At 32.8% G+C, this 72,089-nt stretch overlaps 6 protein-coding genes across 8 annotated transcripts; all 6 read left to right on the forward strand.

Moving 5' to 3' along the window:
- The first annotated feature begins 8,822 nt into the window (after positions 1–8,822).
- Positions 8,823–18,296, forward strand: LOC139869028 (uncharacterized). Of its 2 annotated transcripts, XR_011766008.1 has the most exons (14): positions 8,823–8,892; positions 8,977–9,082; positions 9,169–9,232; positions 9,309–9,410; positions 9,519–9,583; positions 9,819–9,896; positions 9,991–10,070; positions 10,171–10,348; positions 10,496–10,551; positions 11,172–11,297; positions 11,377–11,560; positions 16,897–17,038; positions 17,889–17,944; positions 18,240–18,296. XR_011766008.1 is itself a non-coding variant. In XM_071857362.1 (12 exons), the coding sequence occupies exons 1-12, from the start codon at positions 8,852–8,854 to the stop codon at positions 17,014–17,016; spliced, it is 1,200 nt and encodes a 399-aa protein (XP_071713463.1). In that variant the 5' UTR covers positions 8,823–8,851; the 3' UTR covers positions 17,017–17,157. The 2 variants fall into 2 exon arrangements, 1 of the variants encoding a protein (XP_071713463.1); XM_071857362.1 differs by lacking the exons at positions 17,889–17,944; positions 18,240–18,296 and having other exon boundaries at positions 16,897–17,157.
- Positions 17,468–18,520, forward strand: LOC139896985 (F-box/kelch-repeat protein At3g23880-like). The gene has a single exon (XM_071879629.1). It carries the CDS (start codon positions 17,468–17,470, stop codon positions 18,518–18,520), a length of 1,053 nt encoding a protein of 350 aa, XP_071735730.1.
- Positions 18,521–18,892: 372 nt separating this feature from the next.
- Positions 18,893–19,951, forward strand: LOC139896993 (F-box/kelch-repeat protein At3g23880-like). The gene has a single exon (XM_071879639.1). It carries the CDS (start codon positions 18,893–18,895, stop codon positions 19,949–19,951), a length of 1,059 nt encoding a protein of 352 aa, XP_071735740.1.
- An 8,506-nt stretch (positions 19,952–28,457) lies between these two features.
- LOC139897003 (F-box protein CPR1-like) lies at positions 28,458–29,371 on the forward strand. Its single transcript, XM_071879649.1, has 2 exons — positions 28,458–28,601; positions 28,658–29,371. The coding sequence occupies exons 1-2, from the start codon at positions 28,458–28,460 to the stop codon at positions 29,369–29,371; spliced, it is 858 nt and encodes a 285-aa protein (XP_071735750.1).
- A 1,104-nt stretch (positions 29,372–30,475) lies between these two features.
- LOC139869034 (F-box/kelch-repeat protein At3g23880-like) lies at positions 30,476–32,402 on the forward strand. Of its 2 annotated transcripts, none has more exons than XM_071857373.1 (2): positions 30,476–31,694; positions 32,166–32,402. In XM_071857373.1, exon 1 carries the CDS (start codon positions 30,516–30,518, stop codon positions 31,671–31,673), a length of 1,158 nt encoding a protein of 385 aa, XP_071713474.1. In that variant the 5' UTR covers positions 30,476–30,515; the 3' UTR covers positions 31,674–31,694; positions 32,166–32,402. The 2 variants fall into 2 exon arrangements, with proteins under 2 accessions (XP_071713474.1, XP_071713469.1); XM_071857368.1 differs by having other exon boundaries at positions 32,151–32,401.
- A 26,808-nt stretch (positions 32,403–59,210) lies between these two features.
- On the forward strand, positions 59,211–60,344 carry LOC139897013 (uncharacterized). Its single transcript, XM_071879656.1, has one exon. The coding sequence runs from the start codon at positions 59,211–59,213 to the stop codon at positions 60,342–60,344; it is 1,134 nt and encodes a 377-aa protein (XP_071735757.1).
- Positions 60,345–72,089: the final 11,745 nt, after the last annotated feature.

Raw genomic sequence — 72,089 nt, forward strand, 5'->3', positions numbered from 1 at the left:
AATTTTAATTTTAATTTTAATTTTAAATTCTAATAATAAGGGTATGTTAGCGAATGTTGTAAGGGTGTAAGTCGAAATTCTGTCCGTGTAACGCTACGCTATTTTTAATCACTGTAAGTTATGGTTAATGTTACTTTTAAATTAATGTCTCGTAGCTAAATTATTATTATGCTTATTTAAGACGAAGTAATCATGATGTTGGGCTAAAATATTAAGACGGGGTAATTGGGCTTTGGACCATAATTGGGGTTTGGACAAAAGAACGACACTTGTGGAAATTAGACTATGGGATATTAATGGGCTCTATATTAACTAAACGACACCTCGTTGATTTAATATATAGACTTATAATTTAACGTATTTATATATAACCACATACGCTTGACTGGGTACGGTGGGCGGGATATCTATAAATACCAATAATTGTTCATTTTACCGGACACGGGATTGGATTAATAGTTAATAGAATTGTTGAAATAAGGGTGGATTACATTCAAGGGTAATTGGTGTAATTGTTAACAAAGTAGTAAAACCTTGGTTTACACACAGTCGATAACCTGGTGTATTCATTAAACAAAGTATTAAGACCTTGTTACAATTCGAATCCCCAATTAGTTGGAATATTTGACTTTGGGAATAAGAATAATTTGATGAAGACTTCCGCATTTTATGATTATGACTGATGGACTATTATGGACAAATTCGTATGAACATATTGAATAATTCAGGACAAAGAACAATTAACCCATGGGAATAAACTAAAAATCAACACGTCAAACACCATGATTATGGAAGTTTAAATAAGCATAATTTATATATTTCATATTTAATTGCACTTTTAATTATCTCACTTTTATTTATTGTCATTTTATTTAATTGCATTTTTAATTATCGTTCTCTTTAATTATCGCAATTTTATTTTATCGCACTTTTATTTATCGCAATTTCATTATCGTTATTTACTTTACGCTTAAAATTAAGTTATATTTATTTTTAATATTTTACATTAGGTTTTAACTGCGACTTAAGTTTTAAAATCGACAAACCGGTCATTAAACGTAAAAACCCCCTTTTATAATAATAATACTACTTATATATATTTTTGTATTTTTACAATTATAAGTTAAAAATATAGCGTTAAGCTTGTTTAAAAGATCCCTGTGGAACAAACCAGACTTACTAAAAAATACACTACTGTACGATTAGGTACACTGCCTATAAGTATTGTAGCAAGGTTTAGGTATATCCATTCTATAAATAAATAAATATCTTGTGTAAAATTGTATCGTATTTAATAGTATTTCGTTGTAAAAATAATACTATTTCATATACCCCTTGCATAACATCAGTGAATCATCATGTTCCATTAGAAACTCAGCATGACTTACTGTAATATAATCACGTTGATCAAGTGTCATTATATTATAATAACTCATGCTTCAGCTCCCAACACTACTTCAAAAACATTCATATTTTAAATTCGAATCTTTCAGAATTTAGAAACTAAAACAGTTTCCTTTCTGATGTAACACTGATATTGTGAAGAGATAAATGATTTCAGCTAAGAATAGTTATGAAAATATCTTCAGGAATATCGAGGATATTTATAATGAAAGGTACGATGATATCTTAGAATTTCTAATATCGATGGATGATGATAAAGATTTGTCCGTAAAAGTGTAGAGTCGGGAGTAAGGTATTCGTTGATGACTTCAGCAGATACTGAATCATTTGGATTCTTTAAAGGCATGTTTAATCTTTGTGATTTGTCCAAAGCCTCCTTCATGGTTTGCTCAATCCGAACGAAATTCGAAGTTGATTTGCTGGAGCTGTGACAAAATTGGCTAATTTGAAAGGGATTACCAAATTATTCTGGGTAATAATAATGCTTACAGGATCTGATACGGATTCGTGTTAAACTTTTACTTAGTTTCCGAGAGTTTTCCAGGTGCATAACTATATGCATCAATCTTTTCTTTCGTAGATGAAGTGCGGTTGGTTCATCCTCTCGATTGAGGTGTTTTCAAGAATCATGAAAGGTTTGAACACAGATTGTAATCGTCAAGATACAAATGAGGTTTAAGATGAAATCAAGTGGCAAAATTGAAGAATTGTTTAGTTTCATATGTTATAATCAATATTTTAATTCATTTTAATTGTCCAATGTTGGCAGTCCACATTTAGCAGTCCACAATTAGTAATTCAATAATTTATATATAACATTCGAATTAATTAATACGTATCGTGACCCATTGTATACATGTCTCAGATTCGATCACAACTCAAAGCATATATATTATTTTAAAATCAACCTCAACCCTGTATAGAGAACTCGATCATTACTACATATAGAGTGTCTATGGTTATTCCAAATAATATATATAGATGACGTCGATATGATATGTCAAAACATTGTATACGTGTCCCGATATTTAAAGTGCATAAAAATAATTAACAGAATTTAAATGACGATAAATAAAATTGCGAGAATTAAATGTAAATAGGAATTAACAGTTAACTAGGAACAGTTAGCTAGGATTTTGTTAGCGTGGATTCTTACCAAAATTTCTCAAAGTTAATTTGTCTGTTTTTAACAAATTTTATTTTGTCATATGTTTTCTTCATTATGCCACTTGTTGGATTCTGATAGGTCAAAATCCAAATATGAAATTGAATGAAAATGGTTATTCTGCGGTGAACAGATACGTATAACGGTGGTTGTAAGTAGGATAGTAAATGACTGTTGAATCAGCTTCGACGAATGTACAGTGTAACTTATTAAGGTGAAATCTAAATATTCCTCGGGTATTACCTACCCGTTAAAATATTTTCACCATTAACAGTTTGTACAAAAGAATTTTTAATTACAATCTTTATGAAAACATATATACATATATATTTTCTTCAAATGTAATCATGGATTTAATGAGTTAATATGATATTAAACTCATTTGGTTTACGGTTAGAACTAGAGTACATAATCTCTAAAACATTAGAGGTTACATAACCATCATGTCGAACGAAGATAAATGATGTAGAACGTCATGCAGAACGATGATTATTCTCGAGGTACAGAATGAGATGTTGAGGCATGTGATGTTGAAACTTGGGTTTTTGGTGGTACTGTTGGTGCCGGTGATGTTGCTGAAGCTGGTAAATTTTGCACCATATTCTCCAAATTTATTTCTCGAGCGCGAAGTTCGTTGACTTCTTCTATTATCCCAGGATGATTGTCGGTTGGAACGAGCGAATGAATAAGGTTTAGAATTTAGATAGAATATAATCGTGGCGAGATATTCGGAAAATGAGTGTGAAAATGGTGTTTCGAATGGATTCGCCGGTAAGTGCTTCAGGTTCATCGCCAAGAGGTGAAGTTGGTTGGTGGAAAGGATCGCTTTCTTCTCGTCTCCATTGATTAAGTAGCCTACGAACACATCAGATGAATTGGGGATGGCTGATTAGTTGATTCATTTTGGGGACGCTGCTTCCGGAGCTGAGGTGAACATCCATGTTGGAATAGCTGTCGGATTCTGAAGAACTTGAACTAGTGGCGAGTTCCATTTCGTACGATTGAGTAAAGGATTTTTTGATAGGAAATGATTTTCGGCTATTGGATGGTATTCTAATCACATAGAATATCTATATATATAGAGCAAAAGATTTCGTAGATTACGGAGGGATTTACGAAATTTGTCAGACAAAGTTTATAGTAACAGATATGCTAAGATATGGATTAGCAGATACGCTAAAATATGAATTTTGTCTATACACTATTCATGCAATCAATGCAGTAAGATGTGTCTAGACTAAGAATGATAAGCAGGTGATTTTTGACACAAAATGATAAGCACAACTTTTGACATGCAGACACGGTCGAAGTCCAGACTCATTAATGCATCTAAACAACTATCAGTTAGACACACTAATGCAAGACCTGGTTCGCTAAGACCACCGCTCTGATACCAACTGAAAGGACCCGTTCATATACATTATAAACGATTCACAATAGTTGATTTCATCGCGAGGTACTTGACCTCTATATGATACATTTTTCAAGCATTGCATTCATTTTTAAAAGACAAACTTTGATTACATCGAAAGTTGACAGCATGCATACCGTTTCATAATATATCCAACAATAATTGACCTAGTCTGTCATAATAATCTTTATTGAACTCAACGACTTGAATACAACGTCTTTTGAAATATGTCATGAATGACTCCAAGTAATATCTCTAAAATGAGCAAATGCACAGCGGAAGATTTCTTTCATACCTGAGAATAAACATGCTTTCAAGTGTCAACCAAAAGGTTGGTGAGTTCATAAGTTTATCATAAACAATAAAATTCATCATTTTGATAGACCACAAGATTTAAATACAGTACACCTATCTCATGTACGAAAACATTTTTCATAATGCTTAGCAGAGTAGGTTCGTATCCTTTTCTCCCCCGTAGGTTGCCTCGCGATTTTTAAATAACTGTACACATATCTCGTGCACAAAACTAATACACATAACCTGTGTATAAAAATCATTCTCTCGATACATAACATTCACTTTGCTTTCATCGCTTGGCTTGGTAACCGACCTTAACATATAATGCGCATCAATAATATCCCCAAAACAGAACATCTCGTATGTATAATCTATAAACTTCGAAGTACTAAACACCACGCCCACTAGTTCTTCCGTCTAGTGAACATTCTGGGTGGGGGTGTTAAACCCGGTAGCTACCTTTAGGATTCGCGTGAATTAGGGCCATACCCGATTCTGATTCTTAGGTTACCAAGCAATAATAATCAGGGGAAAATATATTCATCAATTGGTGGCAATTATCATGTCCACATAATTCAATAATAATCCACAGAACTTATGTCTGCATAATAATTCATTCGAGGAATGTTTTGCTTGTGTCTATCTCGTCAAACATTTATAAAAGCATTTCATGTATTCGCAGTTCAAAAATGTATTTCAAAAGCATTTAATAAAGCAGTTGTAAAAACAGTGCATGTATTCTCAGTCCCAAAAATGTAAAGAGTAAAAGGGAGCAAATGAACTCACCTTAGTCCGAGTAATGAAAGGTACCCGGTAAATGAGGGATCGACCCGAAACGAGTGTGCCCTAAATTATTCAGGATAAATTAATGACCATGGAAAACCTTAAGCAACATGATATTTACATATAATCATTTCTGATTTAAAATCATGATGTTTATCTCCTAATATTGACTTACTCATTTCATAAAGCCAGATTTTATTTGCTCGTTTGAAGTTCGCTCACAATATATATAAATTAAAAATATATTAATAACTAGATGTTAATATGAAATCATGGTTAGTATTTAATAAGGTTTCATTGTTGGCATTTTATACTAAAATTTTGTATATGGTTCAGGGTAAAAGAAAACCGTAACTTTTTAATTAAATCATATGCTACAATTTCGTTTATTTGGTTTCGTACTACCGAACTTCATCCCATTTTTACCAGTTCAATCTACGGAGCATCTATTTATGTTATCATGTAGAAACTTTATTATATCATCATATTACTAGTACTAGTATTATTATTATTATGATATTTATTTACTTATCTTATCTTGTAAAAATTTATATTAATTACCCTTTTATCTTTTATCTTGTAAATGGAAAACATATATTTGTATTATGTAATATAGCTCATACTTTAGGGTCTTAAAAATGTAAGTATTAAAATCATCATCTTCTTGTTTACTGATTCAATTCAATATAGAGAAACAGAAAACACATACATGCGTAGTTCATTTTACATATAATTTAATTTTCATTCTAGTTCTTAACTTCCCCTATGTATGATTTATTCAACTTAGTCAATCGTAAAGTATATTATCATCATAATTTTTGAAGGTTCTAAATTACTAATAAATGACGTAAGTTAAATCGATAGTTTCATACAAATGTAAATTAGAGGAGCCTTTAAGAGCTTATTCCATTTATATAATCACATATAACATATATTGTCACTATAAGATTAACAATACATAATAACGTATATATTTATTCGAGTTCGGTTAAGATGTACCTTTAAAGGAGACCGAGTTCGGATCGTATTAGCACAATGGAATTTGCATCTCGAACGCTCCTCTTTCTTTCCGTTTCTCAATTTAATTACTATGCTTGATTATTTAAGTTGCTTTACAGAGAGGCATGTGAGTGAATGAATGTGATTTGTTATGTAAATGATCTAGTGTATTTATAAAATAAGAAGTAAAAGTGGTTACGTGGTTTGGACCAAATACCAGAAGCAAAATATAAAGGATAGAGCAGTAGTTCGAGTAGTTATTTGTTTACTAGTTGTGATATTTATTTTTCCACATGCCCCCCCTTTTTTTTATTCGAAATTATTTATTTAGGTTATATTTATTAGTGGGTTGTTGAAAATTAGGTTCTGTATATTTATAGACTTTTCTATCTAAATGAGCCAGATAAAAGCTTGACTTTATGTAATTGTATTTGTGGAGCCGGGGGACAATATAAAACACGTAGAAATAAAGTAAAAAACCCATTTCATATAATCCATATAATAGTAGCTAGTGGAATTAGTTAATTATTTTTAAATGGTCATGTTGGTTTTGGTTTTGTAAGCATGTATATATTTACATTTACATTTACATATATATGCAAAAGTCATGATATGTGGGATCCAATGATATAAAAGAATCTCTCCTAGTTGTAGTAGAAGGTAAAAAAAAAAAATTTTAACAGCTGTAAAGTTTATGATGGGTGTGCAAAAGAAAACAAAAACATATTACTATTTTTCTTTATATCTAAATCTCGTGACACACAAGAATCAACTCATGAATTCTTGTCTGATATTTTTATAAACATGACATATGCATCTAGTTTTAAATTTATTTTTTTTAGAGAAAACCTTGCAAGTTGTAGAAATAGAAAACAAATGAGGAAAGGAAATTAGATTAAACGAGATGGTTGGGACATTCGATCCAATATATTTTCAGTGTTGTAATCTTTTTTATTTTTTTATTTTTATTTTTATTTGGATTACACTTCAATTTCTACTATATTTCTTGACAAATATATGATACTATAATGAACGAATATATCTTATATATAGTAATAGTCTAATGGAAGCTATTATTTGGATCTACCAAAAAAATATATTCCACTTCTAGTATAATGACTTTTCAATATTTTAATTTTTTTTTTCTTTTTCTAAAACGTATGATTTGTATTAGTCCACGACATTTATTTAATTCATTATTCGCATCAATGGTTTCATGGCCGTTTTTAGAATATAAATTTGAAGTGAGTCATGAGAAGATAACAATAAATTGGTATGTAGTATGTGGCATCTTCCAATTCAGTAAAAGTTGATACAAGTAAACGTGTGAAGAGCTATTAAAACTTAACAATAGGTAGTAAATATATATATATATTTTTTTAACAAACGTATAATATTATATTAAAATGTTTCAAGTTATTATATATATATATATATATATATATATATATATATATATATATATATATATATATATATATATATATATATATATATATATATATATATATAAACAGTTGTTCGTGAATCGTCACAAATGGTCGAGGTTTAAATGAGTGTAATGAAAACAGTTCAAAATTTTTGAGACTCAACTTAACAGACTTTTCTCATCGTGTCAAAAATATTAAATCGTATCGAGAGTTTGGTTTAAAATTAGCTGAAATTTTCCGGGTCGTCACATATGGGGGAACCAATGTGCTCGTTCATAGGAGGGTTTACTCGCTTACCTAAAAAAAAAAAAAAAAAAAAAAAACTTGAAGGTTGTAATTAACGAGCCCAACTCGTTACAAAAAACACTTTCCCAAGAATTTAAACAGGAAAATTGTTGAAAATACACTTTTTTTTTGACTTCAAACAAAATACACTTTTTTTTTAAAAAATTGTCTTTTTACACCATTCGGTAGACGGAATTTCCGTCTACCACCTTTATCTGTCGTCTACTACCATTTTTACAAAGTAGTCGACGGTGAGATAAAGGTAGTAGACGAATTCCCGTCTACTGGCAGGGTTAGTAGACAGCGAGAACAAAGCAGTATACAGACATTTACAAAGTAGTCGATCGTCTACTGCCCTGTTGTTTCTGTCTACTGCCTTGTTGTTGCTGTCTACTCCCTTGTTAGTGTGTACAAGGCATTTCCGTCTACCACCTTTATCTGTCGTCTACTACCATTTTTACAAAGTAGTCGACGGTGAGATAAAGGTAGTAGACGAATTCCCGTCTACTGGCAGGGTTAGTAGACAGCGAGAACAAAGCAGTAGACAGACATTTACAAAGTAGTCGACCGTCTACTGCCTTGTTGTTGCTGTCTACTGCCTTGTTGTTGTTGTCTACTCCCTTGTTAGTGTCTACAAGGCAGTAGACAGCAACAACAAGGCAGTAGACGATCGACTACTTTGTAAATTCTGTCTACCACCTTTATCTCACCGTCGACTACTTTGTAAAAATGGTAGTAGACGACAGATAAAGGTAGTAGACGGAAATCCCGTCTACCGAATGGTGTAAAAAGACAATTTTTTAAAAAATAGTGTATTTTGTTTGAAGTCAAAAAAAAAAAAAGTGTATTTTCAACAATTACCCATTTAAACAAAACACTAGCCCAATTTGACAAGCCTAAAATTTTCATCAGCCTACAATAGCCCAATTCAACGAGCCCAAATTGTCATCAAGCCTACACGAGACGAAACCCTTTTGTTCCTGCTGCTTCAATTATAAATAAAAAATGGCGCGGGGTAGAAAACTCAAATGAAAAATCAAAATCTGAAATCTCTCTGAAAGCACAAGTGTAGAAACCATGTCGAATCAAACAACGCTGGATTTAGATGCTACTCAAAGGTATTATACAAACCCTAGCTCACTCATACGCTATTTAATTAACATAAATTTACACAATATACAATAATTTGATCATAAATGCAGTCGAATCAAACATCTAACTGACCTTCGAAGTAATTTCGACGACGATGCGAATTCGGTAGCTCCCGATGAGGATGATTTGCTCAAAGAATCTGTTTCTCAGCTTCAGGTGAGTCAGTTATGTACACTCCTTTATGTATTTGAGCCCTAGGTTTAATTAGTACTTACTCTTTTGTGTAATTGCTGTTAAATTAGGCGAATGTTACTTCGATTTTTGAAGAATTATTGGATGTCCGTTCCTTACAACCTGAAGATTTAGGTATAGCTTTTGTGTATTTATAGCAAATTCTATCTATATATGTTATTATTAATTGGACAATTATATGTGTGTATAGATACATATTTGGAGAATTTGAATGGGGTGATTTGCTCTGTTGAGACTGAGAATGCTACACTTTTGGAAGATGTTGTGAATCTTGAGAAGGGGTACATGGAAGGTGAGGGAGATCAAATTGGTTGGTTGGTAAAGGGGTATTTTATTATTGCAGTGTCTTCATAATGAATAACCTACCTTACTGCTTGCATAAATTGTATTTGGATTGCAGATTCGATTCGGTTGCAGAGCAACATTGAAAGTTTGAATTCTTCACTAGAGTTCAGTCAATCACATGTAAGTAGCCTTTAACTTCTCTCATTAACATTTTACCTTACGTCCTTTAGTTTTAAAAAGAGAGAAAGAATCGAAGAATGCAGGGAAGAGGTATAACTATATAGTATTAGCTTTGACATGGATTTGTTACCTTTAAGTTATTTTGCATATTTTATCAATCATTTTTTCAAAGTTAACCAAACATATTGATAACCTCACGTCCTCACATATTCATTCTATAAATTCTATGTTCAAGGGTCTTGGAATAAAAAGAGCGGATTCCCTTGAATGTTCCTCGTTGGCAGAACATCAACCAGAATCATGCAAGTTTAAGGTCTGATAACGCGTCCGTCTGTTGAGTATAGTTTTTATTTGATTTTCTATTAACTACTTACTGGCTATCTTACCCAATCTTTTTGTGGACAAAGATTTTAAAGTTCAGTAGTCAGATTGAGAAGAAGAAAACAATCTTAAAGTCTTTGGAAGATCTTGATTACACTTTTAAAAGGTACTGTAAGGAATAAGGATACATAAAGTTTCAAATGGTTTCCCTTTTCTTTTAGTGCTATATGTATATATATTCTTCTTTTATTCTTGAAAACATGCAGGTGCAATGGTTTCTTAAAGTTTGAGGATAAGCTGACTGGACTTGAAGTCATAGAATATGAAGGAAACCAAATTACGTTGTCTTTAAGAACTTATATACCTGAAATAGAAATGTCTGAGCAGATTCATGAATTGGCTATAGAACTTTTGGATGGCACTTTTGAACTGAAGAACGCTGAGGTAATCTTGTTTGCATATTTATGAGGAAAATCGGTGTTTGTATCACATTTTAAAGTTCAGTATACTGCTAACTAAGTATGCTTCTATATGATCTTCATTATTAATTTTATATACCACCCAATAGCTTTCATTTTTGATACTCTTCAGATTTTCCCAAATGATGTATATATTGGTGAAATGATTGATGCTGCCAAGTCATTTGCGTAAGTTACTACAGTCTATAAATATGATTTCATTTCCATATCAATTTTGTGAATTTGATTGTAAGTATTTTTAAGCGGGTCAAAGATACTCAAAGCAGCTACTCTTATAACAACTATTAGGTATTGCCACTTGAGGGAATTGTAGAGGTGGCAAAATGGGTGGGTTGGGTAACTAGTTAAAATCTGTTTAATTGAAACAAGCAATTATTACGTGATGGAAACTGGTGAGTTGAGCTGTAAACTATTTTTTATTCCAGATTAATATATTTTTTCCTTTAAAATTTTAGCATCAACACGATTGAAATGTGATGTTATAATGATAAACAATATTTTTTGTATATCAATATGATTTAGGAGGTTGTAAGCATAAAATACACTTTTGCTAACACTCGACATCGTTGACCTGTTCGACCGTTAGTTCGGTAAGGAAAATATTTTTATTTTGATCCCACTAACGGGTCTAATTGCCACCTTTAGGGAATTGTTTGTTCTCAACCAAAGCACCACTAGTTCTTATGCATATGTTCGACCGATAGTCCGTTGAGTGTAATCTTTATTGGAAAATCTATCTTTACTCTGTATTACTCACATTTGTTAGAATTAATTAATTATTCTCGCAGACTCCATTTTTTTCCTCTTCCAATGCCTCAGAAGAACTCTTTAGAGTGGTTTGTACGGAAAGTGCAAGAGAGAATTGTTTTAAACACATTGAGGAAATCATTGGTGAAGGCTGCATGCAACTCCAGGTGAGATGTTGGTGCGATTGTGACTAAACCTTTTTTACATATGTGTAGTCTTGACAAAGTTTTTACTTGTTAATTATAGGCACTCGGTCGAGTATGTAGAACGAGATGAGACGATAGTGGCTCATATGGTGGATGGATTTGATGCTTTCATTAAGGTTTCTCAAGGGTGGCCAATGTCTAGTTCACCATTGAAACTAATATCTATAAAGTATTCAAGTCAATCTTCAAAGGAGGTTACTTTCAGCTTTCTTTGCAAAGTTGAGGTTAGCCTTGCATTTTCATATATGTACTATGTTTAAGCTCATGAAATTTGGTTGAACTTATAGCTTGTTATGATCATTACAACTTGAGTTGTAACTCTTTCTAGAAAGTATTTTATAATTGAGGTGGTAACTGGACCTATTTACCTAAAAATGAATTGATTTGGATTATGATATATTATATCCGATGGTTCGAAGCAAGGTTGAAAACGGCTTGAGGCGGGGTCGAGACGGTCAGGACCTTAAAGGGTTGAGACGGTCGGGACAGGTCGAGGTGGATGTTGACCAATGTGGACTTTCAAACATATAAATATATATTTATATACATATTTTGAGCTAAAACTTTCATTGACTGTGTGACGACCCGGAAATTTTCGACCAAATTTAAACTTTATCTTTAAATGATTTCGACACGATAAGCAAAGTCTGTTAAGTTGAGTCACAAAAATTTTGAACTGTTTCATATACTAATTTGACCTTCGACTATTCCCGACGATTCACGAACCACTATCTGTAAATAAATACAAATATATTTAAATATATATATTAATTTGAAATAGAAACTTATGTGATTTAGTTCATTTGTGTAAATAAAATAATATATGATATTACTATAAATCTATATATATGTGAAAATTATATTGAATATATATATATATATATATATATATATATATATATATATATATATATATATATATATATATATATAATTTAGAATTTATTTAATAAATGCTCGTAGCACTCTTTTGTCATCTTGATAATTATTAATCAAGTTAAATTCAAATTTATATGATTTTAAAATAAACAGTGATCCGAAATAGAGATATATAAAGTAGAGACTTATTAAAAATCTATTTAGAAGCTATTTGTTAAATTTTAAAACTTTTTATATTTTACCTAGAATCGAGCGTGGACAGTTGATTTAATTTTTATTTAATAGTTTTAAACAATTAATGATCGTTTTTATAAAATAATGATTAGAATAAATAAAGATGTTTAATATAAAAAAATTGAGATTTTTATGTGTATTTTTATCCATTATCAACGGAGCAGGAATTTCAATCCGTGAATGAAATAGTAGACGACGGCTAATTTAATCACACGTTTTAATTATTCAATGAATATTAAATATTATTATTAAATTATTTAGATTCCTGCTTTTTGCTTTCTGTTTTCTTTCACATCCATCCTATCTAAATTATCTGTATATAGATATAGGTACATGGATAAAGAGATATAAAAATATCTATCTTGCTCCTGCTTAATTACCCGACTGCTATACTATTTGAGTTACTATTTGAGGTTACTGTGCTAATTTGTTTTCTTCAGTGAACTCTCTTTCCTATCAATTTATCTAATCTCTTATATATACATGCATACTAATACTAAATGGAGAGATATACATTTCCTTCTTATTTCTTCCCGGTAATCCATCTTCTTCAATCACCCACACCATCGACCTTCACCTTTTTTTTAAAAAACAAGCAACACTATCGTTGAACACAATCACTTCGATCATCATATCAAGCATGCTGCGTTTTTCTTTCTTTCTTTTGTCTTTCTGTTTGGACGACACCCAACTGCAACTGCTACTTGTACGCACCTTTAACCATCACCAAACCACCATTCAGTCGTCGCCATTAAACCACCCATTAAAAACTGCTGCTGCTATGGTACGGTGCTTCTGCTACAGCAGCTATAAACATTGTTGCCACACCTGTACAAGCTACAAATTAACATCACCATTCTCCACACACAATCATGACTGTTGCATCTATTTGTCTGTTTAGAATAATTCGCGTGCCACTGCAAAACTGCGGCTACTATCCTTTCTGTTTTGGTTATGTTCGGACTATTAAACCCCACCTTCTTCGAACCACCACCACTCTCCTTGTTTGTTACCATAAGCAAACCAACACCACAATAAACCGTCTCATCACCACTATCATAATTTCTTTTCTTTTCTTGTCGTTATCAGATACCCAAGAACACACACATACCTCGCTTCGATCTAAATGTTTCCTTTTCATCACCCTTCAAGTGATCAAGTCCCCACAATCTCATTCACCTCTCTTGACTTAAACTCTAAACACACCTTTCATTTAAACAACTGCTTATTTGTTTTCTGTTTCGATTCAATCACCATCGTCTTCGATCACCACCTTTCATCATGTTAACCCTACTTGCAAACCCCCTCATGTAATATTCGTTTCAGTTTAGTTCAACCAGGCCACAACACCAAAACACACTAACACAAATTAGTGGACTTGCTTTTTCTTTTGCCTTTGACATGGACCCATATAAACCAACACACTCTTCTCTTTGTTTTTGCAATTCGGAAGAAAGCAAATACCAAATGAGGTCACCTGCGACTGCTGCAATCCCAACCGTGATGATCACCATCTCCTTTCTCTCGATATATTTTGTTGTATCCTGTTTCGAGTCCACAATAATAATGAACGACCATCGATGTTTTTTTTTTTTATATATGATGACAAAGGGGTTGAGTTGTGAAAGTAATCATAAAAAAAGACCTCAATTACTTTTCAGTCGCTGCTATGGCACCTTTCAATTTTTTTTTTTTATCATCCGAACCCCACCACTACAACTATATTGAATTGTTTAAAGAAGAACATGGCATGCGTAATTGATAAGGGATGTGGACCACCTTTTTCAAAAACTCTCGGCCACATGCAATATCATATCTTATAAAAAACAATAAAAAAAAAAAATAATAAATAAATAAATAAAAAGTGGCACGAAGATATGGTTTGTGCAGATGCACTTTTGCGATTTATTTAAAAAAAAAAAAAAAAACAAAAGAAATCATAGTTAACTAATTTGGAACGTGGACCTTCACACTACCATGTCCGTAAACTTGTTTTTTTTGGTGATTGGGATTTTTTTTTTTATTTCGTTTTGGGCTTCAAACATAATTAAGTGTGTTGGGCCGAGATCTTTTATTTTGTGTGGGCCGAAATTTATTTTATGTTGGGCCGAGTAAACGGGTTATATAGATTACGCCGTGAGTTAAAACCGAAAAGTATCAGCAGAGCATTGGTTAGAGTATGGGGTGTTTAAGCGAGGGGTCTCGAGTTCGAGCCTGGTATGAAGCATTTTTTTAATTGGAAAAGCCTTTTAACTCTTCAAAGGTAGTTTATCTATATTTTCATTATTAGTATTATTATTGTTGTTATTATTATTATTATTATTATTATTATTATTATTATTATTATTATTATTATTATATTATTATTATTACTATTTTTATTATTAATATCATAAGTATTAGTATTATTATTAGTAATATTATTGTCATTATAGTTATTAATATAAATATTAGTATTATTATTATTAGTATTCATTATTATTAAATGTATCCTTTTTATAAAAATTACCATTTTATTATTATAATTAGTATTATAGGATGAAACAACTTTTTATTTATTATTATCAATATCATTTTATCAAATTACTATTAGTTATATAAAACTATATTTACTACATATAACATAACTATATTAATATTTTTATAAGAAATATTAATTAATGTAATTAATTAGGTTATTAATGAAACACATAATTAAAATAACAATTAATTCACTAATAATACTTAAATTTGTTCGACTTCAATTATATGTGTTAATATATATACAAATGATATAGGTTCGTGAATCCGAGGCCAACCCTGCATTGTTCAATTGTTCAATGTCGTTCTATGTATTTTTACTACAAAATACATTAGGTGAGTTCATTTATTTCCCTTTTACTCTTTACATTTTTGGGGCTGAGAATACATGCAAATGCTTTATTAAATGTTTTACAATATTTATATGCTTGAGTTTCATTATTCCCTTTTTAAATACCTTTGCAATATATATTTTTGGGACTGAGAATACATGCGCTGCTTTTATAAATGTTTTACGAAATAGACACAAGTACGTGAAACTACATTCTATGGTTGAATTATTGAAATCGAATATGCCTTTTTATTAAGTCTGGTAATCTAAGAATTAGGGAACAGACACCCTAATTGACGTGAATCCTAAAGATAGATCTATCGGGCCCAACAAGCCCCATCCAAAGTACCGGATGCTTTAGTACTTCGAAATTTATATCATGTCCGAAGGAGGATCCCGGAATGATGGGGATATTCTTATATGCATCTTGTGAATGTCGGTTACCAGGTGTTCAATCCATATGAATGATATTTTTTGTCTCTATGCATGGGACGTATGATTATGAGAAATGGAAGTATGAAATCTTGTGGTCTATTAAAATTATGAAATGATTCTTTATGATAAACTAATGAACTCACCAACCTTTTGGTTGACACTTTAAAGCATGTTTATTCTCAGGTACGAAAGAAATCTTCCGCTGTGCATTTGCTCATATTAGATATATTACTTGGAGTCATTCATGACATATTTCAAAAGATGTTGCATTCGAGTCGTTGAGTTCATCAAGATTATTATTAAGTCAATTATATTTGGATATATTATGAAATGCTTTACATGCCTGTCAACTGTCGATGTAACGAAAGTTTGTCTTTTAAAAACGAATGCAATGTTTGTAAAATTTATCATATAGAGGTCAATTACCTCGCGATGTAATCAACTGTTGTGAATCGTTTGTAATCGATATGGACTTCGTCCGGATGGATTAGGACGGGTCTTCACAGACTGATTCATAACTATAATTGCTATCATCGTTAATTCATCACAAAATTAAACTCAAATGTGACAATTTTGACCGATTTGACCTAATTTTTGACTATTGACCGATTTTTCTCGACTCTAACCCAACTTTTTTGACTGTTTTGACAGACTTTTGACCAATTTTTCCTGACTATGACCCAACTTTATTGACTGTTTGACCGACTTTCCTCGACTCTGACCCAACTTTTGACCGATAGTCACCAATTTGTACTTCTGTACTTTCGATCAAGACGGTCGAGACAGAGACTGGACGGGCTAGTCACCAAACCGCTGTAACGGCCATCGTAACGGCAAGAGACGGGGTCGTTTGCAACCATAAATTTTTTAACTTATTTATTTTATAAATATCAAATTCACTAAACTAGTTTTCCTATAACTAATTAAGGATAAAAAGTGTTTACAGTATCCTTTTATTTTTGAGAATATATTAATAATAATTTCTAGAGGATTAGATTTCTTTTTGAGATCTTTAACCTCATCCCCGAGTTCTACTAAAAACAGATATAGATAAATATTTTTGAAGGAAACATAATATAATAATATAAAATGTTTAAACTTTGTTATCATATACTCCGTATAGCATTAGATTGCCAGCTGACTAAATCTGTGTTTATTCAGGAAAAGGTGAATTCCTTAGATGTACAGGTAAGCGGGAATCTTTCTACGTTTGTGGATGCAATTGAAGAAATTCTCGAGCAAAGCATGCACTCAGAACTCCAATCCAATAATAATCACTAGAGAAATGAGATAATGCTGCTAAGTACGTTCTAACTTCCATCAACTCGATGTATGTTCCTTAATCATATGAATTCCATATCTTTGGATTATTTTTGTTATGTGCAATTGATTTAGTTATCATCCTGCCATTTAGCTGCTCAATTACAGGATGATTTATTACTTATATGTAAAAAATGAATTAAGTATTCGGTCCACATGGTTTATGACTTATGCAAGGTTCTTGGTGTGGTGTCAAAAGTTAAACTAATGATCTGTTTGTTTCCAGATCAATAATCAATTAATCATACCATGCATTACTCTTGTTAATTTAGTTTATCTGGTCAATAAATTGGACTTGTTCTTTGTGTAATATTCAAATTACAACATTGACCTAGACCATGCCTATTAACTTTGACTTCTTCCGGGGGACATGACATCTATATTAACTGAATAAGAAAAAAAATCCATAGCAATGTCTCATCTTCCCGATGATATCTTAGTCAACATACTTTCGAGATTACCTGCAAAGTCTCTAGGGCAATTTAAATCTGTATGCAAGTGCTGGTTTTCCTTAATATCATCCGAAAATTTTGTTAATTTGCATCAGCATCATGCCATCTGTGATATACACACTAATCATTCTCGAGTATTTATCATGTCAAATAACTCAATGCACTCGGTAAATTATGAATCCCCTTCATGTTATGAAGGCGTTGATGACGATGCAGAGAGCATTGTCAGTTTAAATAATCCCCTAACAAAAGAAGCAGTTGGTGAAAAGCTGTTGGGGTCTTGTTACAGTTTGATATTTTTTGTATGTTTTGACGAGTGCATCCTCTTGTGGAACCCAACTACCCAGAAGACCCGACTAATACCAGACCCGATAATGACAGATGGCACTCCGTTTTACGGACTCGGTTATGATTTTTCCACAAATGATTACAAAATGGTAAGAGCCTCTTGTTCTATATCTAGTAAGTCCATCAGTTTTGGCGTTTTCAACCTCAAAACTGGATACTGGAAAATGGGTCAAGCCACCCATATTGACATAGAGGATAATCCAGATGAAATTGGGATTTTTTCAAATAGATCACTTAATTGGTTAGTTAGACATAGTGCCGGTTTTAATAAACTTGAAATTATTCTTTCGTTTGATATGAGAGATGAGATTTTTACAATATTCTCACTACCAGATTGTGGTGGATTTTCTTGTTTGGGAGATATGAAAGGTTGTCTGTATGCAGTTTCTGGCGGTGATGGTGCAGATGCAGATATATGGGTGATGAAGGAATATGGTTTGGAAAGCTCATGGAGTAAGGTAATTAAATTGAATTTTAGTGAGTTTTATTGCGATTATGAAATGTGGCCGGTGTGTTTTACGCTGGAAGATGATGTCATCATTGATTTAGATTCATGGACCATGGTGAGATACAGTTTAACGAATAAAACCATCAAGAAGTTTAAAAAACGTACTACTGATTGGCACGATTGGCTTGTCTATCACCAGACTCTAGTTTCACCTTAGATTGGTATTACATAGGGGTAATTTTCTGTACTTCTTACTTGAGTTGAAATAATAATGTTATTTAGTATTATTTACTGTTTGATTGCGAACACATGTTGCTGTGATTGCTCATGCATATCAGTCCGGGTAAAACCGCTTAATGGGATGATTTATAACCCTTGATAATATATACGCCTCCATTGTCAATCCCAACTAGGTGTTGACTTGAAAGTTGAAGTCGTTATCTGAGGAGTATCCAAAGTACTACATTGACCTAGTCCAACACTATTAACTTTGACTACTAGAGTTCTAGGGGATATTATATCTATATCTATATTAATTGAAGAGTACATTACGTTGTTTTCAGTTAATCTGAATAAGAAATCCATAGAAATGTCTCATCTTCCTCATGATATCTTAGTCAACATACTTTCGAGATTACCAGCAAAGTCTCTAGGGCAATTCAAATCTGTATGCAGGTACTGGTTCTCATTAATATCATCTGAAACTTTTGTTAAATTGCATCATCATCAAGCCCTTAATGATATACACACGAATCATTCCCGAATATTTATCATGTCAAATCATTCAATGCACTCGGTGGATTATGAATCCCCAGCATGTTATGAAGAAGGCGTTGATGATGATGATGCAAAGGGATTTGTCAGTTTAAACAATCCTCTAACAGAAGAAGCTGTTGGTGAAAGGCTGTTGGGGTCTTGTTACAGCTTCATCTATTTTGTTTGTTATAACCAGTGCATCCTCTTGTGGAACCCAACTACCCAAAAGACCCGACTAATACCAGACCCATCAATGACAGATGGCGATCCGTTTTACGGACTCGGTTATGTTTTTTCTACAGACGATTACAAAATGGTAAGAGCCTCTTGTTGTATATCTAGCAAGTCCATCAGTTTTGATGTTTTCAATCTCAATATTGGATACTGGAAAATGGGTCAAGCGTCTGATATTGATATAGATGATCCAGATTTAATTGAGATTTTCTTTAACGGATCACTTAATTGGCTAGTTAGATATAGAGGCGATCATGATAAGCGTGCAAAAGTTCTTTCTTTTGATATGAAATATGAGATTTTTAAAGTAACCACACTACCAGATTGTGGTGCATTTTTTAGTTTGGGAGATATGAAAGGCTGTCTATATGCAGTTTGTGGTGGTGATGGTGCAGATATGGAAATATGGGTAATGAAGGAATATGGTGCTGAAAGCTCATGGAGTAAGGTGATTAAGTTGAATTCTATTGAATTTCATTGTGGTTATCAGTTGTGGCCGGTGTGTTTTACGAAAGAAGGTGATGATGTCATTATCGATATAGATTCATGGACCATGGTGAGATACAATTTATCGAATAAAACCATCAAGATGTTTAAGTTCCGTGGTACTTATTTGCATGATTGGCTGGTCTATCACCAGACTTTAGTTTCATCTTAGTTAGACTGGTATTAATAGGCGTAACTTATGTACTTCATACATGATTTGAATAATATATGTGCTTACAATGCTTTAGAATTACAACCTAAATGATAACTCACATATATGTGAGTACACAATGTCTCTAAAAAAAGGTGAACCATAGTTGCCTAGTTGATTGCTTCTCATATATTGCTCTCTCAATGTACTTTTGGTTCATATTCTTAACTTTTCGGTCTACATGTTGTCATTGCTTGTACATATCACCCTATATGATCTTGAACTCTGCATTGTAAGCATCGTCCGTTCTTCAAATTTTTAAAATGAAAATTGTTCGTATTAGCAGGTTAATTAATGTCAATGTGAGAACTAATTAAGAATTAACACTGATCATATTTTCCCCCAAATTAATCACCAAAAAACCCTAAATTGACACTGTAGGCTCCACTTGCGAAAACAATTTTTTTTTTCACCGGGGTAAATTTTTTTTTCAAAACTTAGCAAACTTTTTTTTGGTCAAAATATGGAGGTTTATGGGCAAAATATGGAGGCTTTTGTAAAGATACGAAGGTTTTCGGGCAAAATCTGGAGTCTTTGGGTGCAAAATATGAAGATTTTTGGGCAAAAAAAAAAAAAATCCACCGGGGGCAAAATGAAAAAACCCCATTTTTTGCACTAAAAAATGAAATTCCACTGGGGCAGGTGCCCCACCTGTTTCCACCAAATGGTCGGCTCTAGAGCAGTCAGTCATTGCATGTGCGACCTCAAAAAAAGTTAGATTGCGCTGACAAGAACGACATTTTTTTTAACAGCGGCAAGAACGACATTATCAACAACAACCAAAGAGAATCATAACATCGCAATCATCGTTCGATGAGATGCAAAAACTCAAGTACAAGGGGATTTATTACTTAAAATCTATAAAAATTAATCAAGTTTTCGGTTCACATGGTTCATGACTTTGTAAACGTAAAGGTAAACTCATTATCTGTTTGAACTTGCGGGCATAGCCCAACGGTTCCCCCTATGTACCTAGTGTCATGGGATAGAGAGAGGTCATGGGTTGAATCTTTTGGGATGACATGATTTTCTTTAAACCAATTGAACACCAATAATAGTGGTATATATTGACCATATAGGGAGGTTTTACCGGATTCGTTCACGGACCTCTACCCGGACCACTGCCCGAATGGATGTGTTCCCGGGTACAGTCGATTTGCTTCGGGTTTCTGCCCGAACGTGTGTGTTTACGTGCAAATGATGAGGGTCGTTGAAATAAATGTTCTACTGATGCCAAAAAATCGACGTTAAAAAAAAAAAAAAAACTTATTATCTGTTTGTTTTCAGATAACTTGATTTGGTCAAGAATCATATCATGTATCACTCTTGTTGATTGAGTCTATTTGTTTGATAATTTGGACTTGTTCTTTGCTTAATATTTAAAATACAACACTGACTTAGTCCAAGGCTATTCATTCATCTATATATTAATTGAAGAAGGGTACATTATGATAGAATCTGTTGAGAATAAGAAATTCGTAGCAATGTCTCATCTTCCTCACGATATCTTAGTCAACATACTGTCGAGATTACCTGCAAAGTGTTGGAGGTTTTATTAAATTCTTTCGTGTAGGGTAAAATAATCGATAGCCGGATAAATCACTGAATCGTGGTATCACTTTCCGAAAGTAATTATTCGACCCTTATAGCCTGGGTTACACGAATATCACTTTGGGATAAAACAGAGATTAAATTCTTGTTTTGGCAGAAACAAGAATTCCTTTTGCAGAAGAATATTTTGGTGTTCGTAACTTGTGTGTTTTTCTCATGCATATTGATTAATATATTTATATACACCCTTAATCATGAAAGAGTCTTTTATTAAAATCAATTGGCCGATTGATTAATAAAAGTATCTTCTATAATATTCAAAAGTGGTTACAAGAAGAATATTTCTATAAACAAATATTATCACTTCCATCATTAAAGTAAAAGTTGTTACTTTTACAATAAACAAATATTATATTTTACAACTATCAAAGCATGAGTGATCACTTTATAATAAACAAGTATTATTCCTTCAACCACTAAAGCAAAAGTGGGTGCAAGAATAATTCTTCCGTAATCACTCAAAATTGTGTTAAGTGTTTTCTTACTGCTGTCTCTTAAGAACCAGCACTGCAAAAGGACCAGCAGCGCAAAAATCAGCAAACAGGACCAGCAGCGCAAAAGTCAGCATACAGGACCAGCAGCGCAGAGGAACCAGCAAACAGGACCAGCTGCGCAGAACAACCAGCACAGGGACCAGCTGCGCAGAACAACCAGCACAGGGACCAGCTGCGCAGAACAACCAGCACATGGACCAGCTGCGCAGAACAACCAGTACAGGGACCAGCTGCACAGAACAACCAGCATAGGGACCAGCTGCGCAGAACAACCAGCATAGGGACCAGCAATGCAGAACAACCAGCACAAGGACCAGCAATGCAGAACAACCAGTACAAGGACCAGCAATGCAGAACAACCAGCACAAAACACTTAGCCAAATTTCAGCTTACTAAGAAAACTTAGTACTGAAAACACTTAGTCAAATTTTAGGTAGACCAAGTCATGATAGTAAATAATGGAAAACCACTTTTGGGTTCGGGTAATCTATCACTTAATGGGTGTACACTCCGTACCTCCAAACCCATTTACAAGTGTAGATTAAAACCCAAAATTACACTAAATTTACAACAATCCTCCCCAATTTAGTGCAATTCGTTTCATGAGAATTAAACAAATTAAAACAAAACTCATGCATAAATGAAAATATCTTGAAGATTGAATTTTTACCTTAGTACATTACACATTCCAAATATTCGAGAATCGGGGTGTTCTAAGAATTGAACCCTTCAACCCATTTGAATAACTGAAAATAACATACACATAAGTTTTCAAATACTCTAAAGCTATCCTGACACTTTACAAGCCATGTGTCCATATCCATTCATGAATGTATCTAAAGCAAAAGTCCAAGCTTTGTTGAAGCGGCAAAACTTCACATTCACATAGGTAGTTCATTTCAGTCATGCACCTGCTATTGCACTTTTTCAAATAAACCATTAAGAAGCTAAACTTCATCCTCACCTTTAACAGGTCCGAGTACATACCTTACCTTGGGATGATACAAAATTTTGTACTCCAAATTTCTAAGTATAAGCCTTCCACATTGAATTCAACTTCTAATTTTCATCAGAAGGGAATTGGGTATCTTATAATTAGAAATTTATGTGGACTTTAAACCCATCCCCACAGCAGACTTGTTCACCAAGTCTCTTGCCAATCCCTTCGTTAAGTGATCAGCTAAATTCTGTTGTGACCTCACGAACACTATAGAAATCACCCCATTCATGATGAGTTCACGAATCATGCTATGTCTGACACCTAAGTGTCTAGACTTTCCATTGTACATCTGGCTATAAGCCTTTGCCAATGTCGCAGCACTATCACAATGGATAGACATGGGTGCTATAGGTTTAGGCCATAATGGTATCTCATGGATCAAGTTTCTAAGCCATTCTGCTTCTTTACCAGCAGCAGCTAAAGCAACAAACTCAGATTCCATCGTTGAGTTGGTAATACATGTCTGCTTCTTAGAAGCCCATGAAATAGCACCTCCCCCAAGTAAGAACACCCAACCACTCGTTGAAGAATGATCTTCAATATTGGTTATCCAACTCGCATCAGAATATCCTTCTATTACCGAAGGAAACCCATTATAAGATAAACTATAGTCCATAGTTTTCTTCAAGTACTTCAGTACCCGCCTAATTGCTTGCCAATGATGAGTACTAGGATTACTAGTATATCTACTCAGTTTTCCCACAGCAAAAGCAATATCCGGCCTTGTACAAGTCATTGCGTACATCAAACAGCCAATCACCTGAGAATACTCAAGTTGTGATACAGCTTCACCTTGATTAGGCATAAACTTCTCACTTGGATCAACAGGGGTACTCACAGGATTACATTCAAAGCAATTGAACTTTTTCAACACCTTCTCAATATAATGAGATTGACAAATCGAGATTCCTTTGCTTTCACGTTTGATCCTAATGCCAAGGATAACGTCAGCCTCCCCCATATCTTTCATGGAGAATTTTGATGACAAAAATTCTTTTGTTAAATCAACCTGACTTTGGTCAGTCCCAAAGATTAACATGTCATCAACATATAGACAAATTATAACTCCTTTACCAGAATCATCAAATTTATTATATACACATTTATCTGCTTGGTTTAATTTAAAACCACTAGATAAAATCACTTCATCAAACTTTTGATGCCATTGCTTGGGTGCTTGTTTCAAACCATATAAGGATTTTACAAGTTTGCACACCTTGCCTTCATTTCCTGGCATGACAAAGCCCTGAGGTTGGTTCATATAAACCTCCTCATCCAATTCACCATTCAAGAATGCTGTCTTCACATCCATCTGGTGAATAACTAGATTGTGAATCGTAGCCAAAGCAATCAGCAGTCTAATGGTAGTGATACGTGCCACGGGAGCATAAGTATCAAAATAGTCAATTCCAGACTTTTGTCTAAAGCCTTGAATGACTAACCTTGCCTTGAATTTTTCAATAGTTCCATCCACCTTCATCTTCTTTTTGAAGATCCATTTGCAACCCAAAGGTTTGCAACCAGGAGGTAGATCAGCTAACACCCAAGTGTTATTGCCCATGATAGAATCCATCTCATCATTAGTTGCCTCTTTCCAGAATGCAACATCCTGAGACCTCATTGCTTCATCATATGTTTTAGGATCATCATCAACATTGAAACAATACGAATATTGGGTAGAAACATCATCCCTAGAACCTTCAACTAAGTATAGTTGAAAATCTAGTCCAAATGATTTAGGTTTCCTTTTTCTTTTGCTTTTCCGAAGCTCAAGTGACTGATCAACAGCCTTTTCAGAGACTTCATCATTACAATCCTTATTGATTCCATTATTACTTGGAATCATATCCTTTGGTCTAGGTATAGATGAAAATCGATTTTCATCAAAGATTGCATCCCTTGAATCAATCACAGAATTGATTGAGACAAACTCATTAGGCTCTATTACATAGAACCTATATGCCTTGGAATGTTCAACATATCTAACAAATATGCAATCTATACCTCTTTCACCTAAACTTTTCTTCTTGGAATCAGGTAGTCTTACAACCGCCCTACAACCCCATACCCGGAGATAATTCAAGTTAGGTTTCCTTTTATTCCAAAGTTCATAAGGTGTAATCTTGTTTCTTTTGTTAGGAACTCTATTAAGCAAATAACAAGCTGTTAACATAGCTTCCCCCCAAAATCCTTCACTTAAACCCGAATAGGATAACATGGAATTAACCATTTCCTTAAGGACCCTATTCTTCCTTTCAGATATACCATTTTGTTGTGGAGTATATGGAGCTGTGGTCTCATGGATAATACCAACGGATTGGAAATACGATTGGTCAATGTATTCACCTCCCCTATCCGTTCTAAGTCTTTTAATCAAAGCCTTTTGTTGTAATTCTACTTCAGTTTTAAATATTTTAAATTTATCTAATGCTTCATCCTTAGTATGTAACAAATAAACATAGCAAAATCTAGAAGCATCATCAATAAAAGTCACAAAATATTTCTTGTTCCCTAAAGTAGGAGTAGCATGCAAATCACATAAATCACTATGTATTAATTCCAAAATTTCAGTATCACGATGTACATTTTGAAATGGTTTCTTAGTGATCTTTGTTAACATACACGTTTTACACTTTTCATTGTTCATGTCAAAGGCCGGTATTAATCCATCTTTAGACATATCTTGCATTCTTTTAAAGTGTACATGTCCTAGTCTAGCATGCCAAAGTGTAGAATTATTTATGCTAGAAGTAGATATAAAAGCAAAATTAACATTCAAGTGATTAATGTTAAGTCTAAACATTCTATTGCATAAATAACCAAAACCAACAAACATACCATGTTTTGACAAAACAAACTTATCAGATTCAATCACTTGTTTATAACCACAACAATTTAACACACTACTGGAAACCAAATTTTTCCTTATTTGTGGTACATGCAAAACATCAAACAAACAAATAGTTTTTCCAGAACTAAAACACAAATCCACACTTCCACGTCCATGAACAGAGGCTGTTGACTCATTTCCCATATGAAGAATTGATCTATCAGTCACGGACTCGTAAGTCTTGAACCAAAATCTATCCTTGCATACATGGGTGGTGGCTCCCGAGTCAACCCACCACGCGAAATCATTATCCTGCACAAAATAAGCCTCAGATATATATGAAACATAATAATTCTCATTTGAATTATTAAATATATTCTGACCTTTCGAGTTGTGGTTGTTTAAACCATTTCCCGAACCGCTTGTGCTAGATCCTTTGGCATTATTATTACCAAAAATAACCTTGCAATCCTTTTTCATGTGTCCAGTTTTACCACACTTCCAACAAGTCAATTTAGACTTCTTGTTCGGATTAGCCTTGTTATAACCTTGATGTTTACGTTTGCCCTTTTTGTCATTATTACTAGTGAACTTTTTATGTTCCACCATATTGACAACAGCCGTACCAGCAACTTCGTTGCTCTTTGGCTTGTCATTATCCTGCAACCTGAGGGATTCCTCAATACGCAGATGACTACCCAACTCAACAAGAGTTAACTCCTCCTTCTTATGTTTCAAAGAATGTTTAAATTCTTTCCAAGATGGAGGTAGTTTATCAATTATGCTTGAGACTTGAATAGACTCATCCATGTTCATCTTATGTTGTGTGAATTGACCAAGTATACGAATGAGCTCATTGTATTGTTCCAAGACCGGTCTAGAATCGACCATCTTGTAATTGTTAAAATTACTCACAAGGAACTTTTTACTAGAAGCATCCTCAGACATATACTTGGTTTCTAAACAGTCCCATAGTTCTTTAGAAGATTCAACATTTAGGTAAATATCAAAAAGGGAATCAGCCATACCATTGAGGATTAAACCTCTAGCGATGTAGTCATCGTTCTCCCACTTGCACCTTTTCCGAATTTGTTCAATAGTGGCATCATCACCATGATCTTCAGGAATTGGTGTGCTGAGTACGTACACCACACTCATGCTGCTCAGAAAGAAGTGCATCTTCTTTTGCCATCTCCTAAAATCAATTCCCTCAAACTTATCAAGTTTGGAGAAATTTGCCGTCATGTGTTTCATCGTAGCCGCCATCGATTATAACAAATAATTACTTTCGATTGTTGGAGGTTTTATTAAATTCTTTCGTGTAGGGTAAAATAATCGATAGCCGGATAAATCACTGAATCGTGGTATCACTTTCCGAAAGTAATTATTCGACCCTTATAGCCTGGGTTACACGAATATCACTTTGGGATAAGACAGAGATTAAATTCTTGTTTTGGAAGAAACAAGAATTCCTTTTGCAGAAGAATATTTTGGTGTTCGTAACTTGTGTGTTTTTCTCATGCATATTGGTTAATATATTTATATACACCCTTAATCATGAAAGAGTCTTTTATTAAAATCAATTGACCGATTGATTAATAAAAGTATCTTCTATAATATTCAAAAGTGGTTACAGGAAGAATATTTCTATAAACAAATATTATCACTTCCATCATTAAAGTAAAAGTTGTTACTTTTACAATAAACAAATATTATATTTTACAACTATCAAAGCATGAGTGATCACTTTATAATAAACAAGTATTATTCCTTCAACCACTAAAGCAAAAGTGGGTGCAAGAATAATTCTTCCGTAATCACTCAAAATTGTGTTAAGTGTTTTCTTACTGCTGTCTCTTAAGAACCAGCACTGCAAAAGGACCAGCAGCGCAAAAATCAGCAAACAGGACCAGCAGCGCAAAAGTCAGCATACAGGACCAGCAGCGCAGAGGAACCAGCAAACAGGACCAGCAGCGCAGAACAACCAGCACAGGGACCAGCTGCGCAGAACAACCAGCACAGGGACCAGCTGCGCAGAACAACCAGCACAGGGACCAGCTGCACAGAACAACCAGCACAGGGACCAGCTGCGCAGAACAACCAGCATAGGGACCAGCAATGCAGAACAACCAGCACAAGGATCAGTAATGCAGAACAACCAGTACAAGGACCAGCAATGCAGAACAACCAGCACAAAACACTTAGCCAAATTTCAGCTTACTAAGAAAACTTAGTACTGAAAACACTTAGTCAAATTTTAGGTAGACCAAGTCATGATAGTAAATAATGGAAAACCACTTTTGGGTTCGGGTAATCTATCACTTAATGGGTGTACACTCCGTACCTCCAAACCCATTTACAAGTGTAGATTAAAACCCAAAATTACACTAAATTTACAACACAAAGTCTGTAGGACAATTCAAATCTGTATGTAAGTACTGGTTTTCCTTAATATCATCTTCAAGTTTTGTTAAATTGCATACTCATCAAGCACTCTATGATACACACACGAATCATTCCCGGGTATTTATCATGTCAACTCACTCATTGCACTCGCTGGATTATGAATCCCCATCATCTTATGAAGAAGCCTTTGTTGACGATGATGATGATGATGATGATGATAATGATGTAGAGGGCATTGCCAGTTTAAACGATCCTCTAACAAAAGAAAATGTTGGTGAAAGGCTGTTGGGGTCTTGTTACGGCTTGATCTATTTTGTTTGTTATAGCCAGTGCATCCTCTTGTGGAACCCAACTACCCCAAGACCAGACTAATACCCGACCAGACAATGACATCATTCTCTGATGGTGACGAGACTCGGTTTTACGGGCTCGGTTATGAATTTTCTACAGATGATTACAAAATGGTAAGAGCCTCTTGTTGTATATCTAGTAAGTCAATCAGTTTTGAGGTTTTCAATCTCAAAACTGGATACTGGAAAACGGGTCAAGCCTTCAATATTGATATAGATAATAATCCGGATGAAATTGGGATTTTCTATAACGGGTCACTTAATTGGCTAGTTAGACGTAGAGACGGTTATAATAAACGTGAAAAAGTTCTTTCTTTTGATATGAAAGATGAGATTTTTATTGAAATTTTATTACCAGAATGCGGTGGATTTTCTAGTTTAGGAGATAAGAAAGGGTGTCTGTATGCAGTTTGTGGTGGTGATGGTGCACATGTGGAAATATGGGTGATGAAGGAATATGGTGTTGAAAGCTCATGGACTAAGGTGCTTAAATGGAATTTTGTTAAGGTTTATTGTGATTATGAAATGTGGCCAGTGTGTTTTACGCGGGATGATGATGTCATCGTTGATATAGATTCATGGACCATTGCGAGATACAGTTTATCGAGTAAAACCGTTAAGAAGTTTAAAAAACGCAGTACTGATTGGCACTATTGGATTGTATATCACCAGACTTTAGTTTCACCTTAGACTTGTATACATAGGTGTAATTTCTGTACTTCATACATGATTTGAGTAATATACATGCTTATGTTTTTTGTCAAATGACCACCTAATATCTCACATATGTATATGAGCGTACACATCGTCTATAACAAGAGTAGAACCTGTAATTGATTGATTTCTCACATATCGCTCAGCCAAAGTCCTTTTGGTACATATTCTTACTTTTTGGATGAGATATGAGAGTGCTGGCCCATATGTTGCTGTGATTGATCGTGCATTTCGCGGTCGCCTAATTATATGTTTTTTTTTATACTGTGGATACCCTTTAACCATTTAACTGGTTGATCTTATATGCCTTTTTATACTGTGAATGCTCTTGAACTATGAAATGCTGAACCTCTAATCATCTTTCCTTCATAGATTTTTTAAAATGAATATTGTCCGTATTAACAAGTCAGTAAAAGTCCCTGTTAGGCTGTTACCGTTGGTTAAATACCACTTTAAGATAAGTGTTCAGCATTGCACACGAGGTTAGGTTGCCCCTTAACCCTTGAATTCCACCAAGACTGCCTTCCGCATATCGCATTGCAGGGGCAGTGGATACCCCTTCATAATATGTAATATTTGTAGGTTATATGAATTTAATAAAGCATACAATACTTAGAATGTTTTTTTGGTGATGTATTGGGTCAAACTTGAATGAGCAGAAATCAAAGTGAATACATATATAAAATGCACAACGCCTAGGAGTTAAACATAATCACGATCATCAAGATGTAAGTCAATAACATGTTAGACCTATCACCTATGTGTACAATCGTCTTCATTAATATATTATAAAAACGATACTAATAATATGGAATATATACACACATATCATATAGCTATAGGCCTATAGAGCATGCAGACATGTTCTTTTAGCAATATATATGCATGTACCGATCTTCTAATGTGACTAGAAAAATTTATTGGGAAATCATACGTGCAGCTAAATGCACATACGTTTAATCGCATCAAATATAGATGCTGGTTATGATCATGCTTGAAAGTTAGAGGACAAATAGTGTAAATATACGACCACTAAAACATAAAGTGTGTAAATTCTACAGGCAAAAAACGGATCATATTTCCCCCAAATCAAATCAATCACCAAAAAACAAACCCTAAAATGATACTGGAAGACGAACATCGTCAACCAAAACGAATCATAACATCGCAAACATCTGAAGAAACTCAATCTGATCCTACACTACTGTCAGAAATCATCATCGAAATCCTCACGAGACTCCCCGTTGAATCTCTGTTACGATGTAAGTCCGTCTGCAAATTATGGCGTTCTTTAATTTCCGATCATCATTTCATCAAATCTCATCTTAATTTATCAATTAACAGAAAGAATTACGCAAATCATAGACTAATTTTCAGCACTGTGACTAGGATTAACCTTAAGATTTGTAACCTGTATGATGTGTTGTATGATAAATCCGTTAACGCGATAGAGCTCGATTACCCGCTAAAACACCCGCGTAAGTCTGTTTGGATAGTCGGGTCTTGTAACGGATTGTTATGTATTGCTATTGAAGAAGATACACTGTTTATTTGGAACCCTAGCACTAGAAAATCAAATAGGTTGCCGTGTTGCGGCTTTAAATCGAAGCCTGGTTGGTACGTGTTGTACGGTTTTGGGTATGATGCTTTGACTGATGATTATAAAGTTGTTGGAATTTCGTGTGTGTTTAAAACCGGAGCGAAGTATGATACGAAAGTGAAGGTATATTCGTTGAAAATGGGAAATTGGAAGAAAGTTGGTGACTTTCCTCATGGGATTCCGTTGGATGATTCGGGTAAGTATTCAAACGGAGCACTTCATTGGGCTGCGAGTCGAGATTTTGGGTCATCCTATTCGTGGACGATAGTTTCATTCGATTTATCAAAGGAGGTGTATGGTGAAATTCCACAACCTGTGTATGATGAAGGGGATAAGGATTTGACGTTAGGGGTTTTGGGAGAAAAGTTGTGTGTTCTTTGTAATTATCGTGCAAAACATGCTGATGTATGGCTGATGCAGGTTTATGGTGAGCAAGATTCTTGGACTAAATTGGTTTCGGTTCCATATTTGACTGATCCTGGGAGGGATCAGTTTTCGGTGCCTTTGTGTATTTCAAATGATGGAAGAATTTTGTTGCAATTTGGGTCGAAGTTGGTTGTGTATGATTCCAAGGATGGATTGTTTTTAGAGATTCAGAACTTCGATGAATGTCTTGAAACATACACTTATGTTGAAAGTTTGGTTTCACCCGATTCACCCATCAGGCCTTGGAGATAAAGAGTCTTGATGAAAGTTACGGTAAAGTTCTTTTTTCCTTTGACTTGGTTTTGTTTTTTGTTTAAACGTAGATAAAGTTGTATTCGGTGAGAAATAGAATGTCAAAGTGTGCATCAGTCATCAACTTTACAGTTTAGATTAGTCAAATACTTGAAGTAGTTCAATGTTCATTAACTACTCCTTGTGACTTGAACTGGTAAAATGTTCAATTGTTCTTTTCTTTTTGCGAGTGGCGGATCTAAGAATTGGAGTCGCAGGTGTCACTAGTTAAAAGCTTAAAAAAATTTACATTATCAAATGGTGGTCTCTAAACAATTTACACTATTAAGTGGTATGACTAATTAAAACCCCAAAAAAATTCCACTGCATCGGCGTATTTCACTGGTAACCCGTGCTATTACAAAGCACTAGATCCGCCCTTGCTTTTTGCTATGAATCACAGTAAACCTAACAAAAAATCGGGTTTTGTTTTACAAGGTAATGTTGATGTAGGTGTTTCTTTGAGTAATAAACTTGGTGGTGTGTTTCTGGATGCAAAGATCTGTAGGAGCTGCTCGTGTGTCCATGTTTTTAAAGTTCATATAAGAAGCATTGCATCCCTTTGACTTTGATGTTTTTTCACTGGATGGTTTATGTAACTCCTTTGGTTCTGTCCGATTGTCTTTGTTTAACTAATGTATGGAAATTATGTTAATAAGTATGTTAGACTACCTCGTCATAGCTAACATAACTAATCTTTTACCTGACATATCATCGTCACATTAGCACTACACTATTATTATCTCATAACTAAACAATACATGTCATCACTATCTTAACTTTTTTAAAATAGAAGTTACGATCGACCAAATGAAAGGTACAATAACCAAAAGATCCATCTCTTCTCATAATCGTTACACGCTTAACGAAGATAGATAGCTATGGCGGAGCACCATCTCTCTCCATAGATTTTGGGGCTTTCTTCATAGAAATGTATGGAGATCTATTCCAACGTATAAATTGACTTGTTATTAATTATTTTTGTTATTGGCAAAGAATAAGTAATTTGCTGAATTGTTGTGGTTTCATATTTTCAAATTGGACAATATGCCACAATTTGTAGTTTTGCTGCGAGTAACGTTTAAATGTGTCTAAATATTCACAATATGCCTTGTTGAAGTTACAACGGATTGAGAGTAGTTCGCAAAACATTGAACTTAGCCCAAATGCAATGGTTCATGGTTTTAACACAACATTTATCCGCAACATCAGCGTCACATCAGCACAAACTCTTTCACATTCCTTTCACTAAACCCTCACTATTATACACTCCATTTCAAACTTTAACTAATTTAAAATAATTATTTAAATACATTAAATAATAAATAATACTAAATACTTATATTACACATACATATTTCCAGTTTATTTTCATCAATATATAATCAGTTTATTTTCATCAATATATAACATATTATTATTGCTATATGATCGCTAGGGGTGTTCAAAATATCCGAATCCGAAATCCGAATCCGAATCCGAAAATATCCGAAAAATCGGATATCCGAAAATTCGGATATCCGAAAATCGGATATCCGATTTTTCGGATTCGGATATCGGATGGAGTTTTTAAAATTTTCGGATATTCGGATATCCGAATATCCGAAAATTTCTAAAAAATCCGAAATATCCTAAAAAATATTCGAAAAATATCCGAAATATCCGAAAATTATCCGAATATCCGGAAAATTATCCGAAAATATTCGAAGTTCTTCAAAAATATCGGATATTCGGATAATCCGATATCCGAATCCGAAATTTCGGATATCCGAAAATCGGATATCCGAAATTTCGGATTCGGATTTCGGATGGGGTTTTTCACTATCCGAATTTTCGGATATCCGAAAATTCGGATATCCGAATTTCGGATATCCGAAAATGAACACCCCTAATGATCGCAATGAAAATAAATAACTTTTATTTACCAAGGATCTAACAGGAGCTATCAAAATCATGCTTTCGTCTTCAATAAACTGTGGAGAACGATTTGTACCGTCGGAGATCTACAACCACCGCCACCAATCGGAAAACCCAAATTGAAGCCAGCGCCACCACCACCTGCTTCAACAGCTTGTAATCTCCATCAATAATCGATCTGATGTATGAATATGTATCTAGAAAAAAAAAGTAAAAAAAAAAAAAAAATTAAAAACAAAATCAACCCGTTAGGAAAAAAAAAACAAAAAAAAAAACAAGTGGGCCCCACTATTCGACCCGTTACTCACGTTGCAGGCTCCACTGGCGGCCGTGAGAGGGTGGCGACGGTTAACGGTGGTGGGTGGCGATCGATTGTATGTGGCCTTATTATGATGAGAATAACTAAACTATGCAACTACGAGATAAATTGTGGCTTGCGAAATCTATAAATTACACGGCCTGAAGCTACTAACATACGGCCCAGTTTTATTTTTATTTTTTTTTCTTTATTTTGGCGAAATAAAGATAACATTTGTAAAACGGAAAACGTTCTCGAAAAGAAAACAGATTCAACAAGAAATACAAAAGAGAAGCCTGACGAGGCTCGTACCTAAAAATTCTAGTGATACCAACGAACTATCTATACCGAGTCACGCCTACCCATAACCGTAACTAAAAAAGACTAAACGCAACCGAAACGAGTTACAAATTCTAAGAAAACAACTAAACAAGAAAGGATAAACCAATACAAGGACCTCAAATGTTCTAAATGAAGACGTGGAATTTGGTCATTTCGGCTCCTTGAACTACTTTTTCCTTGCGCTTATGATGATTCTTATTCTTAACCGACGGACGGGGGTTTTTAGTAGAGTTATATTTCATACCCGGCGCACACTCGGCCATACTCGTCATCATATACAACCCACTTGATTTTTTTTTTTGTTGCTAAAATAACGATAACATTAAAACTAAGTCTTTTCATCAATAAATGAAATATACGAACACAGATACAAAATACAAGGCTCGGAACCACTAAACAAGGATCTAAAGCTAACTAAAACCGGACTTTGAACAAACCGTATCACAAATAACGATCCCGAAACATAACCAAATTACATGTAACACCCCGTCAGAACACACTAACGACGTATTAACTCCTGGTCCTACAGTTAACGGTCACGCCCTCTATATGAGACGTTTTTCGAAAAGCAATCGCATTTATTTCAAAAGACATTGTCATAAAATGTAAAATAAAACAAAATAGTTTTACATTATGACTAGGTAAATAATTCCAACATTATTTAAAAGAAATAGTTTTTAAATGTGAATGTTAATGTCTTGAAAAAAATCATGCTGGACTCCGATCCAGGGTATGCACCAAGCAAGCACATAGTTATCAAAGTTGCGGAAGCAAAATACCTTTAAGAACCTGAGATAAAACATGAAAACGGTCAACAAAAATGTTGAGTGAATCTACATGTTTAGTAATCAGTTATCTTTTGTTAGACCACGAGATTTCGTTCAAAGCAGTAAAAATTATACATCTGTTATGAACACTTGAATATAAAGTTTTAACCCCCGGATAGCTAATGCGCTACATGAATTCCTTTACCCTATATAGCATACACTGATCAAGTATATGATTACAAAGTAATAAGCACTCGTTCGTTGAGCGAGGTTTGTCAAACCTACATGTCACACCCCCAAATAGGGCCTGCGGTATTTGTGACTAATTATATCCAATCACAGTTGTATAAACGAGAACGACTCTATATGAGACGTTTTATTGAGTTTTGCAGCGGAAGATAAATAGATTACATTGTATTTAGGGCATTAAATGTCTTTAATTGATATGATATGTAATGAAGACTCCAAGCATATCAAGCAATCATCATCAAAGCAGCAGATATACAGCGGATGCAATATTTAAGTACCTGAGAATAAACATGCTTTAAAAAGTCAACACGAGGTTGAGTGAGTTCATAGGTTTGTCATAAATAATGATTTCAGTAATAGATCACAAGATTTAATAAAAGACGATATATCATGTATATCAAAAGTATGCCATGAACGTATAATATCAAAACTAAACGATTTTACCCCGAGACAATACATATGTAATTGTCGAGATCATTATTATACCACCAATTGACCTGAGGTCAACAGTGCGGGACGGTACCCCCAATAGCGCTATTTATAATAATTCCGTTTGCCTCTTCATTATCTAGCAATTAATGATATTACAAAGCAGGGTTTTGCATGTTTCATATGAACAAAATAACATGTTACATATCAACACAATAAAAGTACTCATGTTGGTCGCATAATAGTTTGCACTTGTGTCTATCCGTTATAAAAATATTGCATTTATTCTCAGCCCAAAAATATATAAAAAGGGAGCAGATGAACTCACGATACGATAGTTTGTATGATATGTGTATGATAGCACTGAACAAGTACAGAGGTGTCCTCAGATTCACGAACCTATATCAGTTTTATATATATTAAAACATGTACTCGTAATCGAACAAACATATATTTTATTGTTAGTGATATAACTTTTGTATTAATAACTTATATATATTTTATTATTTAATTAAATGTATTTATTTTGTATATTTAAAATACATAAGAAATTTTATATAGTTAAGTTATGTATTTTAAATATATTTTTATATATATATATCATTTGTTTGTTAAAACAGTAGTTATAATAATACTAAGATAATATTAGTAAAAATAATAATAATGATAGTATAAATTTTAATATTAATGATTTTAATATTAATGATAGTTTTAGTAATAAATCTTATAATTTTAACTCTAATGATAATACTTGTAGTTTTTAAATGAAAAATTTAATAATAATGATTATCAAAATAATCATTTTGATAATAACACTTCATACTCAATAATAATAATAAGTATAAAAATCTTATTACTAATGATAATTTTAATAACAATACTTATTATAAAAAAAATATTAATATCAAGATTAATGAAAATAATAATAATTTGTATTGTTTTCAAAATAATAATAATAATAATAATAATAATAATAATAATAATAATAATAATTCTAATCATAATAATGATAATAATATTTAAAATGATAATAATAATGATAGTTTTAATAATAATACTAATAATCTTAATGATATTAATAATAATACTTATGTTAATGATAATAATAATTACAATACTAATAATAACAATAATAATAAATGATCCTTAATTCTTATTTTAGTAGTAATAATAATAATAATAATAATAATTATAATAAAAATAATAATAATAAAAAGTAAAGTACTACCTTAAATGAGGCTTAAAAAGAAAATAATGACATGTCCGGGACTCGAACCCGCGACCTCACGCTCGCCCGCTAACACCCTTAACCGTCACGCTGTTGCTTACATTTCTGATTTCTTTTATAAACTAATTATATTTATCATTACTTTCTGTTTCTTCTTTTTCTTCAAAGAATAAATCGAACATAATACAATAATTATATTAGTGGATTCAAGATTTGGAATTAGAATGTTATTGAAAAGGAAATAACTTGTACTAATAGTTGTAATCAGATAAAGAAAGAAAGAAAAAAATATAAACGATGTAACAGAAAAATAAAACGAAGAACATGTTTTTGAACTTGAAATCAATTTCGAATTTTTAAACTGTTTTAGCTTACGTTTCCTGAATGAAATTATTTCTAAATCAATCCTAGAAACTTTCTGGATTACTAATTGAACCTAAAACCTCAAACTGAAATCAAATTTCGCGATGAACACATTCGTTGACTTTTTGAAATCTAAAGTTTGACTTGAAAATTCGTGATCGATAGAAGGAATTGGAATGTGGAATTTTGCAGATACTTTGAGTAAAGGAATTCTAACAAAACTGCAATTTTAAAATTTAAATCGAATTCGAGCTTTTCATAAAAATAGTTCAAAACAGAGGTACGAGCTTTTAAATGGGTTTTTCTGTTTGATTTTTGATAGTTATGCGAGGTGTATATAAAATAGCTATTATATTTTAGCAGAAAATACTATTAAATACGATACAATTTTACACAAGATATTTATTTATTTAGAGAATGGATATACTTAAACCTTGCTACAACACTTATAGGCAGTGTACATAATCGTACAGTAGTGTAGTTTTTATTAAGTCCGGTTCGTTCCACAGGGAAAATCTTTAAACAAAGCTTAACGCTATATTAGTTTACTTTTATAAAAATACAAATATATATATAAGTAATATTATTATTATAAAGGGGGTTTTTATCGTTTAATGACCGGTTTGTCGATTTTAAAACTTTAGTCGCAGTTAAAACCAAATGTAAAATATTAAAAATAAATACAAGACTTAAATTAAAGCGTAACGTAAATAACGATAATGAAATTGCGAATAATAAAAGTGCGATAAAATAAACTTGCGATAATTAAAAAGTACGATAATTAAAAGTGCAATTAAATACAATAACAATAAAAATGCGATAATTAGAAGTGCAATTAAATATAAAATAAAGGAAATTAAATATGAAATAAAAGAATTATGCTTATTTAAACTTCCGTAATCATGATGTTTGACGTGTTGATTTTAGTTTTATGCCCATGGGTTAATTGTCCTTTGTCCTGGATTATTTAATATGTCCGTCTGGTTTTTGTCCATAACAGTCCATCAGTCATAAATATAAAGTGCGAGTGTCCTCGTCAAATTATCCTTATACCCGAAGTTAAATATTCCAACTAATTGGGGACTTAAACTGTAACAAGATTTTAATACTTTGTTTAATAATTACACCAGGATGTCGACTGAGTGTAACCCAAGGTTTTAATATTTTGTTATCAATTATACCAAGTGTCCTTGTACACAATTTCACCCCTGTTTTAATTATTCTAGTGGCTATTAATCCATTCCCGTGTCCGGTTAAATGAACGATTATTCGTACATATAAATACCCCGCCAATCGTGTCCGATCGAGTGTATATGGTAATTTATAGGGACGCCCAATTGTAAATCTTTATATTAACATTAACAAACTCTCATTTAGTTAAACAAATATAAAGCCCATTAATAGCCCAGTGTCTAATTTCCACAAGTGTCGTTCCTTTGTCCAAACCCCAATTATGGTACAAAGCCCAATTACCCAATTTTAGTAATTAGCCCAATATCATGATTACTTCGTTTTAAATAAGCATAATAATAACTTAGCTACGAGACATTAAATTAAAAAGGTTGAACATAACTTACAATGATTAAAAATAGCGTAGCGTTACACGGACAGAATTTCGACTTACACCCTTACAATATTCGCTAACATACCCTTATTATTAGGATTAAAATTAAAATTAAAATTAAAATTAAAATTAAAATATAAATATAAATATTTACGTATAGATATAGAGAGGATGGATATATATGTTGGTTTTTGCGATCAGAATTCGTTTGCTTTTATAGGGAGTTCAGAATTTGGGGCTCCGCGAATCGCGACATTTTTTGCCTTCAAACTCCGCGAGTCGCGGAGTTTGAAATTCCAGCTCACTCCAAATTGGATCTTAGTCTGCCGACGGTTTTAAATATTAATATAATATATATATAATTTTTAAGAATTATTTATATATTATATTATATTCATGTGCATAGTTGACTTGTAATTTTTAGTCCGTTGCGTCGAGCGTTGAGAGTTGACTCTGGTCCCGGTTCCGGATTTTCGAATGTCCTTGCGTACAATTTAATATCTTGTACTTTGCGTTTTGAATCTTGTACTCTTGCAATTTCGAGACGTTTCTTATCAATAATTGGAACCTCTTTGATTGTCTTTTGTACTTTTGAGCTTTTTGGTCGTTTGCGTCTTCAATTCGTCGAATCTATCTTTTGTCTTCACCTTTTATTATTTAAACGAATATCACTTGTAAATAGAACAATTGCAACTAAAAGCTTGTCTTTCTTGAGGAATAATGCTATGAAATATATGTTCGTTTTTAGCATTATCAAATATTTCCACACTTAAGCGTTGCTTGTCCTCAAGCAATATCGTCTTGAAATACTAGAATCACTTCTTTATTCTTCACACTTTGTACATCAGTGATTTCTATACGGCGGTATAAACAATGGTAGTAACGATATGGTTTACAGTCCCACATGACTATAAAAATTTAGATCCATTAAGGAAATTGGATCTTTATGAAAACATTTGATCTTTTGAAAATTAAATCTAGTTTTTACCCTAGATAAGTTTTCCGGAATAACCCTTCACCGGTGTTTGCAAATTCTTTTTGTGGGTTTGGTGGGTTTCAGATTTGAAAATTTTAGCTCAAAACTTATGGTTTTGTGTCACCCACTTGCTAAACTTGTATTTGGAAAGCAACACGTCCAGTTTACTTGTCCCGTATATTACCTTTCGGTAAACTACCGTCCGGTTGTAAAGGAAAGCGTTGAACAAGCAATTGTTAAGGCAATGTCCCCTGACATGCTTTTAATTATGGTCTATAACGTGTCAGACGCAATTACTATCCTTGGTAGGAGCAATAGTAAAGCTCACCCTTATGATTTTTTGGTCTGGCACAAGGTCCTGTCTTTGACCACTATGCAACCACCGTTCTTACGGTTGACACCCGATTTAGTTCAGGTGACCTAATGAATTCCAGGTGAATTCCTAGGATTTTACGTTCAATGGTAATGAACGCATTGAAAATAGGGTTTTCAGAAAACAAATCGGTTTGTAATTTTGATCAAAATATTTTCTCGTTCAAGCTCGAATTTAGATATCATTGAATTCCATGAGTTTGTAATTCTCAATCTTTAAGGTCAATCTCAAGAATTGAGTAATATCAGGCTTAAAAGCTGATTTTTGATCTTTTAAGGAGATTATCCTTTCTGGGGATCCGATTCATTAGTCTTATCCAGCTAATTTGCATGGTGCCCCCCATTTTACGAGATAAATCCTTCTCATGGTTAGGATAAATCTGACCACTTGGCGACCCTGTTTAATGCTGAGGTCCGTGGATTTCCTGCTGATTTTAGTGATGACTTTTCTAGATTTTTCGTCAACCTACAGCTGGTCTGGACGACAACTTCTTGACCTAAATCAAGAAGCGCGTGTCTTTTTCGGAAGACTTTACTTCCTTTTAATGATGGAATTGATTCATCGTGTAGATCCATCTTTCTTACAGTAAATCAGGTAAAACTTTTTAGTTTAGTCCAAAGCAAAAGTATTTTCAGTTATTTGTACAAAAATATGTGATATATGTTTTGAATAACTTGGAGAATTTTCCCACACTTGACTTTTATTTTCCTTTTTATTGTCCTCTATTCCATTTTAAATGAATTTTAACATTTTGGTTTGTTTCTCAATTTATGTCCTTTCTGAGGTAACAATAATTTCGGTGTTAAAACCTAGTTTTATCGTTCATAAATATGTATAAACATGATTTTGAGTTCATTTAATTGAAAATTTTGAAAAATTTTACTAGAATTGGGTAGTCAGTATATAAGACTAGGGCTGTTCTTTATTATCAGAGAGCACTAGATTTTAATACAACTACTGCTTTACTAGTATTTTTAATGTTAACCAAGTGTTTAAGATAAAAATTATAAAATCCGAAAGAATTTAACCCCTTCCCACACTTAAGATCTTGCAATGCCCTCATTTGCAAGAAATCAGTAACAATTTAAATTATTGAGGGTGATTTGTGTGAAAATGATTAAATTTTTACCAAAGTTTCCAAATATATTGGCGTTTGTTTGCTGAATGATAAATGGTGCACATCATTTGTTCATTCCGTCTTGTTGTTATTTCACATATATTTTGCATCTTGTCGTCAAAATTAGTTGCTTTTGCTGAACTTAATGCCAGTCTTTGAAAATGCGTTGTTTTACCCTGTTGTGTACATAAGATAAACTGCAAACATATATACATATTTTTGAAGTTTGGTATATTACCCCACATTCAAAAATTATTAAAATCTAAGAATAAAAGTTAGAAAATTATAAAAACTATTACAATATTAACATAAGTATTAAACGTATCAACATTACAAATTACAAAATAAATAAAACTAAGTAGACTAGGGATGATACTGATACCAATAGGGGTTCCATGCATAACCATAGGTGCTATAAAATGCTTCAGCAGGGTTATACGTAGGATACGGTGGTTGCATCTCTATAGACCAGGGAGGGAATATGGGTTTTGGAGTAGGAATATAGTTTCTACCTATATGCTGGCAATGAGCTATGATTTAGTTTTGATGAACTTGCCAATCTTCAAATGCTCTCTGTCTAGCATTTTCGTACTCCTGTGAAGCTATAAACCTTTGCATTTCTTGCATTTCATTTCCCCCTCCTACATTACCTTGCTGTTGATTTCTCTCAACCTGTGGATGTCTACCATGGTATTGTACTGCGGCGTTATTTCGCCTCTTCAAAACTTTCGCACCATGGTATACATTTAAACCTATTGTATCGCGGGGTTCTGGTTCTTCGACTAATAATCCCCCCCGACTTATATCCACACCGAGATATTCAACAATCAAAGTAATAAAAATACCACCTCCTATTATGCTATGCGGTCTCATCCCCCTAACCATAGCTGATAAATAATAACCCGCACAATAAGGTATACTTACATCGCTTTGTGGGTCTCGAATACACATATGGTAAAACAAATCCTGTTCATTTACCTTTTCCTTGTTCTTACCTCTTTGTGTAATCGAATTAGCTAAAAACCTATGAATCACTCTTAATTCAGCTCTATCTATATCCAAATAAGAGTAATTTCCCCCTTTGAATCGGTGATGGCTTGTCATTTGACTCCATACACCATGTGTATCAAAATTTTCATCTATCTTTCTACCATTTAGTATCAACCCTCTACAATCGGCAGATGCTAACTCCTCAGGCGTATATACGTAAAGCCTGAGCCATGTCTAGTAAAGACATGTGGCGCATCGAACCTCCTAACAAAAATCTAATAAAAGATCGATCGGTTAAACTAGCTACCCGATCATTTAATTCTATACTACACAACAATTCTTCACACCATACTTTATATACAGGTCTACGCATGGTGAATAAACGTACCAAGTCATTAAAAGTAGAATTACCATACCTCTGTGCAAGTAATTCTCTAATTGGCCCGGCCAATTCTACAGCTTCTAATGGTCCCCATTCTATGACCCTAGGTACCTCAACAACTTTAGAATGAAGAGTATGCAAACCCCTTTGGTATTTTGGATAATCTATCCAAAGTCTGTCAAATATCAGGTTCGGGTGCAAATCTTCCAAGTGCATATCAGAAAATGTCATGACTGGATGAGGTATATCTTGCTTGTAGTAGTTATCCACCTCCTGTTGTTCCGCATTCTCAGCAGGAGCATTGCGAGCTTGGGATGAAGATTCACCCCTTTCAGTCTGCAAAACACATCAAACACAATTTTTGTGCATCCAAATATGCATTAGTGTCAGCAAAATCATCAATCAAAATAATTACAATGACATGATCAATTTATATCAAACTTAAGCTCATTTTCATATTTTTATCAAATCTACACTTTTTCAAATAAGCATACACGAAAATATTCGCCAAGTTCATAAGCATTCAACTCAAATAACATGTCAAAATAATCATTACTAGCAATTAAACAAGTTTCAAATGGCATTATCTTTCAAAAATCAAGTTCATGAATTTTAGACTTGAAAAAGTCCACTTTAATTCTCAAAATCATGTTTAGGCTCAAAGTTTGGATCATTTAACTACCTAAACATGTTACACTACTTAATTTAGCAACAATTCATGACAAAAATCGGCCATAACCTGTTTATATCAAAAAGCCCCAAATTTGCTCAAGAACACAAACCCTAGATTACTCAAAATTTGAAGTTTAAGGCTTCTAATCATGTTAAATAACATCAATCTAGGTTATACAAGAATAATACATAAGCAATTTAAGCATAATTACACTAAAAAACATCAAAATCAAATTGGGGAAAAAATTGCTCAAGAACACTAATTTTCGGATTAAATGGTGTTTAGGTGTAGAAATTTACCGTTTTTCTTGAGTAATTCCTTGATAGCATCCTTCTCAACATGATTTTAGTAAAAGATTTGATAATTAACGGTTAAAAATTGTGATTTTGGGGGTGTTTTCTCGTGTATTTTCGGGTTTTATTTTCGCAGTATTTGGTTTTGTGGTGTGTGGACTGAGCTGTTCGTTCAGCTTTTATTTTTTTTCTGTAATTCGGTCCCTCCGCGAGTCGCGGGGTTTAAACCTTCAAACTCCGCGAGTCGCGGAGATTTTTTTATTTTTTATTTTTTTTTTTTTTTAACATCTTATACTAATTAAAACAATTAAGTAATTAATTTTAAAATTTTGTTTCCCTTGTTATTTAGGACGAGGTCGTTTCGGATCGATGTCCTAGTCCGTCCTTCGACAAAATTTTAAAATTTGTCTTTTTGTAGCGATTGTTTTAAAAGCTAAGATTTTTGGGTTTTTAATGTTTTTGGCATACTTTAATTCAATAAGATTAAAAATAATGATAATAAAAGTTCTCGTCCCTCCCTCGGGTAAAGCAATTTCGGTTCAAAGACCTAGTCTTCAACTTATGACGAAGTTTAAAAATTATATTTTTAACTTAATGAGATAAAGTAAATTTTTGTTTTTAAATTCACACAACTTAAATATAAAATTCAAAATTAATATTAAAAATTCACACCAAACTTACAATTTAAAATGCATAAAATTAAAATTCATATTTTAAAAATTAAAAATTCACACCAAACTTAATTTAAAAATTCATATTATAAATTCACACCAAACTTAATTTAAAAATTCATATTATAAATTCACACCAAACTTATATTAATTTTTCAAATATTTATAATTTTAAATATATTGATTTTACAAAGTTTACAATATTAATTTAAGATTTATATATTAATTTTAAAAACATGGTAAAAATAAAATTAAAAATTTTTTTGGCTTTTTATCCCACTTTAATCAATCAAATATTATCAAAAATATGCGCCCCTCTTTTCGGTAAAGTAATTTCGGCTCCAAGACCTAATTTAACTCATGACGAATTTTTGAAATATTTTGGGTTGATTGATTAAAGATATTTATACCTTAAGAATAAACGTTAAATTTCGCAGTGATGTAATAAATTTTTGAATGATATCAATAATTTCGGTCGCCAACCTAATTTTATTCAATACCAATTTAATACTTTATAGCGAACAAATTAGCGTTTATTATCAAAAGGTTAAAAATAAAAAATAAAAACTGTACAAACATACCTGTGAAATAGATTTCTTAGTTATATGATCTATCCCATTCATAAGATAGTCGGTTTAATTGGTTTTCCATGGCTACATAGGCGTAACCTCGAGCATTCAGTATCTTTTCTTCTAAACATATTAACGGTCCGTCTCTGCATAAAGTAACAAATTCGGTATTTGAATAGGTTTGATTATTTGAACATTTACCTCCATGTGACCATTTTCCGCATTTGTGACATCTTTCTAGGTGTCGTGCTCTTCTTTTCGCTGCGGATTTTGATTTTCCTTTACCAAATTGTAACTTATTATCTTCGCATCTGGATTCTTTTCTAACTCCGTCCAATCTTTCTCTGATTACTGATACTATTTCACTCGGAAGTGTGTCATTATTACGTTTAGTGATCAAAGCGTGTAGCATTAGACCATGGTTTAGTTCACAGGCAGTCTTCATTTTGTAAAAACCTAAAAAAAATAAAAATTTAGAATGGGGGGAGAAGACTAGTTCTTTAGGGTCTGCTAGGGAAAGACCATTCGGGTTCCATTTTCGAGAACTACACGAAAACAGACAATCTAACTCTAACAGAAATACATATTATCCTTTAAAGACTTGATTCTCCCCACACTTAGTTAGCTGTGGTGTCGAAATTGTGATTAACTTCATTGTCGACTTCCATCGGACTATCTATGTAGTGTTTAACTCTGTGACCATTAACTTTAAATTTAATCCCATTTGAATTTATTAATTCTATCGTTCCGTATGGGAAAACTCTTTTGACTATGAATGGTCCAGACCATCTTGATTTCAATTTTCCAGAAAATAGCTTGAATCGTGAATTGAAAAGAAGAACTCTGTCTCCTTCTTTAAATTCTTTTGAACTTCTGATTCTTTTATCATGCCATTTCTTCGTTCTTTCTTTATAGATTAACGAATTTTCGTATGCTTCATGTATTAATTCTTCTAATTCATTTAGTTGACTTAATCGTAGACGTCCGGCTTCATGTAAATCAAGATTACATGTCTTCAAAGCCCAAAATGCTTTGTGTTCAATTTCTACTGGAAGATGACATGCTTTTCCATAAACAAGTCTAAAAGGTGTGGTTCCAATTGGAGTTTTGTAGGCTGTTCTAAAAGCCCAGAGTGCATCCTCCAATTTAATGGACCATTCCTTCGGATTTGATCCTACGGTTTTCTCTAGAATACGTTTTAAAGCTCGGTTGGTATTTTCAACTTGTCCACTTGTTTGTGGATGATATGCGGTGGAGATTTTATGAGTTACTCCATATCTTTTAAGAACTTTCTCAAGTTGATTATTACAAAAATGAGTACCCCGATCACTTATTAAAGCTTTCGGTGTTCCAAACCTTGCAAAAAGACGTTTTAAAAAGTTGACTACAACTCGTGCATCGTTAGTTGGGAGAGCTTGTGCTTCCGCCCATTTAGATACATAATCAATGGCTACGAGTACATATAGATTATTATGAGATTTTGGAAATGGACCCATAAAGTCAATACCCCAAATGTCAAATACTTCACATAATTGGATGACATTTTGTGGCATTTCATCACGTTGACTTATTTTTTCGGCCCTTTGACAAGCATCACAGGATTTGCAAAGAAGGTGTGCGTCTTTGTAAATTGTAGGCCAATAGAATCCAACATCATAAACTTTTCTTGCTGTTAGTTGAGGCCCATAATGCCCTCCTGTTGGTCCTGTGTGACAATGGTTTAATATTTTACTAGCTTCATCTCCAAATACACATCGGCGTATTATTCCATCGGGACAACTTTTAAACAGATGTGGATCTTCCCAAAAATAGTGTTTTATATCACTGAAGAATTTCTTTCGTCTTTGGTACGATAATCCCTTTTCAAGGAATCCACAAACTAAGTAGTTTGCATAGTCTGCAAACCATGGAATTTATTTATAATCTATCTTCAATAGATATTCATCAGGAAAGTTGTCTTGTATGGCCGATTCATTTAGAACTTCTAATTCGGGATTTTCAAGACGAGAAAGATGATCAGCGGCGAGATTTTCTGCTCCTCTTTTATCTCGGATTTCAATATCAAACTCTTGTAAGAGTAAGATCCAACGGATTAATCTTGGTTTAGCATCTTGTTTTGAAAATAGGTATCTAAGAGTAGAATGGTCGGTATAGACCACCGTTTTTGCTAGAACGAGATATGATCGAAATTTGTCAAAAGCAAAAACAATAGCAAGGAGTTCTTTTTCAGTAGTTGTATAGTTCGTTTGTGCTCCTTGTAACGTCTTACTAGCATAATATATAGGTTGAAATCGTTTTTCAATCCTTTGTCCTAAAACGGCTCCCATTGCAAAATCACTTGCATCGCACATTAGTTCAAATGGTAGATTCCAATTTGGTGTTATCATTAAGAATATTAAAAGATTTGATACACTCATCTGAAAAGATGAATGGAGCATCCTTTTCTAGGAGTTTATTCATAGGAGTGGCAATTTTAGAAATATCTTTTATGAAACGTCGGTAAAAACCGGCATGCCCTAGAAAACTCCTAACTCCTCTAACATTGGTGGGATGTGGAAGTTTAGCAATTACATCTACTTTAGCTCTATCCACTTCAATTCATTCTTTTGAAATTTTATGACCAAGAACGATGCCTTCTTTAACCATGAAATGGCATTTCTCCCAATTAAGTACTAGATTTGATTGTTCGCATCTAATAAGCATTCGTTCCAGATTAACTAGACATGATTCAAATGTATCACCGAAGACTGAAAAGTCATCCATGAAAACTTCCATGCATTCTTCTATCATGTCGTGAAAAATCGCCATCATACACCTTTGAAAGGTTGCAGGGGCGTTGCAAAGTCCAAATGGCATGCGTTTGTAAGCAAAAGTACCATAAGGGCACGTGAATGTGGTTTTCTCTTGATCTTCGGGTGCTATTGAAATTTGAAAATATCCGAAAAATCCATCTAGAAAACAATAGTAACTATTTCCGGCTAATCTTTCCAACATTTGATCAATGTAAGGTAAGGGAAAGTGATCTTTTCTGGTGGCGTCATTTAATTTTCTATAATCAATACACACACGCCATCCTGTTACAGTTCTAGTAGGAATAAGCTCATTTTTTTCATTTGTAATGACAGTCATGCCACCCTTCTTAGGCACGCATTGAACTGGGCTTACCCATGGACTATCAGAGATTGGATAAATTAGACCTGCATCTAGCAGTTTAATAATCTCTTTCTTAACTACATCTTGCATATTAGGATTTAGTCTTCATTGGCGTTGCACATACGTTTTATGACCTTCTTCCATAAGGATTTTATGTGTGCAATACGAAGGACTTATTCCTTTAATATCATGAATCTTCCATGCAATGGCTGGTTTATGAGCTTTCAACACAGAAATGAGTTGTGATTTCTCATTTTCAGTAAGAGAAGACGATATTATTACAGGTAATTCAGATTCACCATGTAAATAAGCGTATTCCAAATGGTTTGGAAGTGGCTTTAACTCTAATTTCGGAGGTTCTTCTATCGATGATTTGTATCGATATCTGTCTTCTTCTTTTAGCATTTGAATTTCTTCTGTTGTTGGTTCATATCCATTAGCTATAAGTGTAGCTAACATTTCAACTTCATCAATTGGTTCATTACCTTCTCCTAAAGAACATTCTCCTGTTCCTTGTAATTCTGGAAATTCTTCTAATAATTCTGCATGTGCATCTATAGTTTGAATATAATAAAATGTATCATCTGCAGATTGCGGTTGTTGCATTGCTCTATCAACTGAAAAGGTAACACTCTCGTCCTCTATACTTAGGGTCAATTTCTTACCGAACACGTCTATCATTGCTTTAGCCGTGTTTAAGAATGGTCTTCCTAATATGAGAGGAACTTGAGAATCTTCTTCCATGTCCAGAACAACAAAATCTACTGGAAATACTAAAGTACCAACTTTAACTAGCATGTTCTCCATTATCCCTCTAGGATATTTTATTGATCTATCGGCTAATTGTATGCTTATTCTGGTTGGTTTCAATTCTCCAAGGTCTAGTTTAGCGTATAGTGAATACGGCATTAGATTTATACTAGCACTTAAGTCTGCCAATGCTTCTATTGAACTAAGACTACCCAGAAAACATGGAATTGTGAAACTTCCTGGATCAGATAATTTTTCTGGTATCTTATTCAACAGCACTGCTGAACAATTAGCATTCATGGTAACAGCCGAGAGTTCTTCCATTTTCTTTCTATTTGAGATTAGATCTTTCAAGAATTTAGCATATCTAGGCATTCCTGAAATCACATCAATGAAAGGAAGATTTACATTTATCTGTTTAAACATATCCAAGAATTTGGATTGCTCGGCTTCAAGTTTCTCTTTCTTCATTTTACTCGGGTAAGGAAGTGGTGGTTGGTATGGTTTAACATAAGGTTTAGCCTTAACTGTGTTATCTTCATTAACCTTTTCAACTACCGGTTATTTTTCCTTATCTTGATTAGGTTGGGGTTCTTGTGGAGTAGGAATAGCTTCATCAGAAGTTACAGGTATTTCAGGTGGTTTAAGTGTTGTACCACTTCTTGTGGTAATGGCTTTAGCTGTTTCATTCCGGGGGTTAGCATTTGTATCACTAGGTAGACTTCCCAGTTTTCTTTCACCTATTAACCTTGCTAGGTTACTTACTTCTTGTTCCAGATTTTGAATAGAAGCTTGTTGATTTCTAAATGCTTGAGCATTTTGTTCATTAGTTTGTTTCCGAGATGTGAAAAACTGCGTTTGAGTTTCAACTAGCTTCGTCATCATATCTTCTAAATTCGGCTTTTTATCATCGGTTTGTTGTAGTGGTTTGTTTTGAAAATTAGGTCTTTGCTGATTGTAATTATTATTGGATACTTGTTGATTGCTAGGACCTTGTTGGTTGTTGTATGGAATATTTCGGTTATAGTTCTGGTTTTGATTGTAAATTGGTCTTAGCAGTTGATAATTATTCTGATAATTATTTCCAGGTCTTTGGTTTATGTATGAAATATTCTCTCTTTGTTCCATTGTTAATTCAATACTGAGACAATCTTTTGTCAAATGTGGTCCTCCACACTGCTCACAACTAATTCGTATTGAGTGAATATCTTTAGTCATCTTTTCCATTCGTCTCTCGACAGCATCTATCTTTGCAGAAATGGAATCTAAGTCATGGCTAGAATCGGCTCTAGCTGCTTTAGATGATCTAATGATATCTTTTTCTTGGTGCCACTCATGTGAGTGGGAAGCAGTGTTATCAATAATTTTGTAAGCATCAGTTTCGGTTTTCTTCATAATAGAACCACCAGCTGCTATATCTATGTCTTTCCTTATAGTGATGTCGCATCCTTGGTAGAATATTTGTACTATTTGACAGGTGTCTAAACCATGTTGCGGACATCCTCTCAATAACTTTCCAAATCTTTTCCACGCCTCATATAGAGTTTCATTTGGTTTCTGTATGAACGTAACAATTTCTCCTTGAATTCTTACGGCTTTAGATGCAGGAAAGAATTGTTTAAGAAAATTTTCAACTAAAACATCCCATGTATCAATCGCCCCTTCAGGTAACGATTCCAACCAATCTTTGGCTTCTCCCTTTAAAGTCCAGGGAAATAACATGAGATATATCTGTTCATCCTCCACTTCTCGGATTTTAAATAGTGTGCAGATCCTATTAAAGGTACGTAAATGTTCATTTGGATCTTCCTTCGGCGCACCACTAAATTGGCATTGATTAGTCACCATGTGTAGAATTTGTCCTTTGATTTCATAATCTGGCGCATTAATGTCTGGATGAGTAATTGCGTGACCTTGGCCAGTGCGTTTAGCTCTCATTCGGTCTTCCATACTTAATGGTTCCAGATTCTCCATAATTGAATTTGTTGAATCGGAATCACTAGAGGATTCTGATTTAATGGTTCGTTCCTCAACAATCTCTGTTTGAATGATTGGTGGTTCCGGAGGAAAGTTTAGTGGTTCAGGATCTATGAATCGTCCCTGAATATTCTCCGGATTCTCAATTGTGAGGTCGGGTTCAAAAAATGGATTATCGGAAATTTGAACTGGAGTACTTGGTCGACTGGATGACGATTCTAAAGAAAAATCAACGGCGGTAATATTTGCTAAATGTCTTGATCTAGTTACAGGTGGTGAACGTACAAAAGGTGGTGAACGTCTTGCTCGGTGCATTCACTGAATATCCTATTAGTTTTTAAAAGGAAAGAAAAATTATAATAAGTTATCCAGTCAATAGACTTTTCTGATTTTGCCCACGTTTCGAATAGCCAAAAGATGCAGCAGAGGGGCAGGATTCGTTTGGTCTCAATATAATTGAGGACTGTTTGGCTCATATAACCCGGTCCACGTACAAATCCAACTATTACTACGAACCAGAAAATTTTGATGTCTATCAATTTAACCACTTAAAATAAATTTTCGTAATTTTAAGAAAATTAGATAAGAAGTAGAATAAAAATCTATGTCCTAAAACTAGAATAGCGAGAAATAAGAAAGAAAAAGAGCGTGTCGAAAAAAGGTCGAAAAAGAAAAATGGTTGAAAAATAAAAGGTGACGGAAAAATAAAAGAAACTTATAACACTTAAAAACACTTGACTAACCTAACCTTATTACTACAACTAATTTAAAATTATAATCGTAAATTGAGATTACTAATTGGAATGATAATTGATACATAGGAAAAAGTCGTCTAAAAATATTAAAGCTTACAGGAAAAACTAAATCCCAAATGGAAATAACTTAAAAAGAAACTAAAACTTAAAAAAGCGTCGCAAAATTCTAAAGCACCTAAATCTTAGTCTAAAGAAAAAGCACTTAAGGAATTCTACGGCAAAGCCTAAAAATCTAGAAGTAAAAATAACTATGGCAAAAACTAAGTTTAAAACTAAATATGAGCTAAAAATACAAATATTACGCTAAAACGATTAAAAAGGGACAAAATATAAAAATATACAAAAAGTTGTAAAAAGTTACAAATTTTTATAAAAATATTATTTTTATATTATTTTATAAAAGAATTAATTTTTATATATTAAAACTAATTATAATTAATTATACTAATTAAATTAAAACTTAAACTAAATTATAATAATAATTAAACTAATTAGGGTTAAAATAATAATAATAATTAATTACTCCTTATTAAATGCAGATTAGGGTTTCTGTCGGTGTCAGAGTGGCTCCGCGAGTTGCGGTAGTCGAGGCAGAAAACTCCGCGAGTCGCGGGGTTCCAGAATTCAACTCAGGTACAGTTTTTAATTCGACGTGTTTTTTTTATTTTATTTTTTTTATGTTTTATGTTTTAAATAAAAACAAAATACTTAAATAAAACTTATATAAAAATAAAGAAACTTTATAAAACTTAAATATTTAACAAAATCTTAAAAATACTTATATTTTTGTTTTCTTTTTATATTTTTGAATATTTAAAACGTATTTTTATAAAAACGAATTTTAATAAAAGTAAACTAAAAATCTTTTTTTTTATATTAGCGTTGCGCTTCCGGCTTTTAAGCGTTTCCCCGGCAGCGGCGCAAAAAATACTTGATAGTTATGCGAGGTGTATATAAAATAGCTATTATATTTTAGCAGAAAATACTATTAAATACGATACAATTTTACACAAGATATTTATTTATTTAGAGAATGGATATACTTAAACCTTGCTACAACACTTATAGGCAGTGTACCTAATCGTACAGTAGTGTAGTTTTTAGTAAGTCCGGTTCGTTCCACAGGGAAAATCTTTAAACAAAGCTTAACGCTATATTAGTTTACTTTTATAAAAATACAAATATATATATAAGTAATATTATTATTATAAAGGGGGGTTTTTACCGTTTAATGACCGGTTTGTCGATTTTAAAACTTTAGTCGCAGTTAAAACCAAATGTAAAATATTAAAAATAAATACAAGACTTAAATTAAAGCGTAACGTAAATAACGATAATGAAATTGCGAATAATAAAAGTGCGATAAAATAAACTTGCGATAATTAAAAAGTACGATAATTAAAAGTGCAATTAAATACAATAACAATAAAAATGCGATAATTAGAAGTGCAATTAAATATAAAATAAAGGAAATTAAATATGAAATAAAAGAATTATGCTTATTTAAACTTCCGTAATCATGATGTTTGACGTGTTGATTTTAGTTTTATGCCCATGGGTTAATTGTCCTTTGTCCTGGATTATTTAATATGTCCGTCTGGTTTTTGTCCATAACAGTCTATCAGTCATAAATATAAAGTGCGAGTGTCCTCGTCAAATTATCCTTATACCCGAAGTTAAATATTCCAACTAATTGGGGACTTAAACTGTAACAAGATTTTAATACTTTGTTTAATAATTACACCAGGATGTCGAGTGAGTGTAACCCAAGGTTTTAATATTTTGTTATCAATTATACCAAGTGTCCTTGTACATAATTTCACCCCTATTTTAATTATTCTAGTGGCTATTAATCCATTCCCGTGTCCGGTTAAATGAACGATTATTCGTACATATAAATACCCCGCCCATCGTGTCCGATCGAGTGTATATGGTAATTTATAGGGACGCCCAATTGTAAATCTTTATATTAACATTAACAAACTATCATTTAGTTAAACAAATATAAAGCCCATTAATAGCCCAGTGTCTAATTTCCACAAGTGTCGTTCCTTTGTCCAAACCCCAATTATGGTACAAAGCCCAATTACCCAATTTTAGTAATTAGCCCAATATCATGATTACTTCGTTTTAAATAAGCATAATAATAACTTAGCTACGAGACATTAAATTAAAAAGGTTGAACATAACTTACAATGATTAAAAATAGCGTAGCGTTACACGGACAGAATTTCGACTTACATCCTTACAATATTCGCTAACATACCCTTATTATTAGGATTAAAATTAAAATTAAAATTAAAATTAAAATATAAATATAAATATTTACGTATAGATATAGAGAGGATGGATATATATGTTGGTTTTTGAGATCAGAATTCGTTTGCTTTTATAGGGAGTTTCAGAATTTGGGGCTCCGCGACTCGCGGCATTTTTTGCCTTCAAACTCCGCGAGTCGCGGAGTTTGAAATTCCAGCTCACTCCAAATTGGATCTTAGTCTGCCGACGGTTTTAAATATTAATATAATATATATATAATTTTTAAGAATTATTTATATATTATATTATATTCATGTGCATAGTTGACTTGTAATTTTTAGTCCGTTGCGTCGAGCGTTGAGAGTTGACTCTGGTCCCGGTTCCGGATTTTCGAATGTCCTTGCGTACAATTTAATATCTTGTACTTTGCGTTTTGAATCTTGTACTCTTGTAATTTCGAGACGTTTCTTATCAATAATTGGAACCTCTTTGATTGTCTTTTGTACTTTTGAGCTTTTTGGTCGTTTGCATCTTCAATTCACCGAATCTGTCTTTTGTCTTCACCTTTTATTATTTAAACGAATATCACTTGTAAATAGAACAATTGCAACTAAAAGCTTGTCTTTCTTGAGGAATAATGCTATGAAATATATGTTCGTTTTTAGCATTATCAATTTTCCATTAGCAGAATCCTTCAGCCATTATATAACAGTAATGATGTTGTTAATCGAACGTGTAAAGTAGAGATTTTTCGTTATTTAATGTTAATGGGTCGATGGGAAGAAATCATGATCAGAGAAAAAAAATAAATAAAAACAAATTCAAAAGTAGATGGGGACATATACCAAATTTTTGGTTTGGGTTGTGGATTTCGATCTGTATTTCAATCAAGAAGACAGATTTAAAATTTAAAATGGACTGGAACAGATCTCGCTTTTGATATTAATTATAATACTGATTATAAAATCTGATTTTATAAATCATGTTTTACTGTTAATAATAAATTTTAATAATAATAATAATAATAATAATAATAATTTTTTTAATATTATGAATAATAATAAAATAATAATAACACTAGTAATAACAAAAATAATGCTAATAAAAAAAATGATGTTGATAATAATAATGATATTTATAATAATTTTAATAATTTTAGTTAAAGTGATAATACTAATCATATTATTAATTATGATAATGATAATTATTAATATTAATAATAATTATTATAATAATATTAATAATAATAATACTGATGATTGTAAATTGTCAAGACCCGTCCTAATCCATCTGGACGAATACATTACATTTGGTTACATCGCGAGGTACTTGACCTCTATATGATACATTTACAAACATTGCATTCGTTTTTTTTAAGACAAACTTTCATTACATTGAAAGTTGACAGGCATGCATACCATTTCAGAATATATCCAACTATAATTGACTTAATAATAATCTTGATGAACTCAACGACTCGAATGCAACGTCTTTTGAAATATGCCATGAATGACTTCAAGTAATATCTCTAATATGAGCAAATGCACAGCGGAAGATTTTCTTTCATACCTGAGAATAAACATGCTTTCAAGTGTCAACCAAAAGGTTGGTGCGTTCATTAGTTTATCGTAAACATTCATTTTCATCATTTTAATAGACCACAAGATTTCAGATATTTAATTGTACACGTAACCCGAGTACATAATAACACGCGTAACCCGCGAATTAAAAATTCATTCATATGATGAACGCTTGATAACCGAACAAACAGGATGCATATAGAATATCCCCATCATTCCGGGACTCTCATCGGATATGATAATCGAAGTACTAAAGCATTCGTAACCCGAATAGGACTTGTCGAGGTCCATAGATCTATCTTTAGGATTCGCGTCAATTGGTGGCAATTATAATAAACACCAATTCTTAGGCTACCAAGCTAATAAAAAGGGCATATTCAATTTCGATAATCCAACCATAGAATGTAGTTTCGATTACTTGTGTCTATTTCGTAAAACATTTATAAAAGCAGAGCATGTATTCTCAGTCCCAAAAATATATATTGCAAAAGCATTAAAAAGGGAGTAATGAAACTCACAATACGATATTTTGTAGTAAAAATATTCACACGATAGAACTGAACAATGCAGGGTTGCCTCGGATTCACGAACCTATATCATTTATATATATATTAACACATTTAATGGAAACCGAACAAATTGATTTAATTGTTATTTAATTATGCATTTCATTAATAACCTAATTAATTATATTTATTAATATAAAATATTAATATAGTTATGTTAGATGTAGTAAATATAGTTTTATATAACTAACAGTTATTTGATAAAAAGCTGTTTTATTTTATAATAATAATAGTAATAATAACAAAAAAATAAATAATAGTTTTTATAAAAGTGATACTTTTAATTATAATGATAAGAATGATAACTTTAATAAAAATGATACTTTAAATAAAAATGTTAATTTTAATAATAATGAATACTAATAATAATAACTATAATAAAAAAATGATTTTTACTAATAATAATAATGATACTAATATTTATATTAATAACTATAATGATAATAATAATACTAATACTTACGTTATTAATGATAATGCAAATAATATTATTAATAATAGTTATAATAATAATAATAATAATAATAATAATAATAATAATAATAATAATAATAATAATAATAATAATAATAATAATAATAATAATAATAATAATAATAATCATCAAAAATAAAAGAAGACTACCTTAAACAGCTTAAAAAAAAGAAATAAATGCCATAGCCCGGGCTCGAACCCACGACCTCTAGCTAAGCCGACAAACCCTTAAAGCGTCTGCTCTGCTGTCGTCTTTCTGTTTTAATTTATCAAATAAATTTATTTAACCCTTTTTCCGTTTTCTTCATCTGATCATCCTCATCATTCCATGATTCTAAACATCATCGTCATCCGACACGTACAAGAAACCGAAGTAGCAGCCCAAATTGATCATGGTTTTTACGTCCCAATAACATGTTTTAAATTTAAGTTGAACGATGGATTATGGTGGGCTCTGTAGGTCTATCAAGGACATAAACAACAATCCAAAAATACGTGTAACTGTATTTGTATCATCATATTAAAAAATATAATTACACGTCACATTATGAAGTCCATTTTGGTCGGCCATAGTACTAATTTGTTCCACTTGCATATACAATAATAGGCTATAAAGTATTATTCTTTATCCAAGTTGACACTTTAATATAGTTAACATATTCTTCCCATTTCATTTCGCTAAAATGCTCGACAGAAACTGCAGCATTGGTTCAAGATAGAATCGAGAGTTTTTGTGTGGTTTGAGTCTGTCCGAAAGGCTGCAACAATGAAACTGCAGCAATAACAATTAGCAATAGGTTTTTAGCAGCTGTATTGTAGTGTTATAGGTGATTGAGGTGTTGTTCTTGGTCTCACAACAAACGGGTTTTGTAATTTGAACAGCAGCAGTGCATGTATACCATTCTGTAAGGTTTACAGGCGATTTAATTAATTGGTTGTCTGACATCAGTGGATAACTGGAAGTGTGGTGATGGAAGGTAAATGGAAACATAATTAAATAGCACGAAATGGTGGTTGTGGTGGTTTTCTTGGATACGATTAGGAGAGAGAGAATGAGAGAGAGAGAGAGATGTGGTGGCTCATGAATGAAAAAGAAGGTGGTGCTTTGATGTGGTTTATCAAACAAAAACAGAAAAGTTTAAGTGGGTCTCGATTGTGGAGGTGAGTTAACAAACGTGGTGATTTAAGATAGTGAATGATGATGGTATGCGGCTTTGATGATGATTATTCATGGTAGTAACGGTACTTGTAAAGGTTTGAACGACAAGTAGAACAGAAAGTTAGTAGCGGTTCTTCCTGGGTTTGGTTTGAAGTAGGTTTAAAATGGTGCAAGGTGGTGGTCTTGGTTGGTTTGGTTTAGGTTTCACAAAAATACAAGTTGGCCGATGGTGACTAGGGTGGTTGCCGTGGTGTGTTTAAAGATGATAGTAAACAGTAACATACCTTGGTGATTAGTCGATGGGGTTTGAGTTACAAAGAAGACAAGTAGTAAACGTCGTTCGACCAATAGCAAAACCCAAGTGGGTTTTGGTTTTGTTGTAGCCAAATAGAAATAGCTATGGTGTCCCAGATGTGAGGGATAGATGGTGGTGGTAGACGAGCATAGTTGCAGGTTGGTTTAGATTGTTGAGTTGGTGAGGTGATGCTTGATATTTACAAGGTGGTCAGTTTATCCTTCTTCTAAGTGTAGTTATGTATATGTATCAATATATATATATATATATACATATATATATATATATATATATATATATATATATATATATATATATATAAAATATAATATAATATATGAAAGTTGATGACAGCTTTCATGGATTCGGTTGATTGCAGAGAGAAAAAGAGAAAGTAATAAGAGATTATTAGATGGCGATGTGTTTCACAAATATGGTGATGGGTTATAAAATGCATTGTATATGTATATTGTAAATATAAAACTCTTTACATAGATGGTGGAATGTATCTATTAAAAACAGTAAAAAATGACATAAAGTATGTTTTACTTTTGCAAGTTGGAAAATGTTGGTTCTCTCATCTATGCACCCGTGATTATATATTAATATATCAATATATCACATGATAATTCAAAAGGAAATAGTAGTAACTTAATAATATGGAGTTAGCAGCCGGTGTCTTATTTTATTTGGAGTTCTAAGTCGTACTACGTGATTAATCAGTGGCGGATAAAAGTATTCAGAAAAATTTCATATTTTTAAATTAAATAGTTTTATTTATTTTGGTCATTATGGCATAAAATTTGATCATTAATTTATTAGATACAAATTACATCAACTGTCCCTCTCAATTCTGGGTAAAATATAAAAAGTGTTAAAACTTAACAAATAGTTCATAAATACATTTTTAATAAGCCTAAAATTTATAGAACTCATTTTTGTATCACCGTTTATTTTAAAATTACATATGTTCGTATCTAGACTCGCTTAATATTAATTGGAACATCAAACGAGTATTATAATCATTTAATATTTATTTTTAATATACTTTATTTATTTACAAATATGTTTTAAATAATAATTATTATAATATCCTATTTTTATTTTATTTTACATAATTAATTCTAATAACAACAACATATAATATTTCAAATTATATTTCAAATTATATTTCAAGAGACTAGATGGAAGGGTGAAGGGGCGGTAGATGTTAAGGACTATAGGTTGTGGTACTCGGGTTCTAGGATAGCACGGAACGGGGTAGGTATCTTTTTGGGAAATCTACATAAGGATAACGTTGTTGACGTGGGTAGGTTTAGCGATAGGATTATGTCGGTTAGTCTAATTATTAAGGAGGAAACTTTCACGATCATTAGCGCGTACGCACCTCATGCGGGTTTAAGTGATGCGAAAAAGAAGAGTTTTTGGGAATTGTTAGATGAGGTAGTGAGGGGGTGCCCAGGGGATCATCGACTAATTATAGGGGGTGATCTGAATGGACACATAGGAGTGGAGGCAGAAGGTTACGAGGGAGCCCATGGGGGTTTTGGGTTTGGTCCTAGAAATGAAGAAGGGTGCTCAACCCTTGAGTTTGCCATTGCCCACGAGTTGGTTGTAGCTAACTCTTTTTTCAAGAAGAGGGATGCTCAGTTAGCCACTTTTTATAGCGGGGGCCGTTGCACCCAAATTGACTTTTTGCTCCTTCGTAAAGGGGAACTTAGGACATGTAGGGACTGTAAGGTCCTTCCAGCATATACGTGCTCCTCCCAGCACAGATTGTTGATCATGGACCTAGTTACCCGGGGAAGAGTTCGTAGGAGGGCTAAGGTTGTGCAACATAGAATCCTTTGGAAGAACCTACATGGAGTAAAGGCAGAGACTTTTAGAACGACTGTGGCCGATAGATTGTGTGTAGAAGGGGATAACGTAGCCCCTGCTGACGTTGACCAGTTATGGAACCGCATGGCATCCACTATCAGAGAGGTGGCAAAAGAAGCTTTAGGGATGGCATTAGGGACATCGAGAGCCCATAAGAGTAGTAGAGAATCGTGGTGGCTTAGTGACAATGTCCAAACGAAAGTCGCGTTAAAGCAGTCGAGGTTTTGGGAGCTCATTATTTTTGGAGAAGGGACACCTGCAGAGAGAACTAGGGTAGAAGAAAGATATAAAGAAGCTAAAAGAGAAGCAAAGAAGGCCGTAGCAATTGCAAAAGACAAAGCTTATGAAGATTTATATAGGAAACTAGACTCTAAAGAGGGAGCCAATGACATATATAGAATAGCTAAAGCTAGGGAGCGAAGAGGCAGGGACTTAGTTAACGTCAAATATATCAAGGATGAAGCGGGTCAAAGTATAGTGAGAGAAGACCTTATTAAGAAAAGATGGGAAGAGTATTTTGCATCCCTTTTTGGTAGGGAAAGAACAGAGCGGAACGAGGAACTCCACGAGGTTCGTGAATATTAAAACAACTGTTTCTGCACGAGGATTAACCAGGAGGAAGTTAGATCAGCCCTACGAAAGATGGGGAGAAACAAAGCAGTAGGACTAGACCAAATCCCGATTGAGGCGTGGAGGTGCCTAGGAGGCGATGGGGTTAGATGGTTGACAAACCTTTTCAACATGACATTTAGAAGCGCAAAGATGCCTATGGAATGGAGACTCAGTGAGGTCATCCCCATTTACAAGAACAAGGGAGATGCACAAATATGTAGTAATTACAGAGGCATAAAGTTACTTAGTCATACTATGAAGCTTTGGGAGAGAGTGATTGAGACGAGGCTCCGACGCGAGACAAAGGTTTCAGAGAACCAATTCGGTTTCATGCCAGGACGCTCGTCGACTGAGGCGATTCACATCATTAGAAGCCTTATGGAGAAGTATAGGGAAAAACAAAAGAACCTACACATGGCGTTCTTAGACCTGGAAAAGGCTTATGACTGTGTCCCGCGCGAGCTGATTTAGAAGACTCTTAACGCTAGGGGTGTCCCAAGTAGATATATAAGAACTATTAGAGATATGTACGATGGGGCGAAGACTCGCGTACGCACGGCAGTAGGAAACACAGAGTTTTTCCCGGTTGAGGTAGGTTTACATCAGGGATCGGCCCTTAGCCCATAGCTTTTCGCTTTGATCCTAGACGAACTAACTAAGAGGATACAAGATAACATCCCATGGTGCCTAATATTCACCGACGATATTGTTTTAGTTTCGGATTCCCAGGAGGAGCTTAACAGAAGGCTAGAGCAATGGAGGACTGCACTAGAATCAAATGGCCTAAGGATTAGCAGACTTAAATCGGAGTACCTTAGATGCGATTTCAAGACGAGCGAAGAAGAACAAGAGGATTTAGTGGATGTCAGAATTGGGGATCATATATTACCCCCACAAGAGTCCTTTAGATATTTAGGCTCGATGCTTCACAAATCGGGAAGGATAGATGAGGACGTGACGCATCGTATACGAGTAGGATGGTTGAAGTGGAGGGCAGCGAAAGGGATGTTGTGCGACAAGAAGGTACCCCTTATATTGAAAGGAAATTTTTCAAGGTCGCAATCAGACCGGCCATGTTGTATGGCTCAGAGTGTTGGCCAATGACGAAAGCCCAAGAGAGGAGGATGGAGGTGGCAGAAATGAGGATGCTTAGGTGGACGTGTGGCAAGACCATGCTAGATATGATACCAAATGGAGTTTTTAGGGAGAACTTGGAAGTTGGGAAGATAACCAACAAATTGAGGGAAGGACGACTTAGATGGTTCGGGTATGTTATGAGGCGCCCACTTTTAGCCCCGGTTAGGAGAGTCGAGACCCTTGTTGTTGGGGGCGTAAGGAGAAGGGGTAGACCCAAACGTAGGTTGGAGGATAGATTGAAGCTTGACATAAAGGAGCTCTTATTGACCGAGGACATGACTTCTGATAAGAATTTATGGAGGAGTAGAATTAGAATAGATGAATAGGTTCTACATGGTGTTTATTTATTTTATATATTTATATTATATTTCTTGCCTACTTGCTTGTGTGCACTTCATATATATATATATATATATATATATATATATATATATATATATATATATATATATATATATATATATATATATATATATATTTTTTTTTTGTGGGACTTTACGTATTGGCTGGACATGTTTTATGGATATATAATATATCTATACTTATTGTAGCATATTCACATGCTTTATTGCACTATATGGTTACATGTTTGTATTACATTATATAGCAATTAATTTATACGTACTTACATATCACATTTTTATGCTACATAGTATACTTATTTGTCTATGCCTACATAGTATACCATCTATTTTATACTACATATTATACCTACATGCTTCTTACCAACATGTTTACGTATACTTATTGTACTTACATGACTTGTTATACTTGCATATTTGACACTCACATATTTTCGTATATGTTATATTACATTATATTGTTATATGCTTTATTTACCTATATATATCGTATTGGAGTATACATTACTCATGGTAAAGTTTCTATTTTATCAACTTTACTTGTATATTTTTACTTCACATATCGGATTTCATGGTTCTTTCTGGTCGGAGGTCCCTAGGAAGCAGCCTCTCTGCTCTACAGAATAGGGAGGGACGAATTCCTCTACCTGGGGACCGATAGGTATCCTGGGTAGAAGAATGACGTCCCTTTTACTTTAAGGTAGAGGAAAGGACTGTCTACATCTAACCTCCCCCATACTCCGCTTTAGTGGAATTGGGTAATGTTGTTGTTGTTGTTGTTGTTGTTGTTGTTGTTGTTGTTGTTGTTGTTGTTGTTGTTGTATTTAAATATATATGTATTTATTTACAATCAGTTGTTCGTGAATCGTCGAGATCAGTCGAAGGTCAATTGAATAGTTCAAAATTGTGAGACTCAACCTAACTGTCTTGGCTTATCGTGTCGCGATCATATAAAGATCAAGTTTAAATTTAGTCAGAAATTTCCGGGTCGTCACATAAATGATATATATACACACATATATATCTACATATCTTTTTATAGCCGGTTGTTCGTGAATCGTTAGAAACAGTCGAAGTTAGTTTAAATTTAATCGGAAATTTTTCGGGTTATCACGGTATCCCCCTGTTAATAGAAATTTCGTCCCGAAATTTAGTTGTTGCCATCAGTCGGCGTTGTTTGTAAACAGGTGAGGATATTTGGTCTTCACGTTCCTAGGTATACTCGAGACCTTGCGTGAATTTCAACATATAGAATATTATTTTGTTTTAAGAGTTTAAATCATACGAACCATAAATTCTACAGGTTCTTTTATGAAGTGCATTTTATTATTAATGCGGAGGTTATCTAAAGGATTTAACAAGAGTGTCATTGATTAGGTTTTCTCAGAAAGAGATGATGATGTTATACAAGCATTTCAATACACATGAAATGGGTTATGAATAATAGTGAGCTTATTTAAACATTGAGCGTTTATACCACAATATTAGGGTACACAAAATAGAGAGGAGTTCATGATAATCATAGTCATGAAATTTGATAGAGATCGTCATTCTTTACAATAAGAATGATGAATATGAGTTGAAAATTAGAGTTTTATCGACATTAAATAATATGGATAAAGTAATTCGATTATAGAAAGAGTATAAACGAAGCTATCGTAAAAGATTGAAATGAGGAAATATCTGTTTGCTTTAACTTTCGACATAGTTATAGTTGTTTTCTAGATTTCAAGCGATTTAAAGGAAATCTTCTTAGTCTATAAGATTTGATTATCAGATATTTACGAAAATTGGGATTTTCTTTGATTAAATGATGTGAATTGCCTCGATTGATGTGTCTGGAATTTTTGCAATAAATTAACTTCTTCCGTTTCATTATCTTCACCACTTCTATACTTTCTTTCTCAATTCATACTTCCAAAAGATTGTGAAAATGCTCAATCCAGTTCTTGTTTGGATATTTTTCTGACTATCGTTTCAGTCATTCTTCTTTTTCATTTACCACCAGAGGAATTTGTTTTCTCCTACTTTTACCTTGGGGTTATCGTGTTTAGTTCTCCCGTGTCTTTATATTACTATACGTATTGATATACACGGTTTGTAATTTTGGTATTGTTATCGGGCTTTATATTTTCCCTTATATGTCGGAGCTCTTTTCCTTTTTATTCTCCTCTCGACTCTAAGTAAAGCGAGTAATGGTCCAGAATTTGTAGGTATGAAGTTTCGAATGATGATAATATACAAAGCAGAAGGAAAGGTAATAACACGATTTGATTTGTCAAATTACCAGAATATCCGGAAAAGATAGAACTATCAAGAAAATATGTTCTTGATATGTTTAGAGATTTAAGTAGAATGTAAGAGTCGTGTAACATGGAAAATGATGATTATAAAGTCTATGAATCATCATCTTCCATTAAAAATTTAGCATGACTTACTGTAATATAATCACGTTGGCCTGACGTCATTATATTATACTAACTCATGCTTCAATTTCCAACACTTCTTCAAAAACTTTTATAAATTAAACTTGAATTTTACAGAATATAGAAACTAAAACAGTTTCCTTTATTATGTAACAAAGATATCGCAAAGAGATAATTTATTACGGACAAGAATAGTTATGAAGATATCTTCAGAAATATCGAGGATATTTATGACGAAAGATACGATGATATCTTAGAATTTTTCTAAGATCAAATGATAATGAGGAAAGTTCTTCTGTAAGGATTTAAGATAAGTAAGGAGCAGGGTAATTGCTAATGATTTCAGCAGATACTGAATCATCTAGATTCTTTGAATACAGGTTTAGTCCTTGGGATTTGTCCACAGCTTCCTTCATGTTTTTCTCAATCCGTCTTTCAATACCAGATTTTCTTTTGAGCTTTTCCAACCCACAATTCTTTATTATCAAGCTTCTGGTCATTAAGACCATCTACGGACTTTGCTGCTTCATCAGCATTATTAGGGTTAACGAATCTGAATTGCTGGTTATAGTTCTAAGGTGTTTTCAAGAATTTTGAAGAATGTACAATGTAACATATTAATGTGAGATATAAATATTTCTCGGGTATTACCTACCTGTTAAAATATTTTCACCATCAACAGTTTGTACAACAGAATTTTTAATTAAAATCTTTATAATAATATACGTACATATATATTTTCCTTCAGATGTAATCATAGATTTAATGAGTTAATATAATATTAAACTCATTTGATTTGAGGTTGGAACAAGAATAAATAATCTCCAAAAACTTTTAGAAACTACATATTCTCTGCAGAGTATTTTTTTCAATGTAGTTATGAATCAATACTTCTTCGTTTGTTGGTACTGGTATTCCTTGGTATCTATGGTGCGTATGATGTTGATGCTCGTGGCATAGATTGTGATGTTGAGGCTTGTGATGTGGATGTTGTTGTTGATGAAGCTGATGGTGCTGATGCTGTTGCTGTTACTGATGCAACTGATGGTGCTTATAATGCTTGCTGTGTTGATGATGTTGGTAGTACTGTTGAGGCTGTTGCTGATTCTGGTAGTGCCGTAGGTGCTGGTGATGTTGACGATACTGCTGGTGGTGTTGCGGTTGCTGTTGGTATTGCTTGTGGTGTTTGGGTAGTATGTGTGAGCCTAGCTTCCAAATCGTGCACTGTTTCCTCCAGAGTTTCTACTTTACGCTCGAGTCTATGGATTTGTTCTACCCATTCCTCCGTAAGGTTTGTCAATTCTTGATATTTAGTTCGAAGTCTTCTAACTTCTTCTAATAACCCTATCTGGTTAGAATTCGAGAGTAGAGGACGAATACTGTCTTGGGCTACATCGAGTCGACCTTCGAGGCAAAAAATCCTTGCGATAAGAGTGTAAACGGTATTGCAAAAAGGTTCGCCGGTAAGCGGATCGAGTACTCCGACGTTTGGTGGTAAGTTTGGCTCGTGATAAGGAGTTCCTTCTTCATTTCTCCATAGGGTGAGTATTTCATGAACCCATCCCCATTTTCTGAAGAAATTACGGTAATTGATCGGTGGGTGTGCTCTCGTCACGCTATCTTCGGAGCTAGAGAAACTTGAGGAATCATGTGAGAAATCCATATTATGTGTTTGGAATAGGGTTTGATATGAAATGGGTGTTGGATACTGAATGATATATTCGTCTCCTTGAATACGTATATATAGCAAAAAGATTTCTGTAATTTACGGAGGAAATTTAGGAAAAGTGTTAGACAAAATCTATTGGGATAGATATGATAAGATACGATAAGATATGATGTGTCTATACTCCATTTATGCAATAATTGCGGTATGACGTGTCGAGATAAAAATGATAAGTATGTAATATGATAATCTTTCGATTAAAGACTTTCAATTCATAATGGCCTATTCAGGTCTAGGGGCTTGAGCTATAGGATCCTTTAAATCGGTAATCCAAACCCTTCCATTCTAGAGTTTCGTAGACGTCACTCGTCAAGAAAATTCACTGATAAAAAAAAAAAATATAACGAGAAAGAAAAGATTTTGAAAGTAATGAATATGAATAGTAGAGATTTCAAGAATCATGGTTAACATTTCATCTAATACATATGTAATACACAAAACCATGATAGATGACAAAGGAATGTCGAGAATTTCAGAAATCATGGTGTCGTATTTAAATGTGGTGGAGGAATTGGATAGTACTTACGAAAGTGAGCAGAGTTCTTAGATTGGCTTGGCATTTTAAGGAAAATTAAAGAATTTAATAAGCATAGTTTCTAAGGTATAGTGTAGCATTTATCAATTAAAGGCAACAATTAAAGGCACTATGGTCAAGGAAAGTTGTAGTCCTACATTGCTAAGGTACCTAATTGTATAAGGCATACATAAAATGCAATCTTGGTTCTCTACAACAAAACTGCTCTGATACCAATTCTGTCACACCCCCAAATAGGGCCTGGGGTATTTGTGACTAATTATATCCAATCACAGTTGTATAAATGAGAACGACTCTATATGAGACGTTTTATTGAGTTTTGCAGCGGAAGATAAATAGATTACATTGTATTTAGGGCATTAAATGTCTTTAATTGATATGATATGTAATGAAGACTCCAAGCATAGCAAGCATTCATCATCAAAGCAGCAGATATATAGCAGAAGCAATATTTAAGTACCTGAGAATAAACATGCTTTAAAAAGTCAACACGAGGTTGAGTGAGTTCATAGGTTTGTCATAACTAATGATTTCAGTAATAGATCACAAGATTTAATAAAAGACGATATATCATGTATATCAAAAGTATGCCATGAGCGTATAATATCAAAACTAAACGATTTTACCCCGAGACAATACATATGTAATTGTCGAGATCATTATTATACCACCAATTGACCTGAGGTCAACAGTGCGGGATGTTACTCCCAATAGCGCTATTTATAATAATTCCGTTTGCCTCTTCATTATCTAGTAATTAATGATATTACAAAGCAGGGTTTTGCATGTTTCATATGAACACAATAACATGTTACATATCGACACAATAAAAGTACTCATGTTGGTCGCATAATAGTTTGCACTTGTGTCTATCTGTTATAAAAATATTGCATTTATTCTCAGCCCAAAAATATATAAAAAGGGAGCAGATAAACTCACAATACAATAGTTTGTATGATATGCGTATGATAGCACTGAACAAGTACAGAGGTGTCCTCAGATTCATGAACCTATATCAGTTTTATATATATTAAAACATGTACTCGTAATCGAACAAACATATATTTTATTGTTAGTGATATAACTTTTGTATTAATAACTTATATATATTATTATTATTTAATTAAATGTATTTATTTTGTATATTTAAAATACATAAGAAATTTTATATAGTTAAGTTATGTATTTTAAACATATTTATATATATATATATATATATATATATATATATATATATATATATATATATATATATATATATATATATATATATATATATATATATATATATATATATATATATATATATATATATATATATATATCATTTGTTTGTTAAAACAATAGTTATAATAATACTAAGATAATATTAGTAAAAATAATTATAATGATAGTATAAATTTTAATATTAATGATTTTAATATTAATGATAGTTTTAGTAATAAATCTTATAATTTTAACTCTAATGATAATACTTGTAGTTTTTAAATGAAAAATTTAATAATAATGATGATCAAAATAATCATTTTGATAATAACACTTCATACTCAATAATATTAATAATTATAAAAATCTTATTACTAATGATAATTTTAATAACAATACTTATTATAAAAAAATATTAATATCAAGATTAATGAAAATAATAATAATTTGTATTGTTTTCAAAATAATAATAATAATAATAATAATAATAATAATAATAATAATAATAATAATAATAATAATAATAATAATAATAATAATAATTCTAATCATAATAATGATAATAATAATGATAGTTTTAATAATAATACTAATAATCTTAATGATATTAATAATAATACTTATGTTAATGATAATAATAATTACAATACTAATAATAACAATAATAATAAATGATCCTTAATTCTTATTTTAGTAATAATAATAATAATAATTATTATTATAATAAGAATAATAATAATAAAAAGTAAAGTACTACCTTAAATGAGGCTTAAAAAGAAAATAATGACATGCCCGGGACTCGAACCCGCGACCTCACGCTCGCCCGCTAACACCCTTAACTGTCACGCTGTTGCTTACATTTCTGATTTCTTTTATAAACTAATTCTATTTATCATTACTTTCTGTTTCTTCTTTTTCTTCTTTTTCTTCAAAGAATAAATCGAACAGAATACAATAATTATATTAGTGGATTCAAGATTTGGAATTAGAATGTTATTAAAAAGGAAATAACTTGTACTAATAGTTGTAATCAGATAAAGAAAGAAAGAAAAAAATATAAACGATGTAACAGAAAAATAAAACGAAGAACATGTTTTTGAACTTGAAATCAATTTCGAATTTTTAAACCATTTTAGCTTACGTTTCCTGAATGAAATTAATTCTAAATCAATCCTAGAAACTTTCTGGATTACCAATTGAACCTAAAACCTCAAACTGAAATCAAATTTCGCGATGAACACATTCGTTGACTTTTTGAAATCTAAAGTTTGACTCGAAAATTCGTGATCGATAGAAGGAATTGGAATGTGGAATTTTGCAGAAAATTTGAGTAAAGGAATTCTAACAAAACTACAATTTTAGTTTTTGAAATTTAAATCGAATTCGAGATTTTCATAAAAATAGTTCAAAACAGAGGTACGAGTTTTTAAATGGGTTTTTCTGTTTAATTTTCCATTAGCAGAAACCTTCAGGCATTATATAACAGTAATGATGTTGTTAATCGAACGTGTAAAGTAGAGATTTTTCGTTGTTTAATGTTAATGGGTTGATGGGAAGAAATCATGATCAGAGAAAAAAATAAATAAAAACAAATTCAAAAGTAGATGGGGACATATACCAAATTTTTGGTTTGGGTTGTGGATTTCGATCTGTATTTCAATCAAGAAGACAGATTTAAAATTTAAAATGGACTAGAACAGATATCGCTTTTGATATTAATTATAATACTGATTATAAAATCTGATTTTATAAATCATGTTTTACTGTTAATAATAAATTTTAATAATAATAATAATAATAATAATAATAATAATAATAATAATAATAATAATACTTTTAATATTATGAATAATAATAAAATAATAATAACACTAGTAATAACAAAAATAATGCTAATAAAAAAAATGATGTTGATAATAATAATGATATTTATAATAATTTTAGTGAAAGAGATAATACTAATAATATTATTAATTATGATAATGATAATTATTAATATTAATAATAATAATTATAATAATATTAATAATAATAATACTGATGATTGTAAATGATATATATACACACATATATATTTACATATCTTTTAATAGCCGGTTGTTCGTGAATCGTTGGAAACAGTCGAAGTTAGTTTAAATTTAATCGGAAATTTTCCGGGTTATCACACTACAGATCCGTTCTTATAGTTCGAGCCTTACGTATGTAATAAATATATTCAAGTTAAGGGCTTTTTAGATCGAACTCATATGTATATTCAGTTTAGTACTCGTGTCTAATGCGTAAAACAGTTTAAAAATAGCATGTTATCTCATCCCAAAAAGTAAAAGTGTATGGGACTGTACACTCACCTTGAGTGCACTTGACAAACACAAGTAACGAGTAGTCGGATTACTACGACCGAGTAATGTAACCTAAATATACCAATATATAGTTACATAAGTCTATTTCAATAGAGTGACTCACAGTACATTTGTCCTATTGCTCAGACCGACGCACTTGTAAAGTAAAAGTCAACAAAAGTTAACTAGTCATGCAAGTCAAACAAAAGTCAAACTTGGTCAAGTTGGTCAACCTAAGTCAACTACATCAGTAGGTCAAATAAATGATGTCACAAATTCAAACCAAGGTCAACTCAAAGGTTTCATACATTCGTTTAGCAAATTAACGTTTACTACTTTAGTTATCATACGTGTTCACAACGGTCATGCAATCGAACAAGCATTGTTCACAAATGATACATCAAGAAATTATGATAAACTCCAGATCACAATTAAATATCATAATATTTCTAAAAATACCAATCACGCTATCATACGATTCCTATAACTCACGTAGCATGCAAATCTTTCTAGTACAGTTTCAGCTCGTGCATCAGTTTTATACAAATTCTCATTTAATCTAGAAAATAGTAAATCACAAAAGGCCAATTGGATATGGTCACTAACATCCCAAATTATCAGTGGTAAAAAGATTTAAGAAAACCATGTAGCCAATTTGTACAGTTTTGCCCAACAAGTCAGACTTTCTGATTTAGACAGAATCTAGACCTATGGTTTCGGCATGCATAAATCACATAGTAATTTTAGTTTTCAGAGATAGACATGCAAATGAGATATGCTACATAATATACATTTAACAACATATCAAAAGCGCAAGCTCCAAAATAATTTCTACTTCATGCTAGGCCATTAGATGTACAAACGAGACATATTCAATCCCGTTCAGGTAGCTGTTTTTGGAGTCGATTATACGAGCATCTAGAAATAATTAGAACATGAGGTCTACATGAAAGATCAAGTAATAATCATGTACTTTCCAGAATATAAAGTCTTATTTTACAAAAATCATGTTAAGTGGTCGTTTGACTCAAAATAAAATCGTTGTTTAACAAGTTTTACCATAAAAGTTTGAGTAAGCATAAAATGAATTTCACAAATCCAACAGCTTTGATATCCTAGTCCATTTTGTGTGGTATTCAATTATATATCCATCTAACATCAATTCATGCATCAATTCCAAACACATAAATTGCAATTTTCAGAATAAAGTATAATTACACGTCGAAACATCAATTAACCATAACTATAGCTATACATACCGAAATCGCGCGATTCTTGCGAGCAAAATCAATAATTTTTCGATGGATTTCCATCTAAATACTTTATATTTACAGAAAATAAAATCATCATATCAGTAGCATAGTAAACAAATTCGTGATTAAACCCTAGCATGTAATCCGAGCATTATAACGACTAATAACGCGTACAATTACGATCAATCGAGCAATATAACATCTAGACCATACGATCATAATAAAAATCAGATTTAAATAATTAGGGTTTGCAAATATACCTCAAACAAGCAATCAATTGATACTACTAGATAGAGAACGACGCGGGGAATCACTTTGATGTTCAAGGTTTGATCTAATTTGCAAGTTTTGATGGTGTGTGTGGTGTGTGTAGGTTGACGGTCACTAAAGGGGTGAGGGAGAAGAAGAAGTCGACTAGCAATAGGGTTTGTGAGACTTTATAATGTTTTCCCTCTAATTTAAAACATGGATTAGGGCCTAATTAAGATACTAGTGACCCACTAAGCCCAAACAACAAAGTAAAGGGGGGTGTGGGTATGGATTCGGCCTAATGGCACAAGGGAGGGGGTCTCGAGCTCGTTTTTGATACTAGCGTGGGCTCGGGTGATCCGTTTCGAGTGCCGTTAACTGTATCGAGTTCCCGAAACGTTAATCAATCGTTAAAACGCAATCCACCGTGTTTAATTCATTAAATAAATAATATATTAAATAAGTTTTTGTTAAAGTGAATAATT

The sequence above is a fragment of the Rutidosis leptorrhynchoides genome, chromosome 1 (assembly GCF_046630445.1).
Source record: "Rutidosis leptorrhynchoides isolate AG116_Rl617_1_P2 chromosome 1, CSIRO_AGI_Rlap_v1, whole genome shotgun sequence".
Taxonomy (NCBI): Eukaryota; Viridiplantae; Streptophyta; class Magnoliopsida; order Asterales; family Asteraceae; genus Rutidosis; species Rutidosis leptorrhynchoides.

What these genes read in the sequence shown, in the direction of transcription:
- LOC139897003 (XM_071879649.1), top strand. Translation starts at nt 28,458, where the DNA reads ATGTCAACTCACTCATTGCACTCGCTGGATTATGAATCCCCATCATCT. An exon ending in ATCCTCTAACAAAAGAAAAT is followed by an intron (nt 28,602 to 28,657) that starts GTTGGTGAAAGG and finishes TGTTTGTTATAG; the next exon opens with CCAGTGCATCCTCTTGTGGA.
- LOC139869034 (XM_071857373.1), top strand. Translation starts at nt 30,516, where the DNA reads ATGATACTGGAAGACGAACATCGTCAACCAAAACGAATCATAACATCG.
- LOC139869028 (XM_071857362.1), top strand. Translation starts at nt 8,852, where the DNA reads ATGTCGAATCAAACAACGCTGGATTTAGATGCTACTCAAAG. An exon ending in GATTTAGATGCTACTCAAAG is followed by an intron (nt 8,893 to 8,976) that starts GTATTATACAAA and finishes TCATAAATGCAG; the next exon opens with TCGAATCAAACATCTAACTG. An exon ending in CAGAATCATGCAAGTTTAAG is followed by an intron (nt 9,897 to 9,990) that starts GTCTGATAACGC and finishes TTGTGGACAAAG; the next exon opens with ATTTTAAAGTTCAGTAGTCA.
- LOC139896985 (XM_071879629.1), top strand. Translation starts at nt 17,468, where the DNA reads ATGTCTCATCTTCCCGATGATATCTTAGTCAACATACTTTCGAGATTA.
- LOC139897013 (XM_071879656.1), top strand. Translation starts at nt 59,211, where the DNA reads ATGTCGGTTAGTCTAATTATTAAGGAGGAAACTTTCACGATCATTAGC.
- LOC139896993 (XM_071879639.1), top strand. Translation starts at nt 18,893, where the DNA reads ATGTCTCATCTTCCTCATGATATCTTAGTCAACATACTTTCGAGATTA.